Source organism: Sycon ciliatum, chromosome 3, assembly GCF_964019385.1.
Source record: "Sycon ciliatum chromosome 3, ocSycCili1.1, whole genome shotgun sequence".
NCBI lineage: Eukaryota > Metazoa > Porifera > Calcarea > Leucosolenida > Sycettidae > Sycon > Sycon ciliatum.
Window position 1 is genome coordinate 32,294,104 of NC_088645.1, and position 72,089 is coordinate 32,366,192.

The 72,089-nt window shown below is 45.8% G+C and overlaps 3 protein-coding genes across 5 annotated transcripts in view; 1 reads left to right on the forward strand and 2 right to left on the reverse strand.

Annotated features, from left to right (window-relative positions):
* The window catches only part of LOC135813008 (uncharacterized), a 7,222-nt gene extending 6,907 nt beyond the window's left edge, over positions 1-315 (reverse strand). The window contains exon 1 of the mRNA XM_065326226.1: positions 71-315. Within this exon, the coding sequence (XP_065182298.1) occupies positions 71-315 (245 nt within the window). The remainder of the gene's footprint in view (positions 1-70) is intronic.
* A 32,209-nt stretch (positions 316-32,524) lies between these two features.
* On the forward strand, positions 32,525-43,613 carry LOC135811981 (uncharacterized). The gene is made up of 6 exons (XM_065325263.1): positions 32,525-32,802; positions 34,968-35,225; positions 37,546-37,785; positions 40,640-40,744; positions 41,513-41,610; positions 42,694-43,613. The coding sequence occupies exons 1-6, from the start codon at positions 32,751-32,753 to the stop codon at positions 42,721-42,723; spliced, it is 783 nt and encodes a 260-aa protein (XP_065181335.1). The 5' UTR covers positions 32,525-32,750; the 3' UTR covers positions 42,724-43,613.
* A 1,503-nt stretch (positions 43,614-45,116) lies between these two features.
* Positions 45,117-60,490, reverse strand: LOC135811982 (uncharacterized). 3 transcript variants are annotated; one of them, XM_065325264.1, is made up of 9 exons: positions 60,156-60,490; positions 59,107-59,469; positions 52,234-52,539; positions 51,491-51,613; positions 48,131-48,202; positions 47,896-47,967; positions 47,280-47,354; positions 46,102-46,158; positions 45,117-45,887 (listed from the first exon to the last, which is right to left on the reverse strand). In XM_065325264.1, the coding sequence occupies exons 1-9, from the start codon at positions 60,310-60,312 to the stop codon at positions 45,688-45,690; spliced, it is 1,425 nt and encodes a 474-aa protein (XP_065181336.1). In that variant the 5' UTR covers positions 60,313-60,490; the 3' UTR covers positions 45,117-45,687. The 3 variants fall into 3 exon arrangements, with proteins under 3 accessions (XP_065181336.1, XP_065181338.1, XP_065181337.1); XM_065325266.1 differs by lacking the exon at positions 48,131-48,202; XM_065325265.1 differs by lacking the exon at positions 47,896-47,967.
* Positions 60,491-72,089: the final 11,599 nt, after the last annotated feature.

Sequence of the window (72,089 nt, forward strand, 5' to 3'; positions counted from 1 at the left end):
ACAAGAGGCTTGGAAAAAACGTACTTGCCACGTGAAAGCATACATGTACATGTACATGTACGTTGCTTACCCAAATCGTCCTCCAACTATGAGGGGTAGATTGGTAGAGGATGTCAGTGGTACTGGGCAGGAAGCTCCTTTGGGGACGAATGTAAATGAGTGATTGGATCTCGGTGCGACCTTGGCTACTGCTTGAGGAGCTGCAGGAAAGGAACTGCACAGCGTCTGGCGAAACGTACTCCGTTTCGCACTCGATCCTGCAGCCTGGAGGGCAGTCAACTGCATCAAAGACAGAAAAGTGCCAGTCTGCATCATCTCTAGTTTAAAGTCGTGAAAACATGCAATGTACATAAGAAAGGTGCTCCCCGCACAGGAGTTCGCGCTATGAAACTTCCTATGGAATAATCGCTGGAATTGCTCCTACAATATCATTACAACGCGCATGTGCAATGTAGGTACAAATGAATTGGGGAAGACCAAAAATTAATGTCAGTTTTGTGCCTTGTCGCAAATGCTGACTGTATTATGATGTAGTTACTTACATGTAGGTGGTCAGACAGTTGGTCACAACTCATAACATGTGGTCCTTCCTTTATTTATCCATGTTTAAATTGGCTCATCATCCTAGGTAAAATGATAGTAGTAATTCCTAAGGGCCTGGTTCGAGTCCTGGTGGTGACAGTCAATTATTCCTTCACACGTTTCCCATTTCCATTGCCTCAAACTATGAATATGTGATACTTTGGTGCTCCCCGAGTACTAGTTTGTGCGCGGAAGGGTGTCCGTACAGTGACGGCTGCGTTACACCAGCCTGTGTAGTGTCACAGGAAGTGTGAGTTACGAAGTCTGAAGATGTTGCCTGATGATTGCGTGAGCATGAAACTTCAAGCAGCAGCAAACAAGCCTTGATTGTCCTTGTTGTTCTGTTGCGAAGTCTGAAGATAATATTGAACGGTTTCTGCTGGGATGACAGCTACACCATAGCTTAGTGGTTAGAGCATCGCTGGCCTCAAGCGAAGGTCCCTGGTTTGATTCCTGGTGGTGACAGTCAATTTTTATTTCAGACTTTTCCCTTTTCCATTCCCTCAACCTGTGAATAATTCCTAGGAGTGTTCAATAGTTTAAAGGAAAGTAGCAAACGGGAAAAGTCTGAAGAAAACAATTGACACTCGCCACCAGGACTCGAAACAATGAACCTCGCTTATGGCCAGCCGTGCTCCACCGCTAGGCTATGGTGTAGTCGTTATGCAGGTAGCCACTGTTCAGTATTTTCCTCAGACTTTCAAGCTTACGCTTCCTGTGAATCCACACAGGTGGGTGGAACGCAGCCCTCACCGTAAACCACACACTTCACGTACAAACTAACCTGCAGAGCGCCCCCCCCCCCCATTACATGAACTATGCAATGTCTAATTAGTGATAATACAAAGAAAGGACGGCAGGATCCCCATCCCAGCCTAAACACCTGTTGACAGTAATGCATTTCAGTGTTCTAAAGGCCACTTGAAGTTGAAAGTACAAACCACTCCGAGCTTCAAGGCCCCAGAAGTACAAACGAACGCATTAATTAATGTCCCCATAATAGATAATTATCATTTTACGGGGTTAATGTGTGCTAAAGAAAAAATTATAAAATACATGCAGTAGCACTTACGATACCTACAGTGTACATGGAAGTGATCGATACAGTCATACCCAAAGACGTTGGAGATTAGATCAACACTGCACCCTGAACATAACAATTTGCCAGCACCAATTTTAAATACGAGAGCGTGGTATTTTAAAAGAAAGAATGAGTTCAAGTATTGCCCTTCTTCAACACTATCCTTACATGGCATTGCAGTAGTGTCCATTTCGAGAACGACGAGTACCGTCAACGATACTAGAAGACGGAGCCTGATGACGTCAGCGCCCCTCAAGATCCAACACACTTGCTGCACTGCACGAGGATGTTGAACCATTCTGGGAATTTACAAAGCAAACTTGAACAGAAAAACTGAAACTTCCAACTGCCTTGAAAGGATGAATGACAACAGGGATGTGTTGCTTCTCTTCTTTATATTCTTCGTTAGTGATTCGGGAGATGTCTATCTGCTTTATAAATATCTTGGCAAAGTGCCACCTTGCAAAGAGACAAATTTTATGTGCGAGCCCATTTGATAGCTGGATGAGCAGAACTGCAGTCTTGTCGAGTTGCATCTGACCAACTAAACATGCATAATTATTGGCTTTGTAGCTAGCTGACAAGACCAGGAGTATACTGAGGACACGCGTGGCAGGTGTACCGCGGTACGCAGTGTCGACACTGTGTTTCGATATCTAAAAAGTCAAAACATAAACTGAGCCAACTAGCATTCAGCGTTGCTCCCATATTACTAGCAGCGTAGGTATGTTGAGTCTTGGTTGGTGGTAGATGCACGTAAACATGGATGACTCAGTGGTACACACAGGTTTGTACTCTGCGCGCATTGGGTTACTTTCGCTAATGAAAAGTATCATGTATGATTTCGATAGCGCAGTTAGGCCCACTTGAATTTCTGCCCGTCCGTAGCTTCGTGCTGCCTCGCCCATGATTCGCTTCAGCGACGACATCCTGGTTCATATCCTAGCGCCAGCGTAATAGTACAGATCGAGGTCATACATGTACGTGTATGCCGAACAAGGCCATGCATACACATACATGTACATGTACAGTGCTGGCAACTGAAATCCGACCCCCTAGCGTCTCGTACAAATCGCTAACGCGGCTAGCGCACCGTTAGGGCGGTCGGATTTCAGTTGCCATCATTGTACGTACATGTACATGTACGTGTACTACATGTAGTATAATTATAATACATCCCAACAGGACGCTTGTACGTGAAATATAGACCGATATACAACTTTACAAGCGTACTACTAGTGCAATGTACTATACTTACACTGACCTTCATACCAACTCAGGGACAAACTACTCTTACTAGTCTAGGGCTAGCCCGAACTCCAGGGCACCCGTTTATTTGGGTGTTTATGAGGGCTTTATTGACTGTAAGTGTGTATGAAAGGTCAGTATGAATGATAAAACTCAATCACCGTGTACATGTACGTGTACTCGGCCTTAGCCTGTAGTGCTGATAAATAACATACATTTACATGTACGTGAGGTATGATTTGGCTTTGGATCCCTTCTCTAGTCCTACGCATATTCCCTCATCTATCATCAGCTAACCAAGCCAATCACTGAGTTTCCATTATCCACGACGAACCAGATACAGTTGTTACCATACATATGCGCGAATCTACTGTAGAAAATTTGTTCTCCACCTTTGAATCGGAGTGTTTTGGGATGCACCCTTTCAATGATTCTTCCATTCGTCGCCTTCTCCATGCCTAGACCATGCAATGAGTACGTCTGGGTCAGCAGGGCCTGAGTGCATGCAGCTCAACAGCCATTGCTGCTACTCTAGGTGTGTGGCAGAGCAATAAAAGTGAAACCGACTTCTAGTAGTCACCCTGTCCTGCTGATGCCGACAGTACGACTATGCGTCCGGCACGGGCCATTGCTGATCGAGAGTTTACTCTATTCCCGTTCACTACATGGGTATTTATGTCTTATTAGAATTAAGGTGAAAACGCTTTAACCCATTTTGAAACGCAACGGATCGCTTCTGATTTTTCACTTTTACTTTGGGGTCTTGCACCAATAAAGGTTTAGCTTTGATGTAGAGAAATCAGTATAATGATATAATTGTAAAGCTGATCAGTTTATGGAAAAGAAAACGTAATTGTACCATTTAAACACACGGCGAGGAGACAATAATTAATTTTGATAACCGCAATCAATAAAACTAGCTGAACCGACATTTGTGTACTTTATTCATGCAATGTAAAAACGGTGGAGACGATGTGCAACAAAACGATGAAAATATGAAGAAATGGTGTAGGGAAAAATATGGATTCAAACAAGTTTTCGTACAACACTCATCAGGAATCGTCGTTGTACTAAAGGACACTGAAACAAAAATTGAACTATTATAGAAAATCTAAGTTAGAGAAATAACACTAAGAACAACAGCAGTGAAATTTACAAGTGTGAATTTTACCAATCAAAGCGAGGAATGAACAAAGGAGAAAGGAAGGAAAGACAACGTGATAACACATAACAGCAGTACATTACACCTAGAACATCAACGGCCAAGATTGGCCGCACTAAACACGACACGTTACTTGAACAATTTCAACCCAATTATACTAAAAGACCCACCTTGACCCACCTTGCATATCAGTAGCTCCCACACCAACACCAACAACGCAATCTACAGCAACCACAACTAATCCACCATCCAAGCCCATAAATGAAAGAGAAAGACGATCAACAGCCAACTTCAACAGAAGCCACGCACTCAGCGGACAAGGGCGAAAGGAGGGACGTGATGGCAGGGTGACGGCCGAGTTGAGTTCAATGGACCCGGTCAGGCGGGATAGACGAGACAGAGAGAGTACAGAGGAAGCGGAGGATGGAACGGACGGAGGAGGGAGCAGTGAGTCGGAGAGCAGTGATGGGAGTGATGGTGAGAGTGCCGGTGAGAGTGTTAGTGTTGTGCGTAGGTTTCGTGGTAGCAAGTCTTCAGTGTACAATCATCTGCTAGCTAGTCCTGATTGTTGCAATTCGTATTCCGACTCTTCGTTCATTGTATTTTTTGTGCCGGGGTCGTCATGGTTATGGACTACAGTTAAAAGTGTTGGAAGCTATCTATCAGCGTCTGTATAAGCCTAATTTGTGTGTACAGAAAGATAGTATAATTGGGTTGAAATTGTGCAAGTAACGTGTCGTGTTTAGTGCGGCCAAGCTTGGCCGTTAATGTTCTAGGTGTAATGTACTGCTGTTATGTGTTATCACGTTGTCTTTCCTTCCTTTCTCCTTTGTTCATTCCTCGCTTTGATTGGTAAAATTCACACTTGTAAATTTCACTGCTGTTGTTTTTAGTGTTATTTCTCTAACTTCGATTTTCTATAATAGTTCAATTTTTGTTTCACTGTCCTTTAGTACAACGAAGATTCCTGATGAGTGTTGTACGAAAACTTGTTTGAATCCATATTTTTTCCCTACACCATTTCTTCATATTTTCATCGTTTTATTGCACATCGTCTCCACCGTTTTTACATTGCATGAATAAAGTACACAAATGTCGGTTCAGCTAGTTTTATTGATTGCGGTTATCAAATAATTGTACCATAATTACAATTTTACCTTCCAAGTTGGAAGGCTGCTAGAATGCGCATCCAAGGTGTCCTAGAGCTGTTAGCCAGTAAGTTGTAGAACGTCAGTACCGTCGGTCAGTGTCGTGCAATGTTATCGCACGAGCGGGTTGTTTAGAAACGGGTAGTGTTAGTGGACATTATAGCGTAACTTGTAGTTCCTCCGTCCTTTTTCTTTAATAACAACTTTATTAGGATGACCCAAAGGCAAATCGCCTATCGAAGGGTTTACTGCGTCGAATAGTTGTGGTATGACAAAGCAAAGAGGCAACCATTGTGTGTGTGGGGGGGAGGGGAGTTTCGAGCTTTGCACAGTGAAGGGATAATTGTATGTACATAACCAAGGATAGGGTATACCAGACAAAGTTGCCATTTTTGGGAGCAACGGATTGGGAAGTATAATAGTATTGTGGTAATGAGTGCAAAATCATAAGAATTAGTACTAACAACATGGAATGCTCTACCCTCTGCCATCCTGAACGCCCCCCCCCATCCAAGTCAGCGCTGCAACGCTTCAAAGTAGCAGTGTACAAGTACCTCCTCGAGCAAACTTGTGGGACTGCTGTCGACGTGTACACCACTGATTAGCATACTACCTAATGGCCTAACTCTTTCTTCTTTCTTTCTTTTTTTTACCCCCCCCCCCCCTGGTGCGCGTCGTGTGCAAGGTTACCGAGACCTCTGGTCGGAGGAGTCCACAACGCCCCACCTACACAGCTGCGCTAGTGGATACTAGTAGTCAGCCCCGACTCAATAGTTGTTTGTTCTGTCAACCCTCAACTTATGTGTTCTAGTCGTTTCTTCGCTCTCCCTGCATGCAACTAATTACTTTGCTATCTTTCTTGTTCTTATTTTTGTCTCGAGCCGGGTTTGTGTTCTTTGTAGAAAAAAAAGAGTTATAGAGGTTAAGGAAGAGGGTTCCCCGCAGTATGAAAAGCCTATTGTTGCAAGTGTTTGCGAAGAGTTTGACGGAACAGAGGAAGAGACGTGAGTGATGTTATAGCGGGTGGGAGGCGATTCCACTGTATGCATATTCTATACAGGAAGAGTTTAGAACTATGTCGGCCATGTGAATTAAGGTTGATTTTGTTGGGACGTCTTGGGCTGCTGCTGAGCGTTAAGTTAAGGGGGCAGCCTGGTCGTAAAATCCCTGAAAATCGAATTTGTAAATTCATACCGAGTGTAAATTCATATCAGTTGAAAGAGCATGAACATGTTATGTTCTTCCACACGGTAACTCAATAGACACACAGTTAGAAGATTTGTATATGACTGAAGTCACAAGCAATAGTAAGAGTAAGACTGAGAACTAGACACACTGAATAACACTGACTGAATGAACTGAACTGAACCGCACTGAACTGAACTGTTCGGTGCTGTTCAGTAATCCACGCAGAACCGTTTTGATCCATCAGACTTTGGTGCGAGTACTACTGGGCTGGCGTACGGTGACGAACTTTCTTCGATGATACCATGGTCCAACATGTCGGTGACCATTGTGTCGATGAGGGTGGCTTGTCGTGGGTCTAGGCGGCGTGGTGCGTGACGGATTGGTGTAGATTGTGTGAGTGCGATCGTGTGATGACCTGATGTGGCGCAGCCAACATCTGCGGGGTGTTGAGCAACTGTGTCCGAGAATGATTGGAGCAAGTGGATAATGTCGTGGCGTTCAGAGGTTGTGCCAGCAAAATCTTGCCATTGGAATAATTCATGTATCGGTGTGTAATGAGGTGTGTCATGGGTTGTGGGGACTGGAGAAGTGGTTTGTGGTGGGTGTGCAGAGGGAACGGCGGAAGCGGGTGTAAGGTCCGGTGTGGTGAATGAAGACGTGGCTGGTTCGCTTGTGATGTGGGATGATGTGGATGTGGTAGGTGTGTGGAGCGTGTATTTCTAGTCGGCGTAGATCATGCATGGAGAAGGTGTGAAGGCGAGGGTGATGTGGTGGTCTACCAGGGAGTTGGCACCGAGGATTAGCGACTCTGTTATGCCTTCAACAACCAAAGCAGTTATGTCGAGGGGTGTACCATCGGGCAGGAGAGTTTTCAAAACTAGTTGACCACGGACGGGGATCTGAGCACTCGTAGCTGAGACCAGACGGACAGTGGACGAGAGCGACGTCATGGTGTCCAGAGGGAAGCGGATGGATGTGAAGAATGAGAGTGAAACGATCAAGACCAAGGCACCAGTGTCGATAAAGGCAGTTACCGGAACTACTTGTGCGTGGGTAGGCGTAGCTGTAGGACACCTTAGGTGTAAGGGAACGTAAAATGCGGTATGGGTAGTGCATGTTGCTATGGGAAGTGCGTGCATCGTGGGTGCTGACTGCAGAGCGGCCATGTTGAGTGGTACATGTGGAGACGGAACAGGCGGAGGCTTTGGTGTCTGTGTTGGTTCGGTGTGTGTGGATGGTGCCAGCGGGTCAACAGTGGGCGTGCATGTATACAGTAGACGAAAACAATCACTAACACGCGTAATTAGGTTTGAGAAGAACAAGATCAGGCAGAGAACGACTACTTGAGAACTCATACTGAGGCAAGTCACAATGGTCGTGCACAAGAGGACTAAAAGCGGTGATATGCAACAAGCTGTAGGGTACTCCCTTGTCAGGTGTGGGGATGAAGAAGTCTGAGAGGTAGTACTGCTGCTAGAAGTAGCAGTTAGGGGGCAATGTTCAGTTGGAGAGCTCGGACAATGGCATGCACAGGACGTATCCAGCATGGCACAAGAAATACTAGGCTGGCCCTGATCAATGGAAATATCCAAACTATCCCTATCCTGGGTGGGCGAAGGAGAACAGGAGGAGGTGTGAGATGCAGAACTAGTGGCAAGCGCGTGACCCGTCGCACTCGCCGCAGTTTAAACGGCGTGACATGTTAGGCCTACCGGGACCCTGTTTACCGTGGGGTTTGTTTTGCCCTTCCTGAAAGTGATTCCTAGGAGGTGGTGGCCCAGAGTGTGAAGGCATGGGTGGACGCTGTGGGTATTGAGCATGTTGAAAATGAGGTGCGCGTTGAAACTTTGGAGGTCTGGACAAACAATTGTCAGCAGTGTGACCGGGTTTGGAGCAAAACTCACAAATGTTTCGGCGTGGCGCAGACTCGTTCTGCGCCTCACGGCATGTGCGACGCTGTTCCGTTTCGAGTCGGCCTAGCCTATCCGAGATAACTCGCAACATTTTCCGTAGCTCTTCGCGCTCTTCGCGTTGACTGCTGGGACTAGCCAGCGTGGCTGCCGTATCGGTTTGCGGCGCGGCCACGGTGCGCTGGAGCGTCCAGCACGCGGAGACCCAGATCAGTCTGCAAGGAGTCAATGAATGCATCTTTGGCAAAGCTCCTGTATCATGTCATCTGCGGCGTCGGGGTAAGCTCGACAGGCAGTGATGTGTATATCATCGGCAAGAGAGTGTAGTGTTTCCGTCGGTTGACGGCGCCGCGTTCTTAGCTGGGCTCGCTTTACCGACCGAAATTCTGGCGGCAAAAGTCGTGTTAGCAGTTCCGTCCGTAGGCGCTCGTAGCTGGACAAAAATATTAATGTCGTCTGGAGGTGTTAACAGAATGCGTGCCGCCCTACCTTTTAATACGCGCTGAAGCATGATGTGTCGCATGTTTTGCGTACATCTTCCCCGTAATCCTTGTCCAGTTCGGGCCAATCGTTCGCCGCACAGGCCAAATCGAACTCAAAAAGAAATTGGCCCATGTCCTCCTCCGGGGTCCCCGAAAACGTCGGCGGTTTGACTAGTGACGCGGCCATGGTGTGTGTGTGTGTGTGTGTGTACATTGTGTTCAGAGGGAGCTATGGAGGCAACGAAGGGTAGAGCGCTACGCTAGACAGTCGAAACAAAAGAAGTGGCGACTTACCTGGCGCACGGGAAGACGAAGCCCAACAACCAGGGCAGATGCTTGCACAGCACAGCAATCGGGAATCTCCGGGTCGTGGTATTCGTGAACCGCTGTTGGGCGCCAAATGTTATGTTCTCTCACACGGTAACTCAGTAGACACACAGTTAGAAGATTTGGATAGGACTGAAGTCATAAGCAAAAGTACTAAGAGTAAGACTGAGAGCAAGACACACTGAATAAGACTGACTGACTGAATGAACTGAACGGAACTGAACTAGACAAAGCAAACGCTGGTTTACAGCCAGCGATAAGAGTTCCAAGAAGTAACAGAAACAACAAGGCGTGTCATGCATAACTACTAGAAATTGCCTTTGAATGTGTGTAAGAGAAACAGTGGTAGAAATAGTGTCGTGGAAAATACTCGGAAGACAATTAAGACAGACGAATGGAAGAACGAGCTATAGAGTGGGGAATTACGTAAAGCGAGTATAACCGAGAGATTTGTAATGTACAGTGAAAGACGTTAGAATGTTAACATTCCGTTCATTCATCATAGTCAGTTTACACACGTGTATAATACTACGTTAGCAAGGCAGGGATATTATTACACACTAAGTATACACTAAGTGGTTGCGCGTGCGGGGGAAAGAAACACTTACAATGCATGCGTACTGTTCAAGAACAGTTACTACAAAAAATACATGTAACATGTACTGGTACAGGAGATTGCGTGGCTACTGTACAGTGACTGTCAGTGATACTACAATGTCCATGTGTACTACATATGTAACTAGCAGCACCCGGCCAGCGTTGCCTGGCCGAACGTGGCATGCGGGTGTATTTGTATTTTTTGTATTTATATCAGTATCTCATGGCACATCATGATGACGGCCAATAAAACTGAGACAAGGGTGAAAGCCAACCACAGCAGTAGAACAGATAAAAGAATACAAATAAGAGGCAAAGAAGGCAAAGGAGGAGACAAACCAGCAGGATATACATGAAACCTACAATTGAGCAGAGATTTTAGCAACAAAATTATCCATCGACGTGCTGGTCTTGGCCTGCGTTGGTAACGTCATGCAGTCGTATTTATTCAGCTTTTATTTCTTGTGTACTTGCATACTGGTATTAGTTTAGTCCCACAATCTGCGATAAAATGATCCGCTGTAGCACCTACTCCACTTTTATGTTTATGTATCTATGTCATTCGGATCTTCCCAAGTTGTACAATGTACTGTTGAGATACCGAATTCAAATAAATCAATACCATACCAATGTTGCCCAAAACACATAGCCAGCAAAGATCGGGGATCTGGTGAAGCAAGTACATGAACAGCACACGTGCTCAGCACGTGGTGGTGGCTACACTATAATTCGCACGCTTCGCGTGCTCAGTGCTTCTGTGGCTGCTTCCGCTACCTACACGATTCGTACGCTTCGCGTGCTCAGTGCTTCTGCGGCCGCCAACTACACTGTTCGCACGCTTCGCGTACTCAGGGCAGCGCTGCTCCGCAGCGCTTCTGCGTGACACACACACAAACACACACACACACACAAACACACACAAACACACACACACACACAAACACACAGGGGCCTCTTCTTTATAAGTAAAGATACAGTATTGTACGTGTCATACTCATAGTCATACTCATCTAACACAGCTGCAAAATCTCTGAAAATTTTGTCTCGATCTCGCCAGCCGTTCAAGAGTTAGGGCCGAAAATGTGCCCTTGCAAGGAAAGATTGTTTTGTTGCACGATGATGTCATTTTTTGGCAGCACTGTATTTGAATGTGAGCAGACCGTGCGCAACTTGCGGTATCATGGAAACACGCGAAGTGTGCAGAATTTTGCTCCAACAAAAGTCCAAGTCCGTTTTTTACTCATGTATTGGGCTGGACGGCGGCGGGCAAAAGCCCGCCGGCGTCAAGGAGGACTTTTGCCAGCACCCTCGTGAGTCCTAGGTGTTGGCGGATAATGCCGGCATTATATCGAGCATTATGCACCACCCGGAGCATAAGGAGCATTATAAAGCCTTACTAGGCCAAAAATGGCATTATACGACGTTCTACATGACTGCATAGTAGATCTACACACATCGTCAATTGTATAGATTCGTATCGGCTATAGCGTAGGTCTTTGATTGGCAACATGTATTATTATACGCAATGTATTACTACAACTAACTCTTACTTACAACTACAAGCGATAGACCACCGTACACAGCATGCATTGTACCAAACAGATCGCGTCACGCAGTGCCAGGCCCAGTGTACTGCATGCTGCAGTGCCAGGCCCAGTGCACTGCACGCAGTAGTGCTAGCTAGCTGTGGTCCAGCACAGTGTGGAAACTCTTGCAGAAACATACGGTCCCGGAAGTCTATCTTCGGCCTACAACTTACTTTCTCGAAGATCCTGGTAACAACGCCGAACCAACGAAACGAATGTGAGCCAGCATGGAATGGTGGAGGTGCACACACGCTCTAGGCCTTTCCCAGATCGGCCGGCCGAAAATTTTCGCCGAAAAGTAGCCTTTTCAGAAAATCGCCGATCTTTTGGCCGAATTCTGAGATTTTACCAAGAAATCGCGGAATATACATGTTTTGCAGGGTCGTGGGCAACTGGGCATGACCGCTCGTGCGCGCCTGGGTCACGGTCCGTGGGCATTTCCCAAATCGGCCGACCGAAATATTGGCCGAAAATAGTGGTTTTGAAGAAATCACCGATCTTTTAGCCGAATAGGCAATTTTCGCACTGAATTCGCCGAAAATTGATGTTTTAGTGCCTCAATAGCATGCAAATACAATTTATATAGCCATTATCTGCGGAAGGTGGCTGCGACTTTAGAGCCGAATTTCCACCTTGTACAGAAATTTTCAGCCGATTCTGGCGAATTTTTTCAGCCGATCGAAAAGCCGAATAGGCCAAAATAAATGGCCGATTTGGGAAGGGCCTAACACGCACACATATCAGACCTTAGCCCGGCTAACGTCCACAATGTTAAAAAAACATTCTTCGTCGAAGCAAGAGCCCATGTCTTTGTCGAAGAGTAACGCTGGACTTTCAACGGACATTGACCATTCTGTAAGACCAGCTAGCTAGCAGCCAGCGCTGATGGCTGACTCGCCGCGATGCCGTTCTTGGGATTGGGAGGAAGCTGGGCTTTCTCCAGATGAGCTTTTGGCGGAGTCCTCTGATGATAGTGACGTCGTCGAGTTGGAAACTGCAGATCCTGCCGCGAAAGCGAGGAAGCGGTCTTTTCAGAAAACAACTATTACCAAGTCTGAAAATGTTTCCAAAAGGACGTGAGTAGCTCATGGACAGAGCACTGAAGTGGCCATCAGTGCCGAAACACGGGTGCGGGGGTTCCCAGATGAGCCGCTCAAAAGCGGCTGTGGCAAGTTAGTGTACCTGGCATGCCATACAACATTGTCAGGGAAGAAGAGTATAATCATGTCCCATATTGCTTCCGCGCGAAACAAACAAGGAAAGTCCCGTTTGGAGAGGGAAACTCAGAGGCAGAAGCTGGTCAAGGAGTCCTTCTTGGTGTATCAGAAACAACTTGGGAAGGCTCGAGCTGGTACCGGTCTTACTGAGGCAGTTAGTTCAGGGGAGTCACTGCGGCGGATCCAGATTGTGCATTCTATGTTTATCATAGCATGGGTGCAATATTATATCGTTTTTCTTAGCCCAATACCCCAAGGTTCAGGTGTATATATTCCATCCGGCGGAGCATTATCAGCATTATTTGGAGCTGTATATGTCCTTTTGTGGAGCATTACTGAGAGCATTGTATCCCATATATTTTTATTATTATTATTATTTTTACTAGAGCCACGTAAACCTATATATTCCATCCGGCGGAGCATTATCAGCATTATTTGGAGCTGTATATGTCCTTTTGTGGAGCATTACTGAGAGCATTGTATCCCATATATATATATATATATATATATATATATTAACTGGTTTGAGGGAAAGAGACAAACGGGAAAAGTCTGAAGAAAAAATTGACTGTCACCACCAGGACTCGAACCAGGGACCCTCGCTTGTAGCCAGCGATGCTCTAACCACTGAGCTATGGTGTAGTCGTCATCCCAGCAGAGGCCGTTCAACATTTTCTTCAGACTTCGTAACTCACACTTCCTGTGAATCCACACAGGCGGGTGGGACGCAGCCCTCACTGTATATAGCCCTCACTGTATACACACACAACAGAGGCGAAAGGCTGCATATATATATATATATGCAGAGCTCACTGACTTGTCAGTTTGAGCACTCTGGCAAGGTACGTTCGGGCCTGATTGGAAATTTTTATTTTCATTGCTATCAGGTTCGGCCTCATTTCCTCTGTGCTGCGCTGATGAGTTCAAAAAGAACGAAACAGCATGCTGTCCGCAGATTGAGTATTTCGCTCCTGCTCTGTTGTAGCAGTTGAGCACTCTTGCGTGGGGTAGTGCCTTTGCTGTTTGCGTTATGCAGAGCTCACTGACTTGTCAGTTTGAGCACTCTGGCAAGGTACGTTCGGGCCTGATTGGAAATTTTTATTTCCATTGCTATCAGGTTCGGCCTCATTTCCTCTGTGCTGCGCTGATGAGTTCAAAAAGAACGAAACAGCATGCTGTCCGCAGATTGAGTATATATATATGTATCTATTATTGCACGATTAAAGAGGTCAATATATGAAATATAGAACGAGTAAAAGACCGAGGTCCCCCGAGGTCTTTTACTCGTTCTATATTTCATATATTGACCGATTACGAGGGCAATAATAGATTTATCACGACATAGCATACCTAAAACTGTTTTTGCTTTGCTACAGGAAGAAAGGAATACTATTGTAATAGTATAATTGTATGTACATATGCGGTTTACATTGGACATTACTTCTGTGTAAACCAAAGTTTTCAGTTGTCTCTTGTAGTATGTTCCCCAAGTTCTTTGACTGAGAATCTGACAGTTTGGGTTCAAATCCCAGCATTTGGCTTCAGATTTTTCTTCTTTCAGTTCTGATTTTTTTCTAAGTTGAGGAAAAAGTTCTAAGTCCTCGGGCTAAGTGGTCAATAATAAGTGGTCAATATAAGCGGTCAATATATGCTGATATTTGACCGCTTAGAGATCACAAGTTTCTGTGGGGGTCAATAATAAGAGAGTGATAAATATATATATATAGAGATGTAGGCGAACAAAATTTATATACACACAACAACAAGGTTGTCAATTTCATAATACTAAAAGCTTTTCACCCATTTTCATCAGTAGTTACATGGGAATGAGCAAGAACGAAAACGAAGCCAGAATTTATACTGGGGGTAGAGAATCAGCAAGAATATTCTTACGCGCCTCAAGTTCACACTACACTACCATAAGAATGTATGGAGCAGTGGAAAAATGCGGGAAACAACACATGAGGGGAATGCAGTACCAGAACAAATACGTGATAAAGTTGTCAGTCCGGTTGCAGCTTGAACAACCGTAGCACCTTGATGTGCTTCTTTTGTCGACACAGCTCTGGCCTCAAACTGCGAATGTACAGCGCCTCCAGTGTGAATCTGTGCGCGCTGTTCCGGGCTGGTGTGATCACACTGAAGCTGCTGTTGCGATAGCGCCATCACAAAGCATTTGCAGGCGCAACCTGAATGCATCCCGCAGGAACGCAACAGCAGCTTCAGTGTGATCACACCAGCCCGGAACAGCGCGCACAGATTCACACTGGAGGCGCTGTACATTCGCAGTTTGAGGCCAGAGCTGTGTCGACAAAAGAAGCACATCAAGGTGCTACGGCTGTTCAAGCTGCAACCGGACTGACAACTTTATCACGTATTTGTTCTGGTACTGCATTCCCCTCATGTGTTGTTTCCCGCATTTTTCCACTGCTCCATACATTCTTATGGTAGTGTAGTGTGAACTTGAGGCGCGTAAGAATATTCTTGCTGATTCTCTACCCCCAGTATAAATTCTGGCTTCGTTTTCGTTCTTGCTCATTCCCATATATATATATATATATATACTCAATCTTATAGCAGACTCAGCGGAGGACGTTCAGGAACCTGAACGTCCTCCGCTGAGTCTGCTATGTACTAAGCTCTGTCTCTGACATTGAGCACTCTCTGCAGCTCGGGGATCAACGGATTCGTACTCAATCTTATATATATAATTATATGAGCACTCTTGCGTGGGGTAGTGCCTTTGCTGTTTGCATTACGCAGAGCTCACTGACTTGTCAGTTTGAGCACTCTGGCAAGGTACGTTCGGGCCTGATTGGAAATTTTTATTTCCATTGCTATCAGGTTCGGCCTCATTTCCTCTGTGCTGCGCTGATGAGTTCAAAAAGAACGAAACAGCATGCTGTCCGCAGATTGAGTATTTCGCTCCTGCTCTTGTAGCAGTTGAGCACTCTTGCGTGGGGTAGTGCCTTTGCTGTTTGCATTACGCAGAGCTCACTGACTTGTCAGTTTGAGCACTCTGGCAAGGTACGTTCGGGCCGGATTGGAAATTTTTATTTCCATTGCTATCAGGTTCGGCCTCATTTCCTCTGTGCTGCGCTGATGAGTTCAAAAAGAACGAAACAGCATGCTGTCCGCAGATTGAGTATATATATATATATATATACTCAATCTATATATATATATATATACTCAATCTGCGGACAGCATGCTGTTTCGTTCTTTTTGAACTCATCAGCGCAGCACAGAGAAATGAGGCCGAACCTGATAGCAATGGAAATAAAAATTTCCAATCAGGCCCGAACGTACCTTGCCAGAGTGCTCAAACTGACAAGTCAGTGAGCTCTGCATAACGCAAACAGCAAAGGCACTACCCCACGCAAGAGTGCTCAACTGCTACAAGAGCAGGAGCGAAATACTCAATCTGCGGACAGCATGCTGTTTCGTTCTTTTTGAACTCATCAGCGCAGCACAGAGAAATGAGGCCGAACCTGATAGCAATGGAAATAAAAATTTCCAATCAGGCCCGAACGTACCTTGCCAGAGTGCTCAAACTGACAAGTCAGTGAGCTCTGCATAACGCAAACAGCAAAGGCACTACCCCACGCAAGAGTGCTCAACTGCTACAAGAGCAGGAGCGAAATACTCAATCTGCGGACAGCATGCTGTTTCGTTCTTTTTGAACTCATCAGCGCAGCACAGAGAAATGAGGCCGAACCTGATAGCAATGGAAATAAAAATTTCCAATCAGGCCCGAACGTACCTTGCCAGAGTGCTCAAACTGACAAGTCAGTGAGCTCTGCATAACGCAAACAGCAAAGGCACTACCCCACGCAAGAGTGCTCAACTGCTACAAGAGCAGGAGCGAAATACTCAATCTGCGGACAGCATGCTGTTTCGTTCTTTTTGAACTCATCAGCGCAGCACAGAGAAATGAGGCCGAACCTGATAGCAATGGAAATAAAAATTTCCAATCAGGCCCGAACGTACCTTGCCAGAGTGCTCAAACTGACAAGTCAGTGAGCTCTGCATAACGCAAACAGCAAAGGCACTACCCCACGCAAGAGTGCTCAACTGCTACAAGAGCAGGAGCGAAATACTCAATCTGCGGACAGCATGCTGTTTCGTTCTTTTTGAACTCATCAGCGCAGCACAGAGAAATGAGGCCGAACCTGATAGCAATGGAAATAAAAATTTCCAATCAGGCCCGAACGTACCTTGCCAGAGTGCTCAAACTGACAAGTCAGTGAGCTCTGCATAACGCAAACAGCAAAGGCACTACCCCACGCAAGAGTGCTCAACTGCTACAAGAGCAGGAGCGAAATACTCAATCTGCGGACAGCATGCTGTTTCGTTCTTTTTGAACTCATCAGCGCAGCACAGAGAAATGAGGCCGAACCTGATAGCAATGGAAATAAAAATTTCCAATCAGGCCCGAACGTACCTTGCCAGAGTGCTCAAACTGACAAGTCAGTGAGCTCTGCATAACGCAAACAGCAAAAATATATATATATATATATATTTTTTTTTTATACAAATAATCTACGTGGAGATAAAAGTTTAATAATAGCAATGAAAAGTATGAATGCCGCAGACATCACCACGCAACATGACAATTTGTTCAAGGTTTGGTTTTGTGTGTTTCCAAAATCGATTTTCACGTTCAGGGATGTCCTACCATCCCACCTATTGAGCCACTTGGTCTACCAATTTGAGTGCCGGAATTGTGATAGCCGGTACGTTGGTAGGACCCTTCAACACCTGAGCGCACGTATCAAGCAGCATGTACCACTTCACATGCTGCCGGACGCAGCAAAAGCGAAGCGCCCGAAGCGGGGAAGACCACGCAAGAACCCGCTCCCTCTACCACCGACACAACCAGAGCAAGTCGAACACACGGTGCAGAGGAAGAGTGGTGGATCACTAAGCCAACCGAATGTGCCTTCTCCACCGTTGCCCTTGCCGCCACCGGAGCCACCACCAGTGCCGTTGGTGGCTGGGGTTTGGGAGGAGTCGGCAACAACAACAGTACCGCCAATCACAGACATTGAGCCCATTTCTTTGACACAGTATCCGGCTGTGCGGACACCGCAGCACCCTCCGGCGCTTGATCCGTGGGTCCAGAGACCACGGAGGTCGACCGCCAATTATTCAACCGAAATATATGCTAGGAATGGCCAAGGCCCACGCGGAGCATCGAAGGAGACCGGAAGCCGGGGGCAAAACGGAACACAATCTCGGGACGTAGATGAGGTAAAGACAGTGACACGGGACAGACGTAGGAAGGAGAACATGGATGGTATCAGACGACTGACTGGTGGTGAATATGAGTTGGGTGATGATGCGGCGGATGACGAGAATACAGATGACGACGAGGCGGATGACGGCGAGGATACAGATGACGACGAGGCGGGTGATGACGAGGCGGCGGATGAAGACGAGGCGGATGACGGTGAGACGGCTGGTGGTGATGGTGATAAAACGGACGAGGAGGAGTCAGGTGGCAGGGAAGGTGATGGAGCTGATGAGGGTGAAATTCGTAAGAAGTCAGCTGTGTATTTGCATTTGTTATCTCGTCCCGATTGTTTGAGTGTGTATGATGATTCCCACTTCTCTGTACTGTGTCGTGCCCGTTATGTCCAGCAGTTGAAGGTCCTTGAAGCTGTTTGTATTCGTACGCATAAGCCCGATTTGTGTAAGCAAAAAGAACATGTTTTAGCACTTAGGTTATTTTCGTGAGTTTGCACCCCGTGTTCATGAGTTGTTTCTGCACTGTTCATGCCCGTTTGTCACACTTACTCTTTATTTTAGTTCTCACTTTTTGTAAAACTTACCACAAGTTACCCGTCATGTGTCACACTTCTTTGGATTTTTAACCTTTGTTTTTCCCTTGATCTCTTTAGTTCCGTATTTCCACTGATGATCGGAACGTGAAAATCGATTTTGGAAACACACAAAACCAAACCTTGAACAAATTGTCATGTTGCGTGGTGATGTCTGCGGCATTCATACTTTTCATTGCTATTATATTTTTTTTTAATTATTTTTTTACTAGAGCCACGTAAACCCGTCATGTGTGAGCCATAAATAAGGGGAGTGGTGGCGTGGTCTGGGATGCTCTGCCGACCTTGGGTCTCGGCTTCATCACAACCAGGCGCGCCAATAGCAGAGAGAGAAAGAGAGGGAGAGAGAGAGAGAGACATAGACAGAGAGAGAGAGAGAGAGAGAGAGAGAGAGAGAGAGAGAGAGAGAGAGAGAGAGAGAGAGAGAGAGAGAGAGAGATAGATAGATAGATAAATATTACCGAGCATTATCCGCAAACACCTACTCGTGACGTTGCAGATATGTGGCATGATTATTGTAGTTGACGTTGATTTAGTGACTTTGGCAAGTTTGAGTCGTGTCAAGAAGTTAGGTAGGATTCAGTACTAGGCAGTAGTAGAACTTGAGTGGTAGTCTTTGCCGATTTTTGAGGGTATCCTGGATGTGGTGCGCAGCGCTGTGGAAATGGCTTGCTGTGGACGTCCCAGCACTGGATGTTGTATCAAAGGTACGACCTCGTAGCGCATGCTAAACCTAAAAAAGATCAAAAATTGACTTGGGTCTGTGGGAGTCTGTGAGAGAACGCACACTCGTTCCGTTGTGACAGATTCCAGGGCCACGTTGAGGGGCCCTATCCCACCACCCATGGCTGCTTCTGGACTTTTTTTAGGTTTGGATCCCGCGCACGGACAGAATGGGCATGAAAATGTGAAAACAATTGTACATGTTAATGGATTTTTTGGCTCCTGGGTGGCTTTCACACCGTGGCACTATGCCAGAATGTTTTAAGTTTTTCCGGCCTGGAAAGCCTGTCAGTGAGGCGCAAGAACTTTAAAGTCCTGTCCAGAGGGCTAGCATAGTGGCAGGAGCGTGTGGTAAAATTTCACTCAAAGCCATTGATTGACACCAAAGTTACGGCCAATTGAATGCCATATGAAATTTATGGGTAGGCTGCAACCTTAAAACTGGCTTAGATATTCGGGATATTTATTTGTACAAAGTGATGAAGCTCATGAATGGTGGCTTTTCTAAAAATTCCTCCTTTGCTCTCCATCCGAGTAAATCTGATGCCTAGAAATTTAACGTGGTAATGCTGCGCCCTACCAATACCAATATGATCGGCTACAAAGACTTCAGGAAGGCTGCCACTTTGTTCTTGATTCAAGTTTGGGCTGGCCAAGAAATTATTAAGAATGCAGGACACTTCCCTGACGTGCTCCGTGCAGAAGAATGTTCTGATTTTATGAGTCTCAAAATAGCTCAAGGATAGCAAGAAGCGCGCAGTACCAAAATCTCCTTGTTGTTGTTTTTTTGTTTTTGTTTTTTTGTTTTGTTTTGTTTTACTATGTTCACATAACCAGTTCGAAAAGAATAAGGAAAGACAATGGTACAGAGACTAGGACAAACTTGACAACTAATGAGCAGGCGCTGCACCGAGACGCAGAAGTGATGGTGGTGCATTGATGACTCTGCCAACCTGAGGTCTCGGGGTCGCGGCCAAAAACACGCACCAAGAACAATGAAAAAGAGAAGAAGATAGAGCTGTACAGGTAAGGAAGATGAAAAAACCCAAGGCTTAACACGAGCGATTGTGGGGGAGAAACTGTCTTAGCATCATACTATCCATAGGGAATCGACTGCCCAGAGCCTGTTTGTGCTGCGAAGATGCCGGTAAACATTCGTTTTGAATGATTGCATTCTCTTGCTGTCGATAGGCTGGGATAGGAGAGCAGCAGGGAGGGAATTCCAATCGCCGATGCTGCATTGTGGGAACGAGTGATTCAGTGCCAGCGGAGCAGATGCAGGCAGCAGGTTTCAAATCTGTATTCTCACGATTGTTGTTGTTGTTGTTGTTGTTGTTGTTGTTGTTGTTGGTGTTGTTGTGAGGTAATCTAGTCCTTAATAACACAATTTGGACTCCCTTCGCCATCATCATATTATTGGGCAACGATCCCGTTTGAATTTGCGAAGTAAAATTAAGAGTACATGGGCCCAGCCGCCTGGCTCCCCAGCCTGAAACACCGCAGACTGGTACCTGCGCCTTCGTTCGCCTTCAAGCTGTCCTACTTTCCAAAAACAAGCCCCTTGTTGCCCATCCTCCCACCTCCAGCCAACCCCCACCCAGTGGGTGGTCGATCCACCAGGGTTAGCCACGGAAATTGCTCACTGCCAACCGCTCCAGCTCAAGTCGACGCTGCCCATGCACATTCGTAGCTGCATCCAGGGTTTCTACCCAGACTGCATTATTCCCTTGTGGAACAGCCTACCAACGACCATTCTACCAGCACGGCCACAACCCAGACAGCTCCAGTCTTTCAAGGAAAATTTCAACAAGCATCTGCTGCACCTGAACTGGCAAAAATCCACCGAAACGGTTTAGACCAGCGCCTCACTAGCATCCTCCCTCGCCTCATACCACAATGTGATGTTATCTTTCACTTTGCTTCTCTCACGAGTCACGACCATCTATCCATTGTCCTGGTTCCTCACTATTATTCATTTTCTCTCCTCCCCCTCTCCTCATGGGTTTACTGCATTATGGCGCGCTTTGTCTGGGTAGACGCCGAGACCTTTAAGGTCGGCAGAGCAACCTGGCCCCGCCACAACTTCTCACCCATATTCGGGAATACAGTGGACTTTCGTATAAAAAAACTTCTCGCATATATTCGGGAATATACATGTACATGTAGTGAACTTTCGTATACAAAATATTTGAAACCACAAACACATATTCGTCTACTTTTTCATCTTCAATAATATTATAAACAACTAGCTCAATTTCATCACATATTGTTACCTATGTCTGAACATACTTTTGACCTAAAAAAAGAAGAAGAAAAAACCTGTAGTTATATCTTACCTCCGGTGTCAACTGGCGTTATGCGGAGTTAGACCTTGTTATACCCTGCTCTCAGGTGAACGTACAGATTTTGGAATTCTCCCGTATCACTGTATCCGTTGTATCTCGGGCTGTCTCCTTATTTGCAGTTGAGGAACAAGCAGTTGAAGAGAAAGGACGCAAATTATATACATGTGGAAAGGAAAAGGACATATGGATACGAGTTAAGAGTAACTCTCCATCACTGTAACTGGATACTATACACAGTCAGAAAGTGCAATAACTAGGCACAAAACTGACAGAGTATCAGTGTCAGGACGTTGAATGTCTCAGTACTCTGTCAGTTTTGTGCCTAGTTATTGCACTTTCTGACTGTATATAGTATCCAGTTACAGTGATGGAGAGTTACTCTTAACTCGTATCCATATGTTCTCTTCCTTTCTACATTTATTTATGGCTCAACATCCGAGTTTCAAATTATAAACATGTAAATCGTTCTGCAGGATATTGCGGACTTCGAGCCTACGTGATCTGCAGGAGATTATTTCTAATCCCTTCTGAAAGAACTTCTACTGAAGTAGTAAGAATAAGCACAGTTCAGTCAACAAAGCAACTATTTTATTGCACAATGTTGGGTCCGCGAGCAATACAGGAGATTTGGGTAGAACCCTTGTGTGATAGCCGTGTGCATTTTACTATGAAAAAAGTGAACAAGCGGGCTCAAAGAAGCAGCCAACCATCGTCGGCGAATACACATGACGTACATTGTACATAGCAAAACTAGCTACTCAGTTAATGAGTACTTAGTATCAAGAAGACATCCAGGAGCAAACACAGAATACAAGTCTAACGGGACTAACCCCCATACTGTTCCCATTGTCACAAACGAACGGGGCTCAACCAACCGTGGATGGTTGTAGAAAGGTCACTGTTTCCGAACACGGTGTCCTCCACCTTGTTACATGCTGTCAACCAACAATATATACATATCCACTAGTAGGAGTCCCTTCTTCCTTTCTCATCTCTACTCTTGTGGAGATGACTTTAGGGACCGGCGGATTCTGCTCGAAAAGCAGTGAAATTGGCAGAACCATACAAACCTTATGGCGGGCAATTCCTCGAATTCTGCTCCATTTGTCTTATCCACATACCAAACATGCATGAAACTTACCAGAAAAAGTACCGAATTCAGCCAATTTTTCTGCCGGCAGAATCCGCCGGACCCTAGATGACTTCAATAACGTACTGCACTAAACTACTTGTAACCACTGTTCTGGGAATCACTGTGACACGTCCAATACACACCACAAATGTCGCCTGCTTTTAGAACAATATGCCGGCACATGTACATGTACATGTATTAGCGTTACAGTCCAACTCGTAAACAGCAACCTCGGGTATACATGTACAGTAGTAAAACCTCGTTTAAGCGACCACCCCAGGGTGCAAGCAAAAACGGTCGTTAAATCCAGGTGTTCTTTAGAACCAGGTCTCACAGTGTCTGTGTAGAACTGTCCGTGCATGGAAAAACGGTCATTAAGCGCAGGTGGTCGCTGAACCTAGAGGTCGCTTACACCAGGTTTTACTGTACCTGGCTTTTGAAATTTTATTTTTTCATTGCTGTCTGGTTCGGCCTCATTTTCTCTCTGCTAAGCTGATGAGTCCACAAAGGACGAAACAGTTCTTTCCGCAGCTTGAGTGCCTGCATATGTACATGTACATGTACATGTACCAACAGCAACATTATCTTCAGATGAGCGCAAACTAGCCACTGGAGCGCATACTTTTAACGTCCTGAAGAGCACGCGAGTACCAACGCATATCTCATGACCGACCCAGTATTGGTATTAGCAAGGTTGACTGTATATGGACGTCATACAATGTAAAATTTAATATTCTTGAGAAAGCGAGAGGTTGAAGAGTTGGGCAATACTTCCTTCTTTAAGGGGGTTGGGGACAGTTAGGCCCAAAAAATTAATTTCAACATCAGCCCAATTTGACATCAGGTTTGAATAGGTACAGCCTTATATTTTCGCTTAGTGACATCAGTTTTTTAATTGCCTGACTAGGTCTTGCCAAAAACACAATTTTCCTGGATAACACACAATATCGCAAAATCCGAGAATTGATGAGAAATCGTCCATAACACCAGATAGGACAGAAAATATGACATAAAATTAGACAGGCTGTTCGAGGTATTGACTAAGATGATATCAACACCGAAAAATGTACACTTTGGTTGACGATGGGATCCAGGTCGTCATTTCCTGGAGAAGAACAAAAAGACGCAAAAAATGAAACTTTGAATATTTTTTGCAGCTTATTTTTGAGTTTGCCCCATATGTGGATACTTCAAATACGTTCTATAAGTGGGTTGGAACAGGTTTACCGCGGCGAAAATAGGGGTCACCGTGCATATTCTGGAGAAAAATCCAAAAAACTGTCAAAATTTGCCTAAAATTGGTAAATTCACGTATCTATATTGCTTGTACTTCTCTGCTGCTGCTTTGGTCATAGCTTATTAGATTCTTGGCTGTTAGGTGTTGCAAATACTCGCTAGAGCCCTCGGCGTTCAGAACAATACAAGGATGGAATAGCTGAACTAGTGAATTTGCCGGAAAACACTGGGTGCACGCATTATCGATAGCTACTTTTCTCCATGATTACTCTCCTGTTGGTACTTGGTTTTGAATTTAGGGCTGAAACGATCGTGGATTTTCACCTATCGATTACTCTTTAGCTTAACGATCGAGTAATCGATTATAACCGTTACCAAATAGTGTCTGAATTCTGTGCAAAATTACTGTGTTTCCACAAGCTATGCCTTCATAGTACCAAAAAATCTGCATTAGTGAAAGGGTAGCTCCAAAACATGGCAGTTTGAAGTCAATTGAACCTCAGAACATGCACCATACCCCTGGCAACTGCACACTCACAGCGAAAATTGATTCAAACTTCACAAAAACGGGGTTTTCAGTACTTTTTGGACTCAAAATCCCCCACTAGTAATCTATAACGTAACGATTACTTGATTGATAAGGAATTATTGATCGATTACCGAGTAATTGGTATAATCGTTTCAGCCCTAGTTTTGATACATGTACATGTAGCAGTGATAGCGCTTACCACAGCCCCATATCAAACTACAATGAAAGCTGACATGTTGGAACGAATCAGACAACATTGAGTCCTCCTGTTCTTCAACTATGCGAGCTAGAACGTGTCCCCACACTGGCAAAAATGATTGTATTTTACGGTGCGCACAAACAAGTGAAGCCCTGTGCCACAGGGCGTTACTTACAGTTGGGTTGCTGCTGGTTCTTGGCTAGGTGTTCAGCCACCGCTAATATTATCTTCCTTGAGGCTGTCACCCGCTTCTTACCTCCGATTTGCTCCTTCATCAGTCTGGAAATGGCTGACTCATGCACCACTTCGTTTGTAGGACAAGACAAAGTGCTTCATCACCAACCCACTAGCAGCTGCCCGCACTGCAACTGATTTCAAGTAGAAGCACGTTGCTTGGACCAACGGTTGAAGGGTGGCCAGCCGCTTTTGCTGATATTCTGCAAACTCCTTCGCCGAACATGCTGATGCAAAAGTGACAGAGTGCTACAGGATACTGGCATCAGGGCGAGCTTCGACAATTTCAGCTAGGGCCGCAACATCCGCAACAGCATCATGAGCAGCGAACTCATTCCCAACGATGAACTATAAATCAATGTGAGGCTGTAGCTTGGGAGCTCCGGTATCGCGGTTTAGGGATCAGAGTGTTCACCCAGCACAAAAATGCACACCATCGACACACACATGCGTGCACACACACACACACACACACACACACCCACACACACACACACACACACACACACACATACACACACATGTAACACAAAACAATTATAGAACCGCAATAATGGGTGGTGGCGGAGACAAGTACAGGCAATCAGAATTGAAAACACTCATCATTGAACGCACTACAAAACGCAGGCCCACGCCAATACACACACACACACACGCGCGCGTGCGCGCATGCTCTCACACGCAATAGAACACACGCGCGCGCGCGCGCGTACACACACATACATTCACGCACGTGTACGTACCCACCCACATGCATGTGCACACCCATGTGCATGAGTGGAGATGCCCGCATACACATGTCACACCAACATGCCCTGGGAGCGGTCATGCACGTGTGTATAGTATGTGTGCGAGGGCACGTCCACATGAGCGCATATGCATGTGCATGTTCATACATAGGTATGGTGCACACATGCACAAACATGCAGGTCTATGCAAACACACAGACGCTCGCGCGCGCCGCGCATACAGTGTGCTCATACATTTCCATAGCCATAGGGTGGAAATGACTCGCAAATATCATGAATAAATCTTATGAGATTGAAAAACACACTTACCCAAAGCAGCTTTGGTGTTGCTTGTGGAAGCACGGAGGCCAGGGTGTTGAGCATAAAATTCTCCATCCCACACTGCTGACACGGACTGATGATGACAAGTACGCTGCCCAGGCCGTACCTCTTCTCTTCAACGCAATCAACTTGATGAGCGCCAGAGGTTTGCCACATCCAGCATTCTGGCACGCAGACAATCCCACAGCCAGATACCTGAGATGAACGATTCGTCGACCGTGAAGAGGGGCACTGAACGACCTCTTCGCGGGAGTCGAATCCAGTGGCGTTGGTGGTGGAGATCGGCCTTTCCGTTTTTCAGGAACTCGATCGACGTTTGAGCTTGCGAAGCGTCCCCCTCCTCGGCTTCTTGAATCGTCCAGTACGCAGAATGCGAGGCAGCGTGCCGTCGTGGGTGACAGATTCCTCTCCCGCGTCTTCATCTCCACGACACGTCGGCAGGAGAACCAAGCTATCCAAAAACCGCCGATGTCAAAACAAATCCGCAAGTCCATTAGCGGCTGAGCTTCTTCCTCAAATCTTGTCTCGACTCGATCACGCGCTGCGAAGTCATGGTCAAACTGTGCATGATCGCGTCCCATTTTTCCACTCCAAAAGGCATTATTTTTCAGAAAAAAATTCGGAAATGCAACATGGCGCTAACCGTCGCGAACCTCCTTAACAAAAACTTCCCGAATGATTTTAATTTTGATTGATATGAAAACAGGTGGTGGTGGTGAGAAGGAGAGCTCTGTGCCAGAACTTTGCAGCCTAGAGATCGTGTGTGGGCAGGCGTGTGTTTACCGCCATATTGCCAGGTGTGTCTTTACCACCATATTTATCAACGATATGAAAACACTTCGAACAAATCAAGAACAGTTTGTATCGACTGTAAATCACTTAGCGAATGTAGGTCAGCCCATGTGCAGCGCCTTTGCAAAAGAAACTGTTGGCGGAATGAGCAGAGAGTTAAGTTTTCGTCGTTTTTGCTCGACACATTTTTAACCCTGCATCGTTGTCGTCATCTGCTTCACGTGAGTCGTTGTTCAGCTCTTTTCAGCCTTGGCTTGGCTTCTTTGATCATACTCCGCTGAACATTGGAGATGCCACCGTCGTTCAAGTTGGCTTTCAAGCTGCGTTATCCGCCGCGGTGGCGATTACTCGTTTCAACCAGGGAGTCGTAAGAATAATTATAATTTATGACTCCCTGGTATCATCGCCACTCTCCAGAACTCCTCGATTCCAGGAGTAAAGACACAGCCAAACTGATTCTATTTCTCGGATGAATGCTCCTGCCACACCTGAACGGGAGTGGCTAGAAAGTCCCGTCGCCTTTCCTTAGCCACGAAACTCGTGTCGGACTGCAGACTTCTAAAGAATGCATGATCAGCATTCGAATCTGGGCTTTGCGCATGGTGAACAAGAACTTGAATTCAGAATCATTTCATAGCGCCCTGCGATCGGAGCAGCTGCTTGTTCACTCGCTCATTGTTTGGGATCGCTACTCCGTTCCATCGCTCTTTATCACTGTCAAACTCAGTGCTAGACCAGACATGCAGTGTATTATGCTCTCCGAAAAAGAGGTACAGTTTCGCTCGCCATGGCTGCCATCACCTGCATGTATGTTGCAACAGCGCAACCATTGATTGCGCTCGGTGTCTTGTGAAAGATCACTTTCCTTGCATCGTATCTCTGTCATGGCAAGGCCGAGAAAGTGATCGCGACTCATTTCACGTTAGTTTTTGCGCAAACCAGTCCCTCGAAAATCCGTCACGAAGTTTTTGATAATTAATTTATTAACGGAGGAAGTACAAAACAGCACATTGTATTGAGAAAAAAGGAGAAGAAAACACATGAGAACGAGTTATGCAGCGACTATCCACGACTGCAGCAAGATGATAAACAGTCAGAAAGTGCGATAATAGAGCACAAAACTGACAGGCTACTGAGACATTCAGCGACCTGAGACCTGCACTGTAGCTCTAACACATTTCTAACACATAACTGTTTATCATCTTGTTACAGTCGTGGATAGTTGCTGCATAACTCGTTCTCATGTGTTTTCTTCTCCTTTCTAAATTTATTACTGCCTCAATAGCCGATTTAAAATGTTTTGAGAGTGCTGTTTTATAGTTCAGTCGGCAGGCAGAGCATTGTTCACTATCGCTATGGAACTCGTATTGGTGGTATAAAGCTGTTAGATCCAAGAGCCGCTACATGGCAAGCTGCTAATAGCGAAGAATCAGGACTATTATGTGCTGCCGTTTAGCCCTTGGCGGATTATGCTGGCATGATATTTGGCATATTCTTCGGATTTTGTGTAGATAATTATGCCGTGGCATATAAGGACCTCTGAGACCAGACGGTCGACATGACCTTACCATACTGGCTTAAGATCATATTTTGGCATGTCACAGGAAAAAAAACCTAGTGAATGTTACCCCTTAGAAGCCATGGTGTCATGGTGCCAGAGTCGTTGTAACGTTGCGTAGTGCAACAAGAGTGCAAGGGCACAGTAAAGCAGCATCATTGGCATTATTCCAGCATCATATAGCATATATTGTAACTACTGGCACAATTTGGTCATAATGGAAAGCATAATTCAGCAATTTACCGCGCTGCATAGGAACAGCCGGATTCTGCTCGAAAAGGTGGCAGATTCTGCTCGAAAAGGTGGCAGATTCTGCTCGAAAAGCAGTGAAATTGCCAGAACCATACAATCCTTTTGGCGGGCAAGTCCTCGAATTCTGCTCCATTTCTTTATCCACATACCAAACATGCATGAAACGTAGCAGAAAAAATACCGAATTCTGCCAATTTTTCTGCCGGCAGAATCCGCCGGACCCTACGGTCCGCGCATAATCCGCCAAGGGCTAATGACGTTACATGAGGAGAGAAAGGAAGGAAAAAAACCCAGTTCTATTCGTGACTCTCTCAATTTTGTGTGGGGAGTTTTGGGGCTTTCATGTACATGACATTTTATCGCTCGTGGAGAGCTTCATACTTTAATACCAGGACCGTCACGCTGCTGCCCGCAGCGGCTGCTCAACGCCTAACTTCCATGGTTTCTACCGGGGAATTACTTGCATTGAGAATTTTTACATTTCTTGCGTTGAAAGTTGAAACATGCTGGTGGTGAACTAAGTAGGTTACTAGTCCATCAGCCAGTGGTGCCAAAGTGAGTCCCCTGTTGCACTTACAAATCGAACACCTGGAACTGACATCAATCGACAGCAAAAGCATCACTGAATCCGACCTGCCTACTTTCCCTGGCGAAACTCTTGCACTCCTTTTGCAGTGCGCCTTGGAAGTTCGACAAATTTCTTCTTCTTCATCAGCCATTACGAGGTTTTCCATCCGTTTTATCATGACATCCAATGCGTCTTCAGTGAAAAGCGTGGAGTTTTGTCAACGTTTGGTGTGGTTTTCCGTGGCGATCGACCTAGAATCGCGAAATAAATCGCCGTCGATTTGAGCAGAGGTGAGTTGGCTTGGAGCACGTACAGATTCAAAAAATATGTGTACATGCGCACCGGGAAGAAGATGAAGATGCTCACCATTTTCAAATAACTAATTCAAAAAACTACATGACTATTGTACTGCAATTGTTGTAGTTACTTGTTTGCAACTACAATGGTATCAAGTAGATAATCAAGCGAGGTACAGAGGGATTGATGGCTGATCAAAGCCCAAGGGACCAGCCCGAGGGCTTTGATCAGTCATCAAGCCCGACTGTACCTCGCTTGAATATGCTTCAGACGATCCCCAACAATTTTTTTGATTTTGAATTCAATCGCTTTATTCTTTGGGTGATCTCGAGTGTGGTAGATAGTACTTCGAAGTAGTACAACTGTAACTGTACTACTACCTGGTTGCAACATGTTCAAAGCAGCCTTGCCTTTATTTCAACTGTTTGCTGTCAGCATCCAGAGCCATGGCGTTTGCTAGTTGGTCGTAATGGAGAAGAGAACTGCAGGGCATTCACTCGATGTACAACATCCATCGCCGCAGATTCCTTACTTTTAGCTCTCCACGTTCCCTATTTTTCCAGGGATCAGGACCTTCCCGGGGTGATTCCATTCAGGGTGGAAGCGTAGATCACTTTTGCCAAACAGTAAACACTACGCTTCAAACCTGCTTGACATGACTCGGGGTGCATACTTCGGAAACCCGAAGGTGGATGATGTTCAATACTAGCTCATTGTAATCTTCCTGAAGGTATGTATTCGGATGCTCAAGTAAATAGAACAGTGAAAGAGATGTGTAATGAAACAACACTCTACAAGTAGGCGAACAACAATTTTATTGTAATTTGAATCCAGACACACGTGAAATACGGAAACTGCAATGGTTTACACTGCAAATCCTCTCGATTTGCAAGATTTTCCCGTAATTCACAAAAATCTGAAAGTTCATTCCTGAAACGCACATGGCACTGATTGGAGATTGGGTTTAGGTCACAATGGATGTCGATGAAATGCCAAAAATGGTCACTTTGTCGGCTTCCCCCTGCAGAGCGTGCAAGTCGTTTACTCTTTTTATTTGCGGATTCGGTGTACGGGGTACCTAAACTCCCCATTGAGGCCAAAATCAAGTATTCGATTTCTAAGTGTAACAGGGTGCTTGAATTTGACGACTTCTGAGTTCTTGGCTGATGGACTATACATGTACATGTACATTGTACTTTCGGCACGCGTGTGCGTCAAAGGCATGAGGGTGATGGGTGTCGCCCTTGAGTTCGGGATGGGTTCCGGCAGCGATGCAAATAATAACCTGACACCTACATGTACAGTGTTTGCATGTTGGAGGTTTTAAGGCTTTATGTGCCATACAGAGTCATGTTTATGCTGTCATCATGCTATACATTGAAACTTTCTATCCAATTCGTTGTGTATTTGGTTACAAACTTACATGCATTGCACATGGGCTCGTGAACAAGTCATTGGAGGCAAGGGATATCGAAACTTGTCTTTGCTGTCACGAAAGTTTCTGCTGGTACAAAACACGGCAGCACGCGCCCTAAGAGTTGACATTTCGCATCGACGAAGGTTGCGAAGACATTGACTTTGAGAATGGCCAGGCGGTGAGTGAGGGTTTTGCAATGCTTCTCTTCCGCATGTACATGTATATGTACATCAAAGTACAAAGCCGCATCGTTTGTTGACGATTGCGAGACGTGTTGAGGTCTCTCTAATAGTTGCGGCAGGACCTTACTAGGTGCAGATTTCAGGAGGGGCACACTACCCCCTCGGGTGATGTTCGGAGTATTTCGTTGGCTTTCTGTCCAATAACCCGTCGAATGGAAGATGCGGTTTTGTGCATGAACCTCTACATGGATGCCTCCGTAAAGAAGGGTACAGTGCCGACAAGGGTAAGAGTCGATCGTAATAATACCACTCACAAACATCAAGTAAGTTCAAAACTGGGTGCTCGAAACCAGCCAATACTGCAGTGTAAATGTATGTTGGTGTGCAGTGTGCAACTATTAGTACATGACGTATTACTTACTTTCGTACTGCACAAATACAGTCATGTAGATTTATATGGGTGAAAATTTGGAAAAAAGCAACTGCTTATCATTCTGCGTGGTGTAGCCAAAGACTACTCGAGTGCTGCTGTACAGGTTGAAGGTATGGTGATGTACACTGTCCATGTCCATGTCCACGTACGTGCAAAGCATAATGATTGCAGGATGTACTAGTAATACTCGTCTTCATCGCCATGTGTGACTGCAGTGTTCAACTAACTTCAGGTCTGAAGGAGTCCGTTGACCACGCTAGCTGCTATGGTTGAGCTAGAGCTAGTGGCCTCCCTAGAGCTAACTGCTATGCTAGAGCTTGCGCTAGATGCTGAGTGTAGTGTACGGTCTGCGGCTGGGCGAGTGGTTTTAGATTCTTATTGTTTTTGTCGCAACAAGTGATCCTGGAAGTGCACTAGTGACAAGTACTAAGTAGCAGAACGCGTAAGGTTTCAGGTCTGCGGTATTTCCCAAGGGTATTTCCCCGGGAGTTGGGACCAAGATGCTATGCAAAGACTGCTACTACATGATTGTACTGCTCCGACTAGTGATTTCCTGCACAAATCATGCTGTATGATCGTAAGTCATCTCAACACAAGACTCTCTCTCTGGCTAATCACCGACACGCCCCGCAAGTACAGTGATTTACATGTACCAGAGCTACCTACTGAACAGTGCGCCGCAACCAACAGACTGTTACTGCTGTGCAGACGTGTGGACTTGCCATGTGTGTGCTGTGCACATGTGCACAGTGCGAGCTGTGGCGCGGATGTTATCATGGTTATGGCCAGGAACTAGCTCAGGAAGAAAGGTCAAAGTGTAAACCTTGAAGCCTTGAAAACCCTTGTCTAAACCGAGCAGTCTTCAAAACCCTTGTCTAAACCGAAGCACAAATGAAAATTGAAAATCAAAGAAAATTGCTCCGGTATCGCGGGAACATGCTAACACGAGTCTCAGTAAAAAGAAGAAAAAAATCAGGATTTTGTTGTACTGATCGTGGCCGCCAGTCTAGAGTGTCGAGATCGTGAAAAGAAAATTATTTCAATGACTGTGAGTAGATCTACCGCAGTGAAATGAATGCCTGGGCCTTGCGCCTTGCGACTGAAGTAGATGCACATGTAGCTATGTAGGCTTGCACCTTCAAAGAGTTTGGAAAGACATTGCATGCAGTGTTATCATGGTTATCGGAATTCGCTGTTTCCGTGTAGCATGTATATAGCCTACACTAGTACAGCGCTAAAAGTAGGAGAGTTCTCTCGATTGCAGTCACTCCCAGCACTGTCCGTCGAGTACGGAAAGTATTTTGATCGAGAACTGATCGTCATTACACTGGCAGATCATCTACAAGACGTGAAATCCTACGCTTTCTCGTTAGGATTAACAAAGCCAAGTGTTGCTTTGGTGAGCAGTCGAGATGTGCCGCCTACGTGCGATCCAGGTTGTATCAGCTGTGATATTCTTTGCAGGTAAGCCGTAAGCATAGAGTTGTCTGGGCGCTGGGGCAAAGGTAGAGTTCTGTGTTTTGTCTGCAGAGAACAAATCTCCAAAGACGTAGATGCAAGAGGTTGGGAACGTGTGGTGCTGTGGTTGAAAATGTCGAGGTTCTTGACACTGCCTTGTCATGCTCGAGCTAAGTCCATTGCGATCTGACGTTGAGCTAGAGCTGAGGTCGTGAATGTGGAAACAATTTTTCCTACACTGCACCACTGTTCTTGACTGTAAAATACATTGTGTTGAACGTGTTGCAGCGGTGGGGTAGCTGCCGTTTATCTGTGTGTCGGACTGTGAACACGAGCCATTTGTGATGTTCAGTGCGGTTTACAATGCAAGGTGCAACATCAATCGCTATTGCAAGTCAAGCTGGTGCTGGTGCACCAAGTGCTAGTGTATGTCGAGCTACTAAATCCTCTTGTATGGGCAAAATGAATTGCACATACTAGTATCATCAAACAAATTCAACGAGTCGAATAGTTTACAAAGCGGCTGTCTATATTTTTTTTGATTTAACATCAATCACTGTTGTAAATCGGAGAGTTTGTACGTGTGTTATCCACTTAGTGTATCCCTAGACTTTACATAACAGTTTGTTTGAAGGAAGTAGCATTGCCCACACATTGACCCACACTGTATCTGTACGAGTGCATCTTGTGCTGGATTCTGTTGAACAGTGAGGCAGTGCTGCCTATGCTGCGTGCAATGGAATTTTCCCAGTACATGGGTCTAGTTGCACTGTTTACTGTGTCAGCCTGCTGTCATGTCAATTCAGTTCAGTTTGGGTTGCTGCCATTGAGCAGCAAATGCGAAGGCTAGCCGCGCTGGCCTGAAAATGCGACTTCAGACAAAGCTTACAGTACATTTCATTGTTACCTCCTTTCCTGGAGTCTTGGGACCGATTCGATGAATGCAACTTGTTGCGACGCGATACGCGATTTGCTACAGTTGCGAAAAGGATAAAACCTGTGGAGAGCTGTCCCGGACAGTCGCAAGGTACTTGTCGCAGAATTTGAAAGTAGTGTTGAAACGATCTCACCGGGTACTCGTTAGTTCGTTCGCCAGAAACTCGGCTCGTTTGTGCGGCCAGCTCGTTTGCAGTAACGAACACTGTACGCCGTACTCCGTACACATGGCGGTACATGTCGACAGGGGAGTCGTAACATATTTCACGACTCCCTGGTCGAGAGTCCAGTCCCACGCAATGTGAAAATAACGTGCAGTTACAGTGAATGTAGGTCTACAAGACACCGAGTTGTTTCAGTTGTCGTTGCAGCTTTGGTGGACCCCACTGATGTCTTGTTCTGCATCTGCTGATCTGTCGCAGGACATGCTTCTGTCAACTCTCCATTCGAGTGAAAGTTACGCGCAGTCGTTTGGAAGTTTTCTCCTGCGATGCAGCGAAGAACAGAGCTACTTGCAATCTTTGCAAAACGGTCTATTCTAGCAAAGGCTGCTGAACGATGGCGCTGAAACAACAGCTCGACACCAAACAGCAGTACGAAGCAAAGAAGCAGCAGCCCCAAATGCCGGCAGTGATAATTCGAACCAGCTGAATTCAAAAAACGAACTTAGAAAAAAATTTAAAAACATTTGCCACATTAATGAAACTCGTGAGCTCGCTTGATAGCTTGCTCGTTAGTGGAACTGTTCCCGCGTTTGTTATAGACATGCTCGTTTGAACACTAATTAAAAGTTCAACTTTTGTGACGCGCGACGTACATAACATGGAGTACAGTTTCTACCCTGGGTGCACGTGCAATGCACGTGCATAGTACTACTATTGCATGGGGAAGTCGCAAACACAAAAATGATTGTGAACCGTGTGTCGCTGTCGCAGCTCGTCAAGGATGTCGCAAGTCGCATGTCGTGTCGCCAAAAGTTGTATTGTGATTAAGCCGCACCGGAGTATAAGCTACACCGAGATCTTTTCAAGCCGTAAGGGCATCTGCCCTGGTCATCAACGTTGCTTTGTTTTGTATAAGCCGCATAGACTTTTTGGGTGAATTCCTGGTGTCTTAACAGTGCGGCTTACACACAGGAATATGCGTTCATGGGTCAAGTTCATAGACTTTTGCATGTGAATTAACATACATGTACTTTTGGGTCTGGATCTGGTTGTGTCTCTCCGGGTGCTCAGGTCTGATTGCCGAAACCAGTGGACAATGCATACCTCTTAAGAGGGGTAACTCAAGTCTGGTCGAAACACACGTGGGGAACCCAAACATCGAACTTCCAGAAGACGGCATAGCACCAGTTGTATTTCCAAACGGTTCAGCATGCGTACCACCTGGACTAGCCAGGTCCCCCTTCTTGTCGTCCCTCCTTTTCCCGATTTATGACGTAGGGACTCGGTCCCTGGTGGAGTGCCTGAAGTATCGCCTCAAGTTTTTGGTCGGTAAGCAACTATGCATGTGTGTGTGTGTGTGTGTGTGTATCTGTGTGTGTGTGTGTGTGTTCAAGCACGTAGGCGGGTCTTCAAGGGGGGGGGGGAAGGGGTGGTTGCGCAGGCAAAACTGAATACATGTATGTTCTTGAGTTATCATCAACCTTGTTCTAGTCACACTGATATTACTGTGCAAATCGTGCATAGTAATGAAACTATGGGTGATGGAGCCCCGTACAGTAGCCACGTTTCAGCAACTTCGTCACCTTTTCATGGTGCAGCATGGGACGAGAAGTTTACTTGGCCTTGATCCTGGTCACTCGGGAAAGATACAGTGGGCAAACAAAATCCACCGCCACACTTGGGTGAGTAATCTAGCCAGAGATACTCCAGTTGCCGCTGGCACTGGTGCCTGAATCTACTATTCCGATCATCCACCAGTTGCCATTGGCACAAGGTAGTTGGGACAGGTTCAGGCTCATGCTCTTGATCGATCTGCGAGGCCGAACTCTCTACATCCACGGGAATACCATGCAAGACATGTTCATTGTAAGCTTCTCGTCTGCGCTTCGAACGATTGAAAGAAACCTCTCAATGGACACCTGAACAGCAGGCTGCCGTTTCGAGTGAGAAGGCTGTGACTTTCCATGGAGAAACCTACAAAGAAAGCTCCCAAAGGGGAGGTCTGACCAACCACGGTCAGTTTATTTCCCCGACTGATCCTTTGAATTAGAAATTCTCCCAATCTTTTTGAAAATATTCACTTTATTTCACCTCCGGTAGTGCGTTCCAGAAACTGACCGTGGTTGGAGAAAGACCCAAGTGCCATCAGTATGTATGGCATATGTTGTGAGCTGCCTTTGGAGTAAAAAACTTGGCAGTGCCTTCTAGGTTCGGCCTGGACCCATAGCTCAGTTGGTTAGAGCATTGCTCATGAAAAGCAAGGTTCTGGGTTTGAGTCTGGGCGGGTCTGGCAATTTGTTTGGTCTTTTCAGGCAGTTCACTTCCCCGACTGATCCTTTGAAATCTGATGGCATACCAATCATTTCCCTATAGCCCGATTCAAGGTTTTTCTGGCCACGATTGCAAGGGCGTCCCTAAAGACAGGAACCCCTGAACTATACGCTGCTTGTCGGCTGCATATGCCACAACATGTCGTCAAAAGTACATAAACCAGAGTGTGCAACTGTGCATATCAGACCTGAAACAGTGCAGTTCGTGCACTACGTCACCCTGATGAGGTCAGACAGGCTGCGACTTGTGTGCAGCTCAAATGTTCGTGTTTCACAGTCCGGAAATCAGCCAATTTTGCATGATTTAGACGTCCTGTTTTAGGATTTCGGTGTTTTGTGTGACTGGTTACGCTGTGTACATGTGCTGGCAAGTGAATTCACAATGCTATCCGTTTCAAGAAACCGAAATCAGGACAAACCCACTGACCTTTCATCATATTGTGAGAGCCGTGGGCCAACAGCCCCGGTGAGAAGGCAGTCTTGCCTGTTCATATGGTGAAGTAAAATAAAGAAACAACAACAACAACCTGCACCACTGTGACTGGTTACACGACTTTTCACCGTACCTGTGGCTTACCATGCCATGAGAAATGACGTACGGTGCGAATTACGCTCCCACAGGAACCATCCCGAGTTGCACACTCTGGTTTATGTACTCTTGATATCGCGTGGAGTGGCAATGCTGTAATGGTGATTATAAATAAAAAATATAAAAATAAATTCGACGGGTTCGCGTACCGGGCAGGTCAAGAACAAGCAGTCGTACGACTCCCTGGTCAAGAACCACCTTTCCGCTTCCGTGGGACGCCACCATCCCATGATCAGGCGTCAGATGCGGCTCCTAAACGGTGGGGGAGGATAGATCAGATCCACCAACCAGAGGCCAAAGGCCTAAATCCCATTTGCCACATCCATGTATTACTCATGCCAGGCCACGAATGGTGATTATGATACTGGTAATGTAGGTTTGAGTCAACGATGGTGATGCAGTCGCAGTATTGTCTTTTTCGACGCACACCGAGCAGAGAAGTTCCCAGACTAAACAGAAATATACAGTGTGTGTGAAGGTTGAGTCTTTGTCGTTTAACTTTTACTCTAACTAATTTCTGGACAACAGGTACTGGAAATAGTACAGGTATTAAGATCAAGATCAGAAATATAAAAACCGGTAGGGCACTTTTTCATCGTAATAGTAATAATAACCTTGGCTCATCATCCAAGATCAGACTACACAGGCGTTCCATACAATTCCTGAGTTGCCTGTTTACGCCTCGTTGATGTCTTTTTTCGCATCTCCTATATGTTTGTCTGTGCTCCAGGATGGATTATTAGCCGGGTGAACTGCGACAGTTCTATCCCTGCTAATCTCAGCTTCACGCTGCCGACAACGTCTCCAGACACACGCACTCACGCATTTTCCAACACGAAACGGCCTAGCGATCCAACGGAACAGCCCTCCACAGCGCCACGACGAAATCAAAATAGTACGGCTTCGCCACCAAGTCCCATGTCGAATTCGTCTGGATCACCAGCGGGCTCAGCACAGCTAACAGTAGCTGGTAAGTCCACACCAGGATTAGGGAATTGATCAGCAAGTGCTCGTAAAGCAAGAGTAGAGTTTGCCCATCTGCGTTGCCCCTGGCGATTCTTGGGTGGCTGGAAACGCACAGCTTTCTCAACAACTTAGCAATGATACAGAAGATGGGCCTTGTCTGAAAATTCGAATGCTTATCTCATTTTCGCTTAGTGATTGTAGTGTGTGTGTAGCCCAGAGACTGAGCGTGTTGTGAAGATATACTGGTATTCTGCAAAAAAGGTTTGTAATTATTTGAACGTATGAGAAAAAGACCTTCCTAAGGGTGTGCAGAGTCCACTGTAGCCACTTCATGTTTCACACAGTTATACACCACCACTCAAAAACGGTCTCTTGGCTACAAATTCTTTCAAAAAGATGTGGGCCTGACCCAAAAATTTGGATTCTACTTCCTCCGCGTCATCGAAATTGTCGCAGTTTGACCAGTGATATAAAATGGGGTATTGTCTCAACAGAAGCGGTGCTACAGGTAAGGAATGAGACAGGATGATAGTCTCATGTCTAGAGTGACGGAACAATTTTATTTTTTGTCGATAGGAGGTGATCGCTTCGAGCTAGAGGCCGTGTCCTCCCTGACATCCCTGAAATTGTAGGCGGGCGAGGTGTGACAAGTCGAGCGGAACCGCCTGAACACAGCTATCGTATAATAGTCGTTTGCTCAATCGTCTTCATCTTTGTTTTTGCTGGATCAGGAGTGAGAATGAGTTCGCAAAAGAAGCCTAAGCGCTTGGAGCGCGTTGCAAGAAATTTGAGAGGTGAACAAACTCCATCCAAGAGCGACAAACCGAAAATGCCTCGCTTGAAAGGCGCAGATGTGAAAACGCCAGATCGCTGGCGAATCATTTCAACCTATCTGGAGATTTCGAAGGGCGCTGATAAACTGCCATATGGAGGGATGGGGAAGTTGAAGAAGCGGTTCCCTCACCTTCAACTTACGGTCCAACGGATATTCCAAAAGTACAAAGACCAAGTCGCTGACGAATCACTGGCAGGGAATGTGAGGATGACACGACGCAGAGCCAGTCTTTGCGGTGGGCAAAATATGAAGTTGACTGTTGAGCTGGCAACACAGCTCGTTGCTATCAATGACTCTAACTGGGGAAAGTATTCCTGCAAGAAGCTCGCAGGAGAGCTTGCCTCCGCGGGATATCCATGTTCACCTGCATCTGTGAGACGATGGTGTAAAGTTCTTGGTGCAGTTCGACGCAGGCGGCACATCAAACCGAAGCTCTCCACTCGCCATCGTCTGAATCGTCTCTCGTGGGTTCTGGACAGGTACACCAAGCGGTCGAGGAAATTCGTGGACTGTTTAGACATCGTCCATGGGGACGAAAAATGGTTTATCTAATGAAGGACGGAGCTGTGTGCAGAGTATTTCCTCAGTTCACTGTGAACGAATCGACTGGCGAAGTGGAGCGTACCGTACAAATGCCCGCAGACGGCTCTGTGTACCATAAATCACGTATGGCTTAAGTCATGTTTCTAGCTGCGACAGCTCGCCCGCGACCAGAGTATGGATTCGATGGCAAGATCGGGATCTGGCCCTTCACCCTGGAGCGCAAGGCGAAGCGCAGCGATGCACGTACAGGCACAGTGGCTGGTGAAACTGACATTCTCGAGAGTGTCACCGTGAATGCGGAGGAGTATCGCAAAGTGATGCTAAAAAAAGACGGCGTGCTGGACGCGATGCAAAGTAAGATGTGGTGGTGCAAGCGCGGATCGGGCAAGCCTGAGGCTGGAGATACACTGTACTACCAGCATGATGGAGCGCGCCCGCACACGGCGAAAGTCAACGAAGGTCATTGGGCTCGTCACGGGAAGAAAGGTGGATTCAAAATCGAAGTTGTTACGCAGTCTGCGCAATCACCCGACCTCAATTGTAACGATCTCGCCTTCTTCGCCAGCCTCCGGACGGACACCGAGTTGGTGGTGAAGAAGAACGTGAAGGACCTCGTCGAAGCTGTGAAGAGCGCATAGGAAGAGTATCCAGCGGAGCGCATGGATTCAGTTTGGCGTCTTCAAGGGTATCCTTTCTGACGATGGTGGGAATAATTATTCCCATCACACAGGGAGCCGTACTGCTCATGCTAAGTCGTCCAGAACAGGTGACAAGCATGACAGGTCCTTTCCTTTGGAGAAATTCAAAGCATGCGAGACCACGCGCGACCAACTTGCAGCCACCCTGTACGGAACGAAATTGTTTCGTCCTCGCTGATATCAGCGAGGACGACGCCTCCAGCTCGGCGTGATGCGCACCATCCGACGGAACATTGTCTTAGAACGTAACTGTAGACTTCAGACTATCACCCTGTGTAATAAATTACTGATTCTGTAGCTTCTGTCATGAGTAATATCAAGTTTCAATTCGCTAGCCAAACTGCGACAATTTCGATGACGCGGAGGAAGTATTATTTTTGGAAGAATTTGTAGGCAAGGGACCGTTTTTGAGTAGTGGTGTATAACTGTGTGAGTATGAGAAAAAGGCCTTCGTTATACAATAAAATGTCCAGTTCGGGATTCTCATGTGGTGAACATGTGGGGGGGGGGGGGGTGGGAGGTAACAGAATGGGTCTTTTTCCCTCTGCTTTGTGCGCTTTCCGCAAATCCGTGAAAGCAGCTCTATCATTTCTCCTACACAACACTTCTTCCTCTTCTCCCCTCTCCCATCCCATCACCCCCCCCCCCCCCCAAACACACACACGCACACACACACCTCCGACCGCTTTCTAGTTAGTGGTCTTTGACATGGATAGCATAATTGGCGTAATACGTTTTCCCTTTTTCCGTTTTTCCCCTCACATTGTGTCTGTGCTCTGCAGAAATCATAGGTATCGTCAGCGCCGGTTTATTCCTTGTGTGCGCCATATTCGCTATCGCTTACTGTGTGAAGGTGCATGTATGCAGGAGACCGGCAATGGCAATCAGTAAGTTATTACTTTGCAGTGAACCCCCTACCCCCACTCCACGCACACCAAGCATGCCTCGCAAATCACCACCACCACCAAGATCACCACCATGACCACTAGCAGCAGCAGCGCCACCACCATCACCACCACCACCATCGCAGCACATAATATTGGGTTGAAAAATAGACAAGAAAAAGGATCAAGAAACTATGAGTTACGCTATAATGTCCACTAACTCCACCAATTACTAAACAATCAGCTCATGCGATAACATTGCACGACACTGACCGACAGTACTGACGTAGTAATGTTATCGCATGAGCCGATTGTTTAGCAACTGGTGGAGTTAGTGGACAATATAGCGTGACTTGTAGTTCCTTGGTCTTTTTCATTTTTTTCTTGTGTTACCCTCAGCTCTCCATCCGAGTGGCTCTCCATCTGAGTCCATAATATTGAATCTTCAATATTAATCTTTTCTGGTGCAGTTCTCTGAAAGCTGGCTTATGACTCCATTAGTACTGTAATGTCTTTTGCTCCAAAGCAGTTTTCTTGAAGCCTCTATAGATGCTGATTAATTTTCTAGCTTGCTCATTGTCCACACATGATTATTTTGTTGCAGATGTAAATACAAGACAGTAAGTTGGTGCAGACATAACTACTTTGGCGTGCACATAACTACTTTGGCGTGCACATAACTACTTTGGCACAGAAATATTACTTTGTTGCAGGCATAACTACTCTGGTGCGCATATAACTACTTTGCCTGTACACATTCTCTTTCTACAGGTGAAAGGGATTCCAACAGACGTCCACTATCTGGTTGCTTAATGGTCTCTAGTCCTCATAGACACATCTCGATGCAGGACTTCAGGCTGCCGATCCAGGTCAGTAGAGTTTTACTGGACCGGTTTTTGCTGTGTATGTTGCGTGAGGGGCAGAGGGGATGTTTGACCTGGCTGTATGGGCTTGAACATGTATGTGTGTTTGTGTGTGTGTTTGTGTTTGCATGCGTGCGTGTGTGTGTGTGTGTACATGTGTGTATATGTGTTTGTGTGTTAGTTTGTGGGTGGGGGGGGGGGGTTTGTCTGGGTGTGCATGAGGACGTGTGCATGTGTACATGTATAATGTGTGTGTGTGTGTGTGCATGTGTGTGTATGTGTGTGTATATGTGCATGTGTGTGCATGTGACTGGCACCCTAGGCAATGTCGGTTTTGCTCCTGGGCTGTGCGTTGCATTAGCTCTTCTGGGCAGCGCCGATTATGCACACTTGCATGATGTCGCTGTAGTGCGTCGAGTTTGGGGTTAGCAAGTCAAGACCGTACTCGGGATCATGAATTACAAGTATATACTGAAATACAAATCTGCATTATCACCGGCTTGGGATTGTGTCGAGAAACACAAGCAGCAGGGGAGAAGTTTCGCTCGTGGTTTCAGATATGTTACACTGGGGAGCCAAGGATTAATTTATAATTTTTAAGAAGAAAAGAGGACCAAAGAGCTACAAGTAAAGCTATAAAGTCCACTAACGCCACCAGTTACTCTACAATCAGCTCATGCGATAACATTGCACAACACTGACCAATGGTACTGACGTTCTACACCTAACTGGCAATCAACTCCATCGCATTGAAGTGCATTGGAATGCGCATCCGAGATGTGCTAGAGTTGATTGCCAGTTAGGTGTAGAACGCCAGTACCATTGGTCGGTGTTGTGCAATGTTATCGCATCAGCTGATTGTAGAGTAACTGGTGGCGTTAGTGGATAATATAGCATAACTTGTAGCTCTTTGGTCCTCTAATTCTTCTTATAAAACATCAGATATGTTTGCTCATAATTATTCCATTATACCCACAAAGACACACATTGAATACCTTGGACAAATTCCGTTATGACTTGGGGTCACTAATGCTTACTGCCTCTGTGTATTCGATTATATCTTCTTCCTTTTCTTACTACCAATTTTAGGAAGGCGGCAATAGAGAGTCATCTGTGTAGTTGAAGCCCACTCTAAAGAAGAACAAGGCGGGTGAAGAAAACGGCTGCGGATCAACCTGATAGATTACGGGCTGCTTGCGTCAGAACCGGGCTGAGCAAGTACGCATGTAAAGTTGAATGTTGAATGCATGGGGCCAGAATGAGTTGCTGTCTGATGATTGACAAAACCATGAAACTCAAAGTTGTAACAGAAATGCTTTAGGTTCCTTCTTTCAAGTGTGTGTACTAGGCTCTGCACCTAGGTGTTTTGAGCACTATCGTCGTGAGACCAGAATATTTATGGATGTAAACACACCATGATCAATGAAGCTGCTGATACTCGACTGTACTCTTTCTTTGGCAATCTAGCTTAGACAAGATAATCGCTACCGGAGTTTATTTTCAGAAAACAGGTTGTTCTGTGTGAGTGTGTGTGTGCATGACTGTGTGTGTGTGTGAGTGTGTGTGTGTGTGTGTGTGTGTGTGTGTGTGTGTGTGTGTGTGCGTGCGCGCATGTGTGTGTGTGTGTGTGTGTGTGTGTATGTGTGTGTGTGTGTGAATGCACGTGCTTATGGCTTTGAAATACTGTTCATACGCCCACTTCCATGTTTACCTTACTCCTGAGCACAGCTGAACTTTTCTTAGCCTGACCTTGCAATTACAATACATGCAGTTGATAACAGCCATACCATCAAATCAGCTTTATTTAATTATGTTCATTTCTGTTCAGGATTTGTAACTGAGGTCAGAGTGACATCTTCCCCATTCACCGCCAGATCTGTGTATTTCCGGTGGCTTCCTTTGCTCAGTAAATTCAACTCACTGTAAAATGATACTTGCTCCACCATGCGCTCATGTTCGCCAATGCAATCTCTACATGCATTATTGACTGCTTTTATCTGTGTATTCTATTGCTTGGTTGTGATGTGGAATGCGTGTGCGAGTGTGTGTCGCCTGATAAGGAGTGCCTGCTTGAAAGATGAACACAGCTGCCAAGTGTGTTTTCTACAAGTGACAGTTGTTGCTGATGAGTGTGAGCTGTACCAAGGATTTCAGTCAGTGGTAGTGTGTGCGTGCTGGGCACTGATGAACAGTGGCAGTGTGTGCGTGCTGGGCACTGGTGAACAGCAGTAGTGTGTGCGTGCTGGGCACTGGTGAACAGTGGTAGTGTGTGCGTGCTGGGCACTGGTGAACAGTGGCAGTGTGTGCGTGCTGGGCACTGGTGAACAGTGGCAGTGTGTGCGTGCTGGGCACTGGTGAACAGTGGTAGTGTGTGCGTGCTGGGCATTGATGAACAGTGGTAGTGCGTGCGTGCTGGGCACTGGTGAACTGTGGCAGATTTGCTCTGTCACTGTGTACTCTACTACTGCACGAGTGGCTTCTGGTGTGGAGCTTGTGTTCCAATGGTGGCTGTTCTAGGCCAGCGGTCGCCTTAGCTGTTGGTATGGCTGCCTATCTACTCTACCCCTGGTGGCTGATGGTGGATGGGGGGGGGGGGGGGGTGATACTCAGGGTGGTTGATAACCACTCCGACCTGCGGATCATTATTTTAGTGCTTGTATTAGGTTGCGAACTGCATGTAGTGAAATGACCTTGGTTTTCTTACAGTCCAGTCCATTTCACCAAGAGTACAATCAGTCATGACAACCCCCCCCCCCCCCCGAGAGTGCGCAACTCGACTATGGGTGTTGTCCCGACAGAATGTCAAGTTGACGTCATTATTACAATGCAATGCGCAGATTATCAGACGAATCCGGAACCTGTCGTGGACCAAAGCCCATCCGATCCTGTACAAATTATTGCAAGGAATAACGTGTGATGCGTTGACACCCGTACACATGTTGTAAATCACTGGTGCAAAGAGCATTGCATCATAACAACGACGTCAACTTGAAATTCTGTCCGGACAGCAGGGTCTGTGGGAGTTGCACACTCTTGGTGTGGGGGGGGGGAGGGCATGTACTCTTGGTTTCACGCATCCCTAACAACAGGTGTACTACTTGTCGAGCGCGCCATAGTCTACTTTTCCAGTACAATAACTGTGATTTCAGAGGTCGATTTCATTCGTGTCCCGATGAAATTCAATGTATTTTTTCCTTGTTTTATGAGCTTTCTGGGAAAATCAGGCTTGAGATGTATTTGCTGGCACACCGAAACTACTTAATCTGTGTTGAATTTGGTTAGTTATAGGATGCAACAAATCAAACAGAAGTCTTGCGAAAAGGTGCCATGGTGGTGAGTCAGGGGAATCACGTTTGTGCACTGTGTCCACAGCGTGAGTCAGGGCACCTGCTTGTGGGGCACAATGTATGCAGGGTGAATCACCCCTGCAGCAATGATCATGCATGTGCTGAGAGCCGGAGACTGTGCCAAAAGCACCTCACCTGATTATGTAATCGCACAACCTCCATTGATCACCGTGCCATTCTCATCTTTTTAACTGTTTAAAAAAATTAAAAAGTGCCAAAAATGAAGTCTACAGAGAAGAAAAGAATGTTATCGCATGAGATGATTGTTTTAAAAGTAACTCGCGGTGTTAGTGAACATTTTAGCGTAACGTGTAATTCTTGTGTCCTTTTCTTTTCCATAAAATTAATGTATCCTTGGCTCTGGATCCTCCGACATAATGATGTCTTGGACATTCAAGGTAATAGTATAGAAATTGAACAGCGGTTCTAGGGGATAAATAGGCCTCGGAAATAGCTCAGCTAAAGGAATCGCAAACTTGAAAACAACAAATCCTCCTTGAACATGTTTTGGCCACACCACGAGTGGCCTGCTGGATGAATGATGGGTCAGACAAATACGATTGATTCACACAATTATACCATGCAAATAATAGCTATCAATCTGCACACGCATACACAAGCTTATCAATACACACACCAGGCTGGAACACTCTATCACATTCATACTAATGCAGTTACCAAGCTGTTGTCTGTCGTCAACTCAATTGCCAGGCAGCGTATGTCCTCGATCAAGTATTTATGGAGGAGTGTTGATGTGGCACGGCAGTTCCACAGCAGAAGAAGGCGATCGTGCCACAGCCAGCTCACTACTGTGTTGCTGATTGCTGCTTTCATCGTAAACACCATGTAATCGCCGATTCGCCAAGGCAACATGTGGATTGTGCTGAGGAACATCCCGATGAAGATCACGTGTCTCACTTGATGGCTGGACACTTTCTGAAGAAGATCAGAGAAATAAAGAAGAAATAGCAACGACCAGAATTAGAAATCGTGCAGCCCTCCATAAAAACTATGATTATAATTATTATGTACACAATTGGTTCAGAAGCCCAGAACCACAGTCCAGTGAACAGTTGCTACATGGGCAGCATGAATGAAGTACGAGTGCGGCACTGTAGCACTATTCCATTAAATTTAATAATGTTTTTACCTTTAGCACTCGTAAAGAAAGAGTTGGCTTCTGTTGTGTTCGTGGCTGGCTTCCTAGCTGCAACAGTGAGCAAACGCAATAGACACGAACATTTCAGAAATCCAGGAACATGACGATTATGATTGCTTTAAGCACTATGATGCTGAATAGATATACATCGTATTTCACACACCCAGCCCAATATTCCAAAGCATCGCCTACATGTACACGTACATGTACATATATGTGCTTATGCACGGCTCGGTGATCCGAAACATGGACATTGTGTTCCGATTCATGGATGTATCGTTCCATTTTTGATTTGATTGAGGATCTATGGCTTCCTGTTTCTTGCAGTACATGACTGTTTGTCTAAGCTGAGTTCAACTATACAATCTTTTCAACACTAACATTGTACTTTTCAAGATGATGTAAAATTCATCCAGGTAAGGATCCATGCATAAAGTGGCGATAACTCACACGCCTTTATTGAGTGTAATTCTCGTTTTTCAAAAAACTTCTTCAACGAAGTAAAATTAATAATGATAGACTTGGATTGAGAGTCAATGATTAATTTATAGTACTGTCCATCAGTTTTGTGCAATGTTATCGCATGAGCTGATTGTCAAATACTTTGAAACAACTGGTCATGTTATGAATTTGATTGTTTGGTCTTGTTAGTGGACATTATAGCGTTACCTGTACTTCCTTAATCCTTTTACTTTACTATGACTAATGATAGTTGATCTCTTTGAAGGAATCCTCAGAGTTGTGTTAACTTTTGTGTATGGCTCTTTTTTCACATAGTTTGAAATAATTATAGTACTATAATTATAGCCTTCGAATGCGAATTGATGGGCACTAAAGAAATATTATGAAATTGTTGTAATCGCTTTTTCGTCAGGTGGTCTTTACGAACCATAAGTAATCGATCTCAATCTTTGTTACTTATAATCATGCATATCCATACTATTTGCAGCAGGTTGCCTTGTTTAGAATATACTGTAATTTCACAAATTTTCCTTGTACTTTTATTTTCGGTACTTTCGGTGCGTCTGTTTCACACCTAAAATTTCAATACACCGAACAAACATAAACACACATAATCCAATAGGGAACTGCTTCTAGGAGTCTGAAATGAAATTATCTGCTGGCAGCATCCACACATCCACGGCGTAGATCAGTATGTGGATGCTTACCCTCAGGTGAGAGATTTGTACTGGTACGATTGGCCAGCCATGGTTGGGAATGGTCCGGAGAGGTACGGCATGATACTGTTACAGAGCACAAACCGAAGACACAACACGAAACCTGCCAAATTAATCATATGAAGCTATGAGGAATAACTACAATGACTCGGTCCAAGTGCGGTGTCATAAAAGCATTATTGGCGCACAGGAGTAACAATGATTCCGAGACCTTTGGTCGGAGGAGTTACTTTTGCCCCGCCCCCACTTCCATCCAATATGCCACCGCCCCCTCTGTGCAGCATCTGATGGTACTGTGGTATTCAGTAAAAAAAAAATCCTAAATAACATAATATTTTCAATAGTGTTCAGCACTTCAACATACTGATGAAACTGGAATAAGAGACTACTAGTATAAAATAGTAATCATGACATCTACATTGTATACAATGACGGTCCTTCCTGAAAACATGCTGGAAGTCAAAGATAATCCAAGTTCTAGTTCAATAGTAGCTGCACCGTAACATTTCTCAAATTTCTTCGGCTTTCATACATGAGTGTCCGACATTGCCCTAATGGAGGAATTCTTTCAACTCAGACACGCCAAGAAAAGCACAACAAACCATACCAGAACTTGAATTGCTTGACACACTATATTGTGCCGAATGCGGTGGACTACGGGCTTCCTGATCATAAGGCGCTGCAGGGCACAGATAATGCATGCAGTTAATTGAGTCAGATTTTTGGTTGTGTGAATTCATTTGACATGAAAGTCTCATGCATAACCTCAACCTGTCCGACATTGCCCTAATGGAGGAATTCTTTCAACTCAGACACGCCAAGAAAAGCACAACAAACCATACCAGAACTTGAATTGCTGGACACACTATATTGTGCCGAATGCGGTGGACTACGGGCTTCCTGATCATAAGGCGCTGCAGGGCACAGATAATGCATGCAGTCAATTGAGTCAGATTTTTGGTTGTGTGAATTCATTTGACATGAAAGTCTCATGCATAACCTCAACCTCATAGCCAAACTCTTCGCATGAAGCTTTTAGCGGGTATATGAGTGAGATCTTGCGGAGGTAAGCAGACCGCCCCCTCCCCCCCCCCCTCCCGGCAATATTATATTACAATGACTGATCACCGTATTTCCTCGATTAATGGTCCATGCTCGAATAATAGACCATGCTCAAATAGTAGACCCTCCTAGAGGCCTCACGGAAAAATAGTAGACCATGCCCGAATAAGAGACCCGGTCTCTTATTTGAGTTCATCGCTTTGCGCATGCACACTAAGAAAGCACGTGGTGGATCAAAAAAGGACGCGATTTTCGGTTGCGCAACTACAATTTTTGTAGTGGCTAGTGCTTTCTTTCATTATTTGAGCATGGTCCACTATCTTTTCATCGGCACATCGCTGGAAATGGTGGATTTTTAATAGAACTTATTATGACGTGTTAAAAATCCACCATTTCCAGCGATCGGCCGATGAAAATATAGTGGACCGTGCTGAAATAATGGACTATGCCCAAATAAGAGACCGGGGGTCCAACCCTCTTCAAAAAACAATAGACCGGGTCTATTAATCGAGGAAATACGGTATGTTTTCAAATCACCACTATCATAACTATCTCAACCGTGAAATGGAAGTATCCTATACTCGAAACTATCCTGACCAGCTAGTCCCCTCATCATCATTATTGCAGTCCCGTACTGGATTGCAAGAGAATGCGGGAACTTCACTTCGGTTTTGAATCCGGTTTCCACACTGCCTTTCGCAGAATGCAATGCCGCCTTCCTGGGATGGAGGTTTTGACTCCCTCTGTCTTTCATACTGCAGGGGAAACTTGCTGGGCTTGTCGCGATGTAGTGTACTTGCTGTGATTGGCATGACATCGCTTGTCCTCCTGGTACGAAATGCGGAAGGCTATAGTATAATAACTGTAACTATTGGCTGCTAAAGGGTGCCCGATACCCCGCCGGTTAATTAAGCCTCATATCCGTTTGTAAACTTAACCCTCATTCCGGGCAACCGTTTCACTCCTAGTGGAAAGGCAGCTTTTAAGGCCAATTCTATACATGTGGGTGTGTGGGTCAGCCAAAAAAAGGAAATGGAATCTAGAAGTTGGTGTTTGAACAGGCTGCGAGGTGACAACAGTTTTAAGGTAGCAGCCTGGTCCTAAATTTCATATGGCATTCAATTGACCGTAACTTTGCTGTCTCTCAATGGATTAGAGTGAAATTTGCACCACGCACTCTTGCCAATATGCTGGCCCTCTGGACATGATTTAAAAGTTCTTGCGCCTCACTGACAGGCTTTACAGGCCGGAAAAACTCAAAATTCCGGCATAGTGCCACGGTTGGCAAGCCACTCAGGAGCCAAACAAATACATTTACATTTTCCAAATTTTCTAGCTAATTCTGTCCGTGCTCAGGATTCAAACCTAAAACAACGTCCAGAAGCAGCCATGGTCGGTGGGATAGGGCCCTTCAACGTGGCCCTGGAATCTGTCACAACGGCAGGAGTGGGCGTTCCGTCACAGACTCCCACAGACCCAAGTCAAATTTTGATTTTTTTTAGGTTCAGGGCGTGCTACGAGGTCGTACCTTTGATACAACATCCAGTGCTGGGACCTCCACAGCAAGCCATTTCCACAGCGCTTCAAACCGAATCCAGGATACCCTCCAAAATCGGCAAAGACTACCACTCACGTTCCAGCACTGCCTGGTACTGAATCCTACCTGACTTCTTGACACGACTCAAACTTGCCAAAGTCACTAAATCAACTTCAACTACAATAATCAAGCCACATATCTGCAATGTCACGAGGGTGTTGGCAAAAGTCCTGCTGCACAGCGGCGGGCGAAGCCCGCCGCCGTGCAGCCCAATGCGTGTTTTTTTAACGTGATTTGTTGGACCTTTTTGGACTTGGAGCAAAATTCTGCACACTTTCGCGTGTTTTCATGATGCGACAAGTTGCGCATTGTCTGCTCACATTCAAATACAGTGCTACCAACAAATGACAGCGCGCAACAAAAAAATCTTTCCTTGCAAGGGCACATTTTCGGCCATAACTCTTGAACGGCTGGTCAGATCGGGACACAATTTTCAGAGAATTTGCAGCTATTCAAGCTCTTTCAACTGACGTAGCACTCAATATGAATTTACAAATTCGATTTTTCAGCGAATTTTGGGTAGTCTGCCACCTTAATGAAAAAACTTCGTGTGTCTATAATAGCTGTAGCTGAGTGATTATACATGACTATAATGTACATGTGTATGTGTGTGTGTATGTATGTGTGTATGTATGTGTGTGTGTGTGTATGTGTGTGTGTATGTGTGTGTATGTGTGTGTGTATGTGTGTGTGTGTATGTGTGTGTGTATGTGTGTGTGTCTGTGTGTGTGTGTGTGTGTGTGTATGTGTGTGTGTGTATGTGTGTGTGTATGTGTGTGTGTGTGTGTATGTGTGTGTGTATGTGTGTGTGTATGTGTGTGTATGCGTGTGTGTGTGTGTGTGTGTATGTGTGTGTGTGTGTGTGTGTATGTGTGTGTCTGTGTGTGTGTGTGTTTTTTATATCTGTGTGTGTGTGTATGTTGACATTCGCTATCATTGCGTATGCAATGGGCAAATTCAAGGTCAAGGTCAAGGTATGTTGTTGTTGTGTTGTGTGTGCGTATGTATGGGTGTGGGGGGGGGGGGGGAGGGGGTACATGTACTTGTTTGGGGTTGGGGCTATGTGTGTGTGTGGGGGGGGGGGGGTATGTGTGTGTGCGGGGGGGGGGGGGGTATGTGTGTATGCGGGGAGGGGGGGGGGGTAATGTGTTTGGGTGTATGTGGATGTTGGGGCATGGGGGAGTGTGGCAATGAGTACCTATGGGGGTCCAGAAAAGGGCACGAGGGAAGGAAAGATGCAGTGAATGGAATGTACAGTGCAATCTACTCCCATTGCATCTCTTTTTTTGCAGGTCACGTGCTTGACGATGGTGGTGTTCTTACAGAAGCGGAAAATCAAGTCCAACTGAGTCTCAAATGAACCGTGAATTTATTTGATTCAAGCGAATGTAGAAACTTAGCTTGAATTTAAACAAAACATTCTTGTCTTCACAGGCCGGGATGCATGATGCAGCGTCAAAGCTACAGGTCTCTACACTGAGAGCCAGTGTGAGCACACATGCAATTTGGAAGTGTCTGGTATTCACTCCAGTTTACCACTTACTTTCTGGAGGAGCTTTCTGTTCCGTCTCTTCTACGTTCCTTTGAGGATGCACAACGTGAAGAATGCAAAGGACGGAGCACACTATGCAGGCAATGCTCGACATAATGATGAGGGCGATAAAACCTGTACGAGCGGTGGACGCAATAAACAAGAGGGTCAATCAGCATACGAAGAAACAACTCTTGGCGGATGATGACCACGCTGGCAGAAGATCATTTGGTAATTGCCAGGTACATGTATGTTTCATACAATCGTCATGTTTGATATACACTGTGGGGATGAAGAAGTGAAGCGGAATTCAAGGAAGATACTGCCATTGTGTTCTGCCAATTTCACTGCTTTTGGAGCAGAATCTGCGGACCCAATGTTGGGTGGTAAAATCAAGAGTCCTCCAGAAAATGTCATTTATTGGCAATACTATGCTGTATCCGGCAGTGTAATTATTTATGCGGCATGGCGTTAATTAACCTACTGTGATTTTAAAATCAGCCTTGCACCAGTTGAAAGGGGCCAATTGTCGTCAGGTGGAGTTTGACAACAGCATTATGCAATTACCTGCATGTAGAATCAAGCAAAGCCACGCAGGGTGCTGTGCAAATGTACTGGTTCAGGAAACAAACCCGACTTACAAGGTCGGATGTCCATAACTGGCACGGTACATGCACATGCCTTTCAGCATTGCCAAATTCCAGCATAAAACAATTACTTTCGTTGCTAATAACGTTACTATCATCTACCTGTACCTTTAGGGATGCCTGTAGTATACGAATCTTGTCCTTTAGTCGATGCCGACGTTATTCCTGGGGCTGTAGCTAGGATGGTGGTTGCTTTAGTGGCTTCGCTACTGGCGGTGAGCCGGTCCACGTTCGTAGTGGAAGCGGGCTTGGACAGCACAGGGGTTGCAACTTGAGGCGCTGTGGTTACACTTGAAGGCACAGTGGGTGAAAAAGGAGTAGTGCGAATGGGAGGCACGCTGATCTTTGTCCGTTGAGCAGGGGGGGTGGTGGGCAAAGGGGGGCAGCCGCCATTCGTAACGATATCGCAGATACCTGAAAGCAGAAAGTAATAATAAGCAAGAGCGGTTCATACGAGAAGTACATGAGTTTAATAGTAATGCTATAGAGAAGGGAGCAGGGATAGAGAGAGAGAGGGGGGGGGGGGGGCGTTTCCTGTCCTTCACAGTTCAAGCATGGTAAAACCTCTGTGACCACTCTGATTAGCCCTTGGCGAACTATGCTGGCATATCTTCTGGCTTAATCTTCGAAATTTGTCTAAATATTATGCCCTGGCATAAAGGACTTCTGAGACCAAAGAGTCGGCATAACCTTACGATGTTGGCTGAAGATTAATGCTCCAGGCATAGCCATAATACATGTATTTAGGCATGCTACAGGAAATAACCTGGTGAATATTACCCCCTATAAGCAGTGCTGTCATGGTGCCAGAGTCGTTGTAACGTTGCGTAATGCAACAAGAGTGCAAGGGCACAGTATAGCAGCATCATTGGCACTATTCCAGCATCATATAGCATTCATTGTAACTACTGGCACAATTTGGTCATAATGGAAAGCATAAATAATTCAGCAATTTACCGAGCATAATCCGCCAAGGGCTGTTTTGTACTGAGCTTACCATACCCTTATTTTAATTGGACAGCAGCATTATATTATAGCACCATCACTGGCCTAATTCCAGCATAATGTAGCATAATCACTGGCGTAATTAATTATTTGGGCATAATGGAAAGCATAATCCAGCAATTTACCGATCACAACCCGCCAAAGGCTAACTCTTATTAGGCGACAACCTCTACTAGAGAACCAATCAACTAGTACCCATGATCTACATGTACATGTACATGTAGGAGCGAAGGTTGTTTTCTCCTGTCAAATGACCCTGTATAAGGATAATTGTCACCTGGACGCTGTGACCACATTTTTAGGGTGCCTTGAGTGCATGGTCGGCCTACGCAACTTACTACGCAGTTTCACTGAAAACAAAATTAGAGTTTTACACTGTTTTTTCCCTGTCTGGGTGCGAGTGTACCGGAAATCTGCCGATACGATTGGAATGATTGCTATCCCCACTACACTGGACTGTGTCGCGTGGTTCAGGACTTTCGACTACAAGTACAAGTACAAGTGCTGTACAGTGTTTTATGCCCTGTACAGTGCAGTACTACATGGATGTTCTAGTTGAGTCGATCAAATCATCAAGAACCTGGCTGAAAAACGTACTGATACCTGGCTGAAAGACGTACTGATAGCAGCTGTCGCAGGTTGGAGTTGAATAAGGTCAAAGGCATGATGGCCCAAGTCCAATAAAGGTACTGGAAAAAATTCCCAGTCCAGTAAAGTATACAGGCTTATTACTTTCGTGCTCAAGTAGGGGTTGTCGACATTCCCCCAGTTTGTCTCTAATGAAAATGATCCATTCAGAATCTGGCCACAGAGTGACAAAGGCAGCGTTGAATCGACTGGAGCACTACATTTATGATGACCAGCGCTTCGGCCAAGTGGTTGCAGGCTTGCCAGCGAATCACAAGGTCCCGAGTTCGAGACCCGCGCTGGGAGCGTGTACTGTGCTAGCACAATGTCAATGCGGTGATGCATGCGTGAACCACTGTACTGTACATGCCAGGAACTGCGCTGACACCCAACGTCAACTGGGTACATGTATACACACTACTCACTACTCGGAGTGAGGATGGAAGGACCAGGAAGCAGCCACATGATTGTACATGACTGTACGACTACAAGTACGAGGTTCGCCACCTTGTCGAGCATGCCATTGGCTGTCAAAGTTACCACCTCACCCTCACCTTTACGCGCTGCATCTGCCACCCTGGTATTACATAATAACAGGCATGGTGGTGGCGTGGCACGAGCTAAACTTCCTCAGCAGCCACGGTGCACCGGTGGTGGCCTGACGCGAGCGAAACCTGCTCATGAGCTTGTTGAGTTTCTCAACGTACATGTATAACACCAACGAGTACGATTTCTTGCGAAGCTTAAACTACTGTTGACGTTTTGTGTTCAATTTTACATTTCAATGGAGTGTTCTAATTATTTCCGATTTTGGGTTGTCTTTTTGCTTTGACTCTTGCTTCATGGTTTCACGCGAATAGTGTTGTGGATAAACCCGTTCTCAAAAGTAGAGAGGATGCAGTAGTGACCAATTGATAGTAGTTAAAAATGTAAATGCATGTTGTTGGAGGATCACTTCATCTTTCCATTGTACATTCTTCATTATAGTGATACGAAGAATATTTGAATCATTCGAATTTTTTTAGAATACCGGCTCCAGAAAGAATATTCGAATGTAGACAGCATGTGACGGGAATGGTCTTAGAGACTGCTTCCCCCATTCCTGTTGACCTTCCAATCACATAATCACTTACACTCTTTCTGCATGCTCTGTATGGTGATCCCCAAATTACTTATTATTATTCATGCATAATGGACAACTATTTCTCTACACACATCCTTATTCTACCTCCGACACCGTACTCTGAACACAGCAGGGAGTCGAATATGACTCCCTGCATTTATTCTGAAATATGAAGCTGGCCACGACGAGGGTTTTCCCTCAGCTCTTGGTTAGTCCAGAAGGAGTAAGTTCGATGTGTCGACTGGAGCTGCTAGTAAATTAGTATGCTTACTGTTACACAGCAACATTGGATATTCGAAAAATTCGCACTTTATGATTGTGTGGTTTAGTTCCAACCTTTACATGTACATATACTGTATCTCCTGACCCCGTGAGCCGTGTTGTGGATGATAGTGTAGAAATTAGGTTCCGAGAACTGTGAAGCTTGTTCTTACATGTATATGAACAAGTGTAGGTCGAATCTGCTCTTTAACTTAACCGGTGGGTATTGCCTATCAACATTATCTGTATGCAACATGAATGGTTGGTCTAATTGAGTGAAGTGATCGAATATTCCAGAGAATATTCTTTGGAAGAAAACAGAATTGGTTGCATCACCACTACATTACTGTGCAGTGTTGGACTGAAGCCAAGGACGAGAGGCGATCATGGCGTGATGGCACAAGTCCAACAAAACATACACTACAAGTCATGTACATGTACATGTAGGTACTAGAACACATTCACTATCCAGTGTGTGTGTGTGTGTGTGTGTGTGTGGTGGTAGGGGTCATTCCATCTGCCCCACTTTCATGCTCAAGTGGGGAATTGTGGAAATTCCCCCGCGTCGTATTCAATCAAAAAAGCACTTGATCTATTCAGACTCTGGCCCCAGAGGCCGCGTTGAGTCGACTGGAGAATGTAACAATGTAAGTACATGTACAATGTAGCAGTTTGGAAGACACCAACAATTACATGATCAGAAGACCTAGACAGCACAATGTAGATAGGCGACTCAGACAGAGTACAGTGAGTAGTTGACCAGGTGGCTCTACATTAGTACATAAGCAATGCGCGCAGCAGTGCTACTGTACTGAAAGGCAGAAGCCTGAGCCTCTGCAACCAGTGCTTTGGCACGCACAGGGACATGCATCGAGCTTTTGTACGACAACGTATGTAGTGTAATAGCAAGTCCTAAACTGCCTCGCATTCTTATACAGGACGAATGTGCTTGGAAAATCGTTGGCAGAGATATAAGACAATAACTATTACCCTTCTACATACATGTACACACACATGTACATGTATGCATCGCCTAATTGCACACTAGAAGGACCGAATATTCCCGAAGCTTTACTCTTCTATTAGACTCCATAATACATGTATAGGCTGCACAGACAAAACACTGAGGAGCTGGGAAAAGTCAACCTTCCGCCCGATTGGCACGCACACACATACACACACGCACACACACACACGCACACGCGCGCACGCACACACAACACCTACAGTGTACAGTGTAGGTATGCCCGCATAGTCCTGTTCCATTGTAGTCTATAGTCAGTCTGCAGTTTCTACTACACGCTGGCATAGTTGTAGTAGCGCATCCTTCCCATACATGACAGCAGGAACTTGCCAGGAAGGCATTCTCCCTCTCTTGTCTATACGCAGCTTGTTGTGAAACACTCAGGAATGTTTGTAGAAGTGTTTGATAATTTTTTTTGAACCGTACACCGAACAACACATTTGATCAGCTAGCGTGTGTTGAAGAAGAAAATGAGCGGAAATGTACTACGCTGTGAAACACGCATGAGGCATGCATGATCAGGGCAAATGACAGCTGAAAAGTGTTTGATGATACCCCTTGGCTTGGATTGCTTTCTGCGTACTAGTACTACTACTAGTACTTGTAGCAGTCATGTACAAGTACACGCACCCTGGTCACTGCCACTGGTCAGTACAATCCGCGTTGTACTTTCTGTGTGGACGTGAACACAATCATGACATTGACATTGTGTAGTCAAGTAAATCGACTGCAGTTTATTATACTTCATAGGAACGAACCACATGGACTTGAGCACGGACAGTTTGAGCATGAACGTCGCTCAAATGGTACCACAAAGTGATGATGGCTGGGTGGATTCGCAATGTCCTCCTCCACTTGACATGACTTGTTCATATCGTTGTCGTGTAGGCAGGCTGTGTAAAACGTTCTTCCGTCTCTAACAGTACAGTCATGATACTGCACCTATTGAGCATCTTGTACTTGCAGAGAAAAGGATTTTTCCAAGGACTCTGTAACGATTAGTGTTCTCTTTATAGACAATCTGAACTGTATTATCTATCACTGGGATCATGGTCACAACACTAGTATACACTTAGTAGATATCATGATCACTAGAATCAACCCACCTACATGTACTACAGTAAAAGTCTGTAAGGGCCTATCCAGACTAGGTAGAAAACCACGTAAACACGCCGTAAACATGCTTGTTGCCAAGGTGAGTGACGAAAAATGGCCGATAACGGGGAACGTGGGATTCACGCGGAACGTGAGTCGAGGACCCCTGTACAAAGCACGTTTCTCATCTACGTGCCGTTTTCGAAGTGTTTGTTGTGTGAGAGTCGATCGGTGGAGGTTTCGGATCGCATTTTTTCTTGCTGTTTCCAGCTGCTGCAGCTTGTTTTTGCTTTGCCGTTTTCATAATGCCACACGTCCGTTTCAGCTACGACTCTGAGGCGACATTGATACAGTCGTGGCTGGACATGCAGAGAAATCCCGGGGTCTGGTGAAGAGGAAGGTGTTGTAGAGAGAGAGAGAGAGAGAGATAATTCACTGACGAGCGAGTATTTGAAACTGTTTGGATAGGAAGTAGAACCCTGTTCAGTTGTGATGAACGAAATTGACGACCTGAAGGCCAAAGCCAGGGACTTTTACTGGAAATACACGGCGGCCACAACCATTAGTTCATCAAGCGATGCTATAGCGGGCCTCGACCGTGACGCTGCGCTGCCGCGAGAGTGTGGCCAAATTTCCGTACCTGGAACAGAGTTCAGCTTCATCAGGGTGATGTTCCATGCGCTCGGCGTCAGTACTGCCATCGCTGGGCCGCCACTCGTTTTTGTAGCTAGCTGGGTAGGTCTAGACCAAGCCAGGGAGTGCTTGCCTGGTGTACAACACGCTACAACTACAAGTCACTTGTGTGTCTGCCAGTAGTGCATCCACGGACAAAAATGAACAGGTACACGTAGTGGTAGAGGTGACAGAGCGAAGTGTGGACAGCGCACCGCGTGTACGTCACGTACTCTGAAACGGGACGCCGTTTTTATTACCTAGTGTGGACAGGCCCTAAATAACTACGTACACGTACACGTACACGTACTGACTTTCGAATTATTTAGTGGCCTCACCCGTACTAACTTTCTGGCGGGTGGTGACTTTCAGGTACGAACTAACTAATTACTTTCGGACCTGACTTGTGTGCAGCGGAGAAGTCACTTTGATCTAACATATACATCTACATTGTACATGTATACATGTACAATGTAGATGTAAATGTATACATGTACATGTAGATGTACATGTACATGTATACATGTGTTCTACATGTACATGTACCTGCTGCTTGTGGGCACAAAACCAGTACATGCACATACTGTTTGTCGGGCAGTATGCATGTCTGGTTGGACTTCAACAGACAGAGTCAAAAGAATGAAGGGGGTATATATTTCGGGCAGGTATTTTACGGACTAACATAATTATGTACAGTCATGTACATAATAGATGTATGTATCTTGTAAAGGAATTTATGGTGGACGATGCATAGGGCCTCTACATGTACATGTTCATGTACATTGCATTCGGAAAGCTCGCTATTGACGTGAACGTCGATGTACAAGACTGTAAGAATAATGTATTTGGTTGTTGTTGGTGCATGCTTTTAGACTACGGAGATTTAGGTAGGTACGTAGCATGGGTAGGCCCTTGCGGATGATGCTTTGGATTTTCGTCATACGCCCTACTCATCTGCGGGCTAGCAACTCACAGAATGATGTAAGCTGCATGTACATGCCGATTGCATTGTACATTGTACATGTATCTCATCCGCACCAGTACAGATTACAGAGGCCAACACGAATGAGCAAACCAGTACAGACTACAGAGGCCAACACGAATGAGCAAAAAAAGTGGGAGCACCCTATAGTGTGCTGCGACATACTATTCGTAACGTACATGTTTTACTCACCTTCTATATAACCATTTGGCTTCACAATGAAAGTGGCCTCGCCATAGCGTCCCCCCGGCGCAAGAGGTCTGGCAATGCACCTGAAGTAGCTTGTGCCGACGAAGCGACCCGGGTTAAACAGACTAACGCCGTACTCATCCCCGATAATAACCGGTTCGCGCTCCTTGTTGGGGTCATTGGCTGGGAAGACCTGAATCTCTGCTCCTGTTCCACAGTCGATTCTCCGAATCAGGACGCTTGTGGCGGAATCAGGCACGCAGTAGTCTTCATAGATGTCTATCGACCGGTCCCCGGAACATGGGGGAGATGTGCTGGAGACTTCGCGAGCCACGCGCTGAATGCTGGCCCTTTCGTGCTGGTGATCTGCCACACAGATGCACATACAAGTGCAAAACACACGACCCACAAACAGCACAGTTCAAAATCAAAAAATCCAAGAACAAAAATAATAATTATTATTATGTGCATACACTCAAAGAGTGTATGCAGCTAACGAGGTTAGCCCCCTTGTCGGGCATTGGTTGTGAGACTTACCACCTCACCCTCGCCGTTAGGCGCTGCATCTGCCACCCTGGTAGCACAGGCATGGTGGTGGCCTGGCACATGCGAAACTTCCTAAGCTGGTTGTGTTTCTCAACGCAATTGTATAGCCGGTTGTAACGCGGACGTGCAAACTTTACTATACTCAAAGAGTAGAAAGTAGAAAGTACCCCAAGTGGCGACTGTAGCTGTCAAGAGGTACAAGCATGGAGAAGACACGCGCAGAACACAGCATACATGCAAAGCAACAACACAGAAACAGTGGCAGAGGAAGCACGAAGTCATCAACTCATATGCTTTGTCGTATTTCTAACCATTCGCGAGACCGCCACGCACAATGGCGCAAACTAGCAATACTTATGTCCAGGTGAAGTTCAACCGGCACCACCGGGTCGGCAGACTTACGCAACTACCGCCGCACGGGCCATGTCCTATGCTATGCTCGAGTAAAAAGAACGCAGAGCCATACGCCGCACACAGTGCGCTATCACAAACCATGCTATACTCACCATCACTGATCGTCACGGCAAGAGAGTCGGAAACGCGGAGGTGACTCGCACTCAGTAACAGGAAAGTCAGACTAGCAACAATTACATGGCCACGGGCAAAAACGATGTTGATGCCATGACGTGGACGCGCTGACAAGTAAAAAGGAGTCATATCCATCTGGGTGCCCTGGAGAAGTGTTATTGTTGTGGAAGAAGACCCTCTATTTTTTACTGCATCAACGTGCAACGGCGATTCACATCCTTATGTCTTGCTTTCTGCCTCTTTCCTCGCACCTACAGCACTTTCAACCGCACAAGGTGTCGTAGCGGTTCAACTGGGCAAGCTTTGCAATGCGCTGCACACGCAGTGGAGTAATAGGGCTTCAGTTCCAGCAAAATAGCAGCAGGGCAGCAGGGCAGCAGGGCAGCAGCTGCCAGTGATGGTCATTCTGTGATCGCATTCTGGCGTGCACGTCGTGCACGCGTGGCCAACTCTACTATACTCTATAGTCTATAATTATAGTATTCTACGTACGTGGCAAAACAGTGAGCATGAACGAAACCTGCACCACGATGAATGGAGAGGGTTACTCCTGGGGATTCCCCCACACGCGCCCAGATTCCCTCATTCACTTCTAACGCAGCACACTGAACACTGCTATTAGGCCACGGTAAAAATTATCTTTGATTCTCAAGTACGCGCGCACCGATTTTTGGCGGCGCACCGACGATTTTTTTATTTCTATGCATGCATAAGCGCACATGAAAACGGTGAATGCGAAAGACATGAATCAGGGAGTAGTAAAATACCGGTATTTTTCTACTCCCTGGCCTGAATAATAAAATAATTATAATGAACCTGTGACGTACGTACGTGTGACCCTATTTTTGGAAATAAAAAAATTGTGGGAAATAAAATAACAAATCGCTCGCTCGCACCGATTTTCACAGGCCCATGACCTGAGAATCAACTTTATTTTTTACCATGGCCCTAGAGAGGTTTTGCAATTTGCAGAGCGAACGTTCGCAATGATTTTCGCGTTCCGGGTTGCGAAAACTATTGCGAACATTCGTGCGAAATTTGTGTTTTGCATGTTTTTCGCTCCAAGAAATCCGCGATATTCATGTTAAAACAAAATGGCGTCACGATGTATTGAAAGTGGTATAGTTGGTGGTACGAGTGTTCAAAACCATTTGAACTTCATACTGTTCGTCTTCTTTTTGACATGCTCTCTTTCCATCGTCCTTAGCTTTTGTTTGTTGAGAGCTGTTTTGGCTTTCTCCTATACCTCTGGGGGATGCCAAGTGATGGTTATGAGAGGCTGGTGATGGCTTTGAGCGAGAGTTTGCCGATCGGCGTCGTCCTCGCTATAGCGAAGAAAATACTAGTTACTGCGCACCTGGCAGATATCACAACACGTCGGAGCGTCCAGGAGCAAAGGAATCTTGGGTTTTCACTGGAATCTAGTTCCTCCAGCATCGTGTAGCCCACCGTTGGTGGATGGCGGTCCAGAAAGGTCGAACCTGGTCTTCTGCAGCATATCGCAGTCCTGCGAGGCACACTGAATACGCCTGTCATGTATTCTACAAATAAAAATCACGAAGTAGTGGACTTTACAGTGATGAGTCTATCCTGTATGCTGCAAAAGACGCAGGAAATGTGACTGGTGTCTGTACACTCAGTGACTGGACGCCAACACCCCAGTCTTCTCCTGCAGGATCTGTTTGACATTGACATTATGCAGTAGGCCGGCATTGACCTGGTTTGGCAGCTACCCGTAATAGTATCTGCCTGGTTGGATGTAGCAGGTTGGTGCTTGCTCGTCGTCCAGTCCGGAATTTTCTTGTAACTCACGGTGGAGTACGCGCAGAGTACATAACCCCCCAGACTGTGCAACTCCCAGGCCACATGCCCTGCCGTCCCGACAGAATTTCAAGTTGACGTCATTATTTATGACGCAATGCAATCCTCCTTGCACCAGTGATTTACAAAATGTGTACGGGTACCGGGTGTCAACGCATCACACGTTTTTCTTTGCAATAATTATTTGTACAGGATCGATCGGTTTCGGCAAGAGTAGATAAACAAGAGTGTGCAACTCGCGGATGGGTTGGCCCACGGCGGAATATTTTGTTGACGTAATCTTTTCGACGACGCACGCGCTGCGAGCCTTTTGGAGAGGTTTCTCTCGTGCACTTGGCGGGGCTTTACACTACAAGGTCGGTGCCCAGCACGTGCTCTCACACTGCTCTGCGGCAAAGTCCGCGTTTCCCTGAAAAAAGGTGACGTCAACAAAGAATTCCGCCGTGGGCGGGGTATCTGCAGATTGTGCAGGAGAGATCCGGAGTTGCACACTCTTGTTTATCTACTCTTGGTTTCGGTCAGGGAGTTGTATAGACCCTCTGGTTTCGGTCAACCACAGGTTCCGGATTCCTCTGATAATCCGGCCGTGTACAGTACGCATTGCATCATCAAAATGACGTCAACTTGAAATTCTGTCGCGACAGCACCCATAGTGCACTCTGGGGGGTAATGTACTCTTGGTCGTACCAAGAGTACATAACCCCCCAGAGTGTGCAACTCCACTATGGGTGCTGTCCCGACAGAATTTCAAGTTGACGTCATTTTGATGATGCAATGCGCACTGTACACGGCCGGATTATCAGAGGAATCCGGAACCTGTGCACGTATGTGGTGGACCGAAGCCGATCGATCCTGTACAAATTATTGCAAAGAAAAACGTGTGATGCGTTGACACCCGTACACATGTTGTAAATCACTGCTGCAAGGAGCATTGCGTCATAAATAATGACGTCAACTTGAAATTCTGTCGGGACAACAGGGTATGTGGGAGTTGCACACTCTGGGGGGTTATGTACTCTTGGTCGTACTCGAAGGCATATATGCATACAGTACTGTAGCGAGATCTTCCGGGCGTCATGCGTACTCAAGGGCGCTGAAATTCGACGCAGTGCTTTCACGAGAAAACGACAACGCAATTTCGGGCATCATGCGTATGTACGCACGCTGAAATTGACCCAGTGCTTTCACCACAACGCCCGGAAAGTTTCAAGTTTTCGATCTCGTATTTCTTCAACAACCCTAAAGGCCTAATAAATCCAAAAAAAGCATAAAGCCAAAAAAGGCAATGGCCCCCGGCCCGCGGCCCGGCGGATAATGCTAGCATATCGAGCATATTTAGCACTTTCTGGAGACTAGCACTGCGCTAGCATGATCCGGCAAGTAACTTAGTTTTGCTGAACACCAGCATATTCTTGCGAAAAATAGCATGCTAGCTAGCTAGCTACTGACTACTGTATTGCAAAAAATATAATGTGGAATTTTTGTGAGAATTCACAATGCCCTCGACCTCGCGAGCACTATTATTTTGCCCTTGCCTGCGGAGTAATAATAATTCGGTGCTTCTTATACATGTAACTGTTCTGTTTCGTAGAACATGACTTACATACATGCTGATGTACATGTATGCTGCATGTACCGGTACGCGGTATGCTGTTATCGATCTGCAACAGGGAGTCGTAAAATACCACGGTACTATTTTACGACTCCCTGATCTGCAACAGTAGTAATCTACACCATTATTTCCATTTTTCCGAAGCAGAACTCAAGCATGTAACAGTCCTTGTTATCGATTGCATCCAAAGTGTTGGAAAGGATAGTCCACGAGCAACTCACACGATATCAAACACCCTAGTAAAATAAATAAAATAATAATATTAATATCTAGTCCAGAGCAATTTTTTCCCGCCAACTCAGTTCGGCTACAGATCCCACCACTCCATATCCGACGCTAGCTGTGGAAGGTATCTGTGAGGCCCGTATGAATAAACTCAACACAGGTGTAGCCTTTGTTGATATTTAGAAAAGTGATCCTGTCAGCTTTTCTATTATTGTGTTCACATGGCAGAAAAAACGACACCGCTATGCTACGTAAGTTTCTACGTAAGGTGCTCGGTACTTCACTTAGGCTACGTTAGTTTCTACGTACGTAAGGTGCTCGGTATTAGATCTACCAACGCGTGGTAGCCGCGTGCTGTGCACGTGCATGGCAGACATTAGGGAGGTTTCGCTCTACGGAATTACGTATGAAAATAACGTATGAACTGCACGGAATTTTCATACGTGAAAATCAGAGCTGTTGGGTTTCGCTCTACGTGATTTCTCCACGACTGCTCAACATGCGTTGTTGCTTTGGAGACGCGTTGGCTGCATGCGCCCACCGTATGCACCATGAACCGAAACCGCGTTTTCCATGATATTTTGCACGTGGTGTACGGTGTGTGTACCTTGTGTTTCGCGCGGCTTGAATGTTGCCATGGACAAATGCGGAAAATGCGAAAATATATTTCAAAAAGTCCTACGGAGGACCCAACGTAGGAAAGAGCTTTCCTACGGAAATCCGTAGGGAGATTTACGTATGAAAGTTGCCCTCGCTCCCCGGTGCGTACGACATACGGATTTTCATACGTATAAATTACGTAGAGCGAAACCTGCCTATTGTGTTGCATGCAGTGCAGTCCGTTTTCGGATGTGCATGCGCGAGGAACTTCCTTCTTTGGAACTGCTTCTTGCATGAGCTGTTTCGGATATTTCGTGTCCTGGCTTATTTCGCTTCGGCTCTGCTGAGACCTCTTTTCACGGAATATTACTCAATGACAGGTGAGTTGACCAGTTCCCTTTGATTCATTTGCTTGTGTTGACTCTTTCATTTACGAAAAGGGTGCTGATTTTAGGTGGAATTCAATAAAATTAATAATGGAAAAGCTGACAGGATCTCTTTTCTATATTATTAACGTTTCTGCTGTCGAGGCCTCCTTTTACGGGATACTCAATGACAGGTGATTTCTGAATTGACCAGCTTCCTTCGATTCATTTGCTTATGCTCACCCTTTCATTTACGGAAACGTGTGCTGATGTTATTCGGATTTAGATCCATTCGTATCTCTTTGCCCTTGCCAACAGTGTGCGAAGAACGCGAGTTCACCTTCTTGACGGTAAGGCTTATGTTGCTGCTGAGGCTTAGATGTGTTGTCGAAATACTCATGTTCATTGTACATTGGTACGTTACAAGTAAGGCACTGGTCATGATTACTTCCGGCATTCCGTGCTCCGATCATAGGGTAGAATATGAATCAGTGGCATAGCATCGTTGGCAGTTCCCAATCTGGAGGGAAAGGTTCAAGGACGCATTGGCCGAGTACTAGTATGCAAATTAAATTTGCATATCAGGGAAAATCTCCATTATGGAGAGGTTCATGCCTTCAGTGACTTGTTTGCTTCATACGAAACAAGCCAATGGGTGCAGTCTCGTCTCGTGAAAATCTCGTACGATCGGATTTGTTTACTCGAGTCTGGGCTGTTTGATTTGTGAGTAGCGCCAAGATTGCACTGCCCCAAATAAAGTTGCGTGCCGGTAGAGCAAGAATTACGATCTGCAATCTGTTTGTAGTACCTGCAAGAATGTGCTGTACATGTATCGTATATTCTCTGTTGTTGTTTCAGTTGCCGTCATGTTGCTAAAGAAAGGTTCAATGACTCATTTCTTTCATAAAAGACGAGTCAATGGTTTGGTCTGGCTTCGAATCTTTCGCTGCAGAAGAGCAAATGCCATCGGTCCCTTGATGTTCGTCCTAAAGAGGTTTGACTGGATATCATTCATACTCCCCCGAAGTCGTGTAACATGTTATTATTATGGTGTGCCTTGTTTATCTCTCAGTACCTCCAACGATATATCCTTGCCCCTTATATTCTATATATATACTGCAATGTATTTGTTTACATTTTAATACATATTTATTGTTCCTACTTTGCTGTGTTGTTTTAGACAATCGTGGACTTGTAACACTTTGAAGTCATTGAACTGCTTCCAAAATTTTTATCGACATCAACAGGATTACGATTTCACTACAATAATGATGCCGGATGACCTTATCACGACAACCCATGACTACAATTATAAACACAGAATCAACAAAAACATCTGCGGCACGCACCTTGTTACAATTCTCAAGTAAATGTGATTTAGGGTGTGGACACCTGAATTTTCTGAAAGACAAGACAATTTTATGACAGAGTCATGAAATTCTGCAACATCCACAGAATGACCTGCGTATAAAAAAAGTATCACCGCCACTACCCAAATGATTCCCCTGCAGAAGAACATGAATACATGTATGCAAGACTAGTTCCATTTTCTGCAAGAAAAGGCGGGGGTAGTTTGAGGTTGAATCGTGTACGGTATACGGCAGACTTGCTGGCTTGGCTTCAATATTATCAAACACAACGTTCCCTTTGTCACTCATCTTATCCTGAGTACTGAATTTGCTGACAATATTGCACCACACTTGTCACAACCTACCGCCACTGCTGGCGGTGGCGACAGGTTCGTCAATGGCGGTGACCAGGCTGACTGACTAGTTTCGAGGCAGCGGCCTCGTTGTCAACCCCGCGGCAGCCTAAAGGTTGATTTTATCGATCCAGCCTCAGCGCCATGTTGACGATGCCCTAGTGACTGTGTGTCATGGATTGCCTTGCCATCAGCGGTCATTGCCGTCCACCTTGGTGCAGCCCTCAACAACTGGCTCAGCCGATGGGAGTCTCAAGTGGACAAAGTTGTTGCCAAAGTAGCTCAGAAGATTGGTGCATCGTGGTGTAGGTGAGCACATAACTAGGACTTCCCAGCGCCTATCTGTCCAGGCTGCGATACTATGTGACATGCTGTACTGCACATTCTTTTCAGCCCTGCAAGGCCGGCAGCTGGACCGACTGCAGGGGCCGCGCACATGCAGGCCGCCTGTTGCCAGTGCAGCATTCTGGAACGTTCCTTCTGAGATCCGTGGAGTAATAACTTTCTTTGCTTCAAAGCAAGTTGCTTACCTTTCTGTTGTGCTCCCAGTGTCCTTACAACAATAACCTACAGCAATGTTTTATTTTCCTTTCCATTCCCCAACTAATGAATACTACGATGTCGATTCTATTTCTGAATACTTAAGTGTGTGCCCGCGCACGCACGTGTGTGTGTGTGTGTATACCTTACTCGCCACTCGAAGTTCTGTTCCCCATCACTGGAACACTGCCTGTTCTTTCAGGACCTGCCATCATCTGCGGATGGGCATTCAATGATTGTATTGTGTGTGTGTTTCATTCAGAATCAGATCCGCTATCGTTGCTATAAGAGAAAATCTGTGGGTTCACATCCAGTGCATTTGTAGATTTGCGTGCTTTTCTCGCCACGGGCGCATACATGGGACATTGTGTGTGTGTGTGTGTGTGTGTGTGTGTGTGTGCGTCTGTGTGCATGGGGATATTGTCTGTATCGGCTTTTGGTACTAATGGTCAGGTCTGTGCTTGCATGTGTGAACATGAAATTGTTCGGTTCTGTGCATGCTATTGCTATGTTGTATATTATTGTATGTATGTGTGCATTTCCACGAACAGTGTAGATGAGCGTGGAGAGTGCATTCATCCCTCATCAACCACTTCCCCTTGGGCTTATGAGAGTTTTTTCTGCGTGCCTCTCATTTTTGTTTGTTTCTCTCTGATACTGTATTGATGCCGGTACCTGTACCTCGATGTGTTCCTCTATCTGCAGTCGCCTTTATCCTTCGGTCAAGTTAACGTTTATTGTGCTCTATTTATCGTGCGAATCAAAATAAACAATAATAACACAAGTCATGCTAGAGTGACGACATGTGCGTGTAGTAGGGTTGATGCGATGTGACGTTGTAATTAGGTGGAACAGAACACACATTGGGCAGATTTATTGGGCATCATTGATTGTGCTCAGTCGAAACAGTGAACATAAGAATTATCTCCAGTGACAGACTGTAGCGGCTAGCCTCCAATAGGTAGCTGGCACAAGTCGCTACTGCTTGTTTGACAGGTGCCGCCAGAACCCCTGTTGTGTCATGCTATAGATGCACATGCCCTATTCTGGGGCATACTGATGTACTTTGATTTTGTTGACTGCATGTAGACAGCATCCAATAGTAGTACTCGTAGACCTTGGCTCTTTGTAGGTCAACCACCATCGCATGGATCGATCGGTGACTATGCACTTGGAGGTTGGAATAGTCCGCGCTGAACAGATCTTGCCATGGCCCAGGGAGTGAACTCGCTTACTCGACTATCCCGGTTTTAGTTAACCAGCATGAGTGGTGCAATTTGTCCATACCATGTTGCGAGCTCACAGTTGTTTGGGCAGGTTTTGAGCTGCACCACGAAACAAAGCGAAATAACGGCGTGACTGTAGAGCAAGGAAGCGGCGAGACGGCACTTCCAGGACGAGCCAGGCAGTAGAGATGTGTTCACAGCACGAGCAACCTCTCAAACCCTGCCGGTACTCCACAGTCACAAGAAAATGTCGGACTGGACGACGCGCCAATGCAAACCTGCTACATCCACCCAGGCAAATAGCTGCCAAGCCAGGCCAATGTCGACCCACTGCATACCGGTATGTCAATGTCAAACAGATCCTGCAGGAGAAGACTGGGAGGATATTGGCGTCCAGTGTACGGACACCAGTCACATTTCCTGCGTCTTTCGCAGCATACAGGGTAGACTCATCACTATAAAGTCCACTACTTCGTGATTTTTATTTGTAGAATACATGACAGGCGTATTCAGTGTGCCTCGCAGGACTGCGAGATGCTGCAGAAGACCAGGTTCGACCTTTCTGGACCGCCATTCACCGACGGTTGGCTACACGATGCTGGAGGAACTAGATTCCAGTGAAAACCCAAGATTCCTTTGCTCCTGGACGCTCCGACGTGTTGTGATATCTGCCAGGTGCGCAGTAACTAGTATTTTCATCGCTATAGCGAGGACGACGCCGATCGGCAAACTCTCGCTCACAGCCATCACCAGCCTGTCAAAACCATCACTTGGCATCCCCCAGAGGTATAGGAGAAAGCCAAAACAGCTCTCAACAAACAAAAGCTAAGGACGATGGAAAGAGAGCATGTCAAAAAGAAGACGAACAGTATGAAGTTCAAATGGGTTTGAACACTCGTACCACCAACTATACCACTTTCAATAAATCGTGACGCCATTTTGGTTTAACACGCATACGGTCCATTTTCGCGTGCACTCGCTTGTTTGAGAAGTACAGTGAGTGGTCTTCATCCGAGGGGGCTGTTAAGTGATGACGTCACAGTCCCTTCGATACGCATAGCAACAATCCCACTGGGGACAAACAAAAGTAGCGTCGTCTCCACCGAACCAGTTGTCAGTGGCAACATATAGGAATCGTGTACATTTCTTCGTTTCTTCTTTGCTGTTTTCAGTGTTTTGTTTTCTCTTTTTCCTTGATCTCGACGGCGTTGTCGTGCTCATTACCTTGCTGAGACGTCTCTTGTGACTGTAGCCAGTGTCACGGAGGATTTTATTGGCGTGACGAGGTAGATCGGCGAGATCGAGCGTGAAAAACGCTCTGCATTAGTAGCTCCTGTAGAATGTCTTTTGGGATGGCGCATCCCTGGTCAACAAAGCCAAGGTGCAAGACAGCATAAGAGATCGTGTAAACGATGTGAACTCCAAAATGTAAGCTCCTGAACAAGTGGAAAGATATGTGTATTTACAAACTCTCTCTGCATCCATCAATTGCCGCTATGCATTGCATTTTGTCTTCGCAGATAATCTGGACAAATAAATTATTATTGTAACTGGAGAGTGCAATCGTGCTTGGGACCCATCCCAATGTCATCACATGGCTGTGGTGACTAGTGTATACCTGGGAGGGTTTTCCTCAACTGAGACGGAGTGTAGGTGGATGGACTATGAGAAATGCGAAGATGTGGAGTAAGTTGTGTCGAAGAAATGTGTAGAAAAATCAAATTTACTTTACACTCAAACATACACTGTAAATGTACATGTAACATCATGATCAGTAATGATTCCATCTTCATATCTCCGCAACAGGTACGCCATACGCACCGAATACATGGTGTGTATGTACCCGCGCGCGTACATGCACACACTCTCATGCGTGGCCGAGTTGGCCGGATGAACAGACCGCGCATTTGCACGAGGTGTCCGTCATGTCATTGGAGTGCTGTACTTTATGACTTTTTTCCAAAATAGTTTATCTTGCCCCTGTCAAATGGAGTTTGTGTCTATGCTCAGCGGGTATCGGGCCATGACGCCACACTGCAGTCAGCGCTGGAATTAAAATAGCACTTCATGGATTATTTTAACTAATTTCCTTTGCGTTTACTTTGTTGAGCCCGTGGTTTCATTTCTGTGTTCTGTTATGGTTGGCCTCTGGAAATAATCGGAGTGGATTTCTTTTTTGTCATATGTGTGTGCCTTGTGCAACAGGTTCAAGGCTAGATGCACTTCACATTCGGCGTGCGATCTCGGCGTCTGGGACCTGATAACGTCTTGGTTGGATGGGTAATCAAGGATGATACTACTCGGCACACCAATGTACATGTCAATGTAATTTTTACTTTTTCAGAGCTGCACTATTTACGTCTTGATGCTTACTTCGGTGCTAGCGTGTTTCCCCGGATTGTTTCTATCATCATGCGTGTTCTTGGGCTGAGCGAGCACATGCACAAGTGTGCAGCTATAACCCTGTGTATCTTCGGTGCCACTTTGTTCTGCAATGCATGTACCTTGTAACAGTATGTGCTTGCACTGCTTTGTGTGGCCTGCGTATTTCAGGACTATTAAGTGCATTAGACCCAGGTTGGTTTGGTTGCCGGATGATCTCTTGTTGCAACGCTCTGTGTTTTGTATTCATTAATTTTTGGGCTTGAGAATTGAGCTGGTGTGTGGTTCCCAATATGAAAACATCATGCTGGTGCTCTGTGTTTCGATTATCGACTGTCCGAGCAGTCACGATTCATTACCAGAACGGTCAATACTGTAGTCTCTTCACGTGTTTGTCTTTTTGTGTTTTCGCCGGGGGAATTAGCTGTGACGTTGCACATAGAACGGCAGTGTTGCATCACTGCACGACCCTGCCTCTGCATCTGACTTCATTTTCCCAGGATCTGGTGCAGATACACCAGACAGTCACTTCCTGTAAACACGCAAACAGCAAAAGAAGAGATCCCGCAAATCAGGAAAAACCATTGTGGAAAATATCGAGTAGATCATACACCATTCAATAATCAGGAGTAATTACAGTGAGACAAACACTTCAAACAGTGCTCTCTCTCTCTCTCCATCCTTCCAAAATACCCTGTAACAAATCCCTAGAATTATTATATTTTATATTCTCAGGACATCATTCTGAACAACTTCTTCTATGGGTCTTCAATCACCACGGAGGGCGAGAATATATCTAAGTCATGCAGTCTACGGGAGGTGCGGGCTGTCATGGATATAGAGGCTGATATTGTGCCAGCGTGAGGGCAGAGACAGAAAGAAGACACTGATTTCTTGAACAACTCACCTACATATAATCGAATCCACAGGGAGCGCTCGTACTTTGATCCATCAGTACGCGAAGAATCTTCAAAGCACTCTCAAACACGGAGTTTTACAGTGGGCAGCCAATTTCACAGCCATTATGAAGGCCCTCGACGACTACAGGAGATTTGTAGAGGAAAGAACAAGGAGTAAAGAGCGACAACAATCGCTTGAAGAAAAAGCAAACAAAAACTGGTCTCTCTCCAGTCATTTAGATGCTGTTGCCTTTGACAACTGGTTCCATCCAGAGGACGCGACTTTTGTTTGTCCCCAGTGCTCTCCGTTGCTATGCGTATCGAAGGGGCCGTGACGTCACACTTAACAGCCCCATTATTTTTGTTGTTGCGAGTGGTGGCACCTAGAGTCACGGCCTGAGACGAGAGCTCCTTGACTACCTTGTCCATGGCCGGAGACCCACAGTCACAAACGGGTTGGCTTGTGCCGTAATCTAGCTCATCAACACCTGAAATTCAAAGAGGCATCGATGCATCGTTGATGTAACCGACTCTGAGCAG

Excerpts from the sequence above, each read along its gene's own strand:
- LOC135811982 (XM_065325264.1), bottom strand. The coding sequence starts at position 60,312 with ATGGATATGACTCCTTTTTACTTGTCAGCGCGTCCACGTCATGGCATC. Across the intron at positions 59,470-60,155 it reads TGCCGTGACGATCAGTGATG|ATCACCAGCACGAAAGGGCC; the intron begins GTGAGTATAGCA and ends TCTGTGTGGCAG. Across the intron at positions 47,968-48,130 it reads GTCCAGCAATTCAAGTTCTG|CGCCTTATGATCAGGAAGCC; the intron begins GTATGGTTTGTT and ends TGTGCCCTGCAG.
- LOC135811981 (XM_065325263.1), top strand. The coding sequence starts at position 32,751 with ATGTGCCGCCTACGTGCGATCCAGGTTGTATCAGCTGTGATATTCTTT. Across the intron at positions 35,226-37,545 it reads TCGCCTCAAGTTTTTGGTCG|GATGGATTATTAGCCGGGTG; the intron begins GTAAGCAACTAT and ends TCTGTGCTCCAG. Across the intron at positions 40,745-41,512 it reads GAGACCGGCAATGGCAATCA|GTGAAAGGGATTCCAACAGA; the intron begins GTAAGTTATTAC and ends CTCTTTCTACAG.